Source organism: Gossypium raimondii, chromosome 9, assembly GCF_025698545.1.
Source record: "Gossypium raimondii isolate GPD5lz chromosome 9, ASM2569854v1, whole genome shotgun sequence".
Lineage (NCBI taxonomy): Eukaryota > Viridiplantae > Streptophyta > Magnoliopsida > Malvales > Malvaceae > Gossypium > Gossypium raimondii.
Window position 1 is genome coordinate 36,940,985 of NC_068573.1, and position 64,567 is coordinate 37,005,551.

General features: G+C 31.5%; 6 protein-coding genes across 11 annotated transcripts; 2 read left to right on the forward strand and 4 right to left on the reverse strand.

Annotated features, from left to right (window-relative positions):
• The first annotated feature begins 38 nt into the window (after positions 1-38).
• Positions 39-592, forward strand: LOC105799399 (photosystem II 5 kDa protein, chloroplastic). Its single transcript, XM_012629927.2, has one exon. The coding sequence runs from the start codon at positions 133-135 to the stop codon at positions 457-459; it is 327 nt and encodes a 108-aa protein (XP_012485381.1). The 5' UTR covers positions 39-132; the 3' UTR covers positions 460-592.
• Positions 593-15,201: 14,609 nt separating this feature from the next.
• LOC105799400 (calcium-dependent protein kinase 7) lies at positions 15,202-19,720 on the reverse strand. The gene is made up of 9 exons (XM_012629928.2): positions 19,474-19,720; positions 18,555-19,114; positions 17,574-17,697; positions 17,284-17,427; positions 16,920-17,072; positions 16,719-16,834; positions 16,451-16,618; positions 15,923-16,150; positions 15,202-15,814 (listed from the first exon to the last, which is right to left on the reverse strand). The coding sequence occupies exons 2-9, from the start codon at positions 19,068-19,070 to the stop codon at positions 15,668-15,670; spliced, it is 1,596 nt and encodes a 531-aa protein (XP_012485382.1). The 5' UTR covers positions 19,071-19,114; positions 19,474-19,720; the 3' UTR covers positions 15,202-15,667.
• Positions 19,721-25,725: 6,005 nt separating this feature from the next.
• On the reverse strand, positions 25,726-30,208 carry LOC105799401 (F-box protein SKIP14). Of its 6 annotated transcripts, none has more exons than XR_008189001.1 (8): positions 29,726-30,207; positions 29,231-29,302; positions 28,086-28,189; positions 27,817-27,885; positions 27,516-27,623; positions 27,023-27,408; positions 26,036-26,165; positions 25,726-25,934 (listed from the first exon to the last, which is right to left on the reverse strand). XR_008189001.1 is itself a non-coding variant. In XM_052621431.1 (7 exons), the coding sequence occupies exons 3-6, from the start codon at positions 28,149-28,151 to the stop codon at positions 26,151-26,153; spliced, it is 489 nt and encodes a 162-aa protein (XP_052477391.1). In that variant the 5' UTR covers positions 28,152-28,189; positions 29,231-29,302; positions 29,726-30,206; the 3' UTR covers positions 25,726-25,934; positions 26,036-26,150. The 6 variants fall into 6 exon arrangements, 1 of the variants encoding a protein (XP_052477391.1); XR_008189002.1 differs by having other exon boundaries at positions 27,023-27,361; positions 29,726-30,206; XR_008188999.1 differs by having other exon boundaries at positions 27,516-27,885; positions 29,726-30,208.
• A 15,448-nt stretch (positions 30,209-45,656) lies between these two features.
• LOC105799403 (cyclin-dependent protein kinase inhibitor SMR13) lies at positions 45,657-47,028 on the reverse strand. The gene has a single exon (XM_012629934.2). It carries the CDS (start codon positions 46,565-46,567, stop codon positions 46,199-46,201), a length of 369 nt encoding a protein of 122 aa, XP_012485388.1. The 5' UTR covers positions 46,568-47,028; the 3' UTR covers positions 45,657-46,198.
• Positions 47,029-50,009: 2,981 nt separating this feature from the next.
• On the reverse strand, positions 50,010-53,865 carry LOC105799404 (uncharacterized). The gene is made up of 2 exons (XM_012629937.2): positions 53,655-53,865; positions 50,010-51,167 (listed from the first exon to the last, which is right to left on the reverse strand). Exons 1-2 carry the CDS (start codon positions 53,666-53,668, stop codon positions 50,399-50,401), a joined length of 783 nt encoding a protein of 260 aa, XP_012485391.1. The 5' UTR covers positions 53,669-53,865; the 3' UTR covers positions 50,010-50,398.
• Positions 53,866-60,052: 6,187 nt separating this feature from the next.
• LOC105799405 (chaperonin-like RbcX protein 2, chloroplastic) lies at positions 60,053-63,741 on the forward strand. Its single transcript, XM_012629938.2, has 5 exons — positions 60,053-60,545; positions 61,502-61,593; positions 61,813-61,870; positions 62,247-62,312; positions 63,429-63,741. The coding sequence occupies exons 1-5, from the start codon at positions 60,249-60,251 to the stop codon at positions 63,549-63,551; spliced, it is 636 nt and encodes a 211-aa protein (XP_012485392.1). The 5' UTR covers positions 60,053-60,248; the 3' UTR covers positions 63,552-63,741.
• Positions 63,742-64,567: the final 826 nt, after the last annotated feature.

Sequence of the window (64,567 nt, forward strand, 5' to 3'; positions counted from 1 at the left end):
GAAGGGGTTACCAACAATGCCTATTCCACGACTAACTAATAATATAATCAACAACTACTCCAGCTTTCTCATCGATCACGAGCAAACCTAAAAAGAGTCTGCGCCCCTTGCTTAGAGTTACCACAGACGGACATGGCTTCAATGAGCATGACAGCCTCTCTCCTTCCGAGCTCAAGCTCCAGTTTGACTAGACTTCCTTCAAGAGCTGCTCGCAGAGGTGCGATTGTGGCCAAGGCGACCAGCGCCGACCAAGGAGACAAGGCCAGCTTGGAAATAATGAAGCAAGAGGGCAGCAATGGGAGGAGGGAATTGATCTTTGCCGCTGCTGCCGCTGCCGCATGCTCTGTTGCAAATGTTGCGATGGGCGAAGAAGAGCCTAAACGTGGGACGGCTGAAGCTAAGAAAAAATATGCTCCTGTTTGTGTCACAATGCCTACTGCTAGAATCTGTCGGAACTGAACCTTAAGTTTCTCTGTATCTAATGTGGATTTGTATGTGAGATTCATGTACTGAGTTGTATGAAAACTTGCATCTCTTTTTTATTGGAGAATCCTTATTTTATATATATAAATATTTTCCTTTTCCTTTTCAACTTCTACTACCTCAGGTTCTAATTATTTTGTGACAATTACTAAAATCTTGGCATTTTGGAGCAGCCATTTGTTTGTGTTGGGACATGTTTGTTAACTTAATTTGGATAACCTCTTAAACTTGTATTAATTGTTGTGGAGGCTGGCTGAGAGTATTAAAAGTATGGTTTGATTGTTATGGTGGAATTTTTTTTGTTTGACAACTTCGGAGGCAATTAGATGACAATTTGGACCTTCAAAGTAATTGATAGAGCAAAAATGTTCTCAAATTGAAGTCTAGGAAGGACCATTAAAGTAAGATTTTAGGTTTAGTTTGGGTTCAATAAACTTTTTTTATCAAACATTGTTCAATTGGCATAGTTATTATTATAGTAATTAAAAAACGTGAATTTAAATATACTTAAACACGCTTCTCATCTAATTTAAAAGTTAAGAAGCAATTATAAATAGAAATATATATTGTATAAAAAAAATACTTTTATTATCATATTGTTGATTAAAATTTTAAATTAGTTACTTTGAGTCCCCTTTCCTTATGTCCCTCCTACTATGTCTCTATGTTCACCTTTCTTGGTTAGATGTCGCAATGTGCTTGAAACATTAAAGGTTGTACTACGCATCTTACAATGTAATACATAAAATATAAAAGAAAACTATATCAATTTGACATAAAAGTTTAAACCGTCAAACATGTTACTTCAATAGCAAGCATGAGTTGTTATTTTCATCCAATGAAATGCTAACACATGGCAACAAAACATTCATGCGATCTACATGTCAACCTAACTATGTGTCTGAGGTCAAGTGCTCAACAAGCACTGCCGTTGCAAGTTCATTATTGTTATTACATGCATTGCATAGTCCTACTTGTGTCATAGGCTGTCTTGTTTAACACTGCTATCCTTAAAGTGTCAGGTGTCAGACGATCCCACTTGTCCTTGGACAAGGGGTTCTCTCAAAGGGTGCCTAGTAAGGGGTTGTCTTGGTGGGTTGTGAAGGGTGGCATAACAATTGGACGAGGGGTACTCTCGAAAAGTGCCCAGTAAGGGATTATTTTGGTGGGTAGCAAAAGGTTGCATAACAATTGCCTCATTTAGAATCAAAGGGAAAGTTATAAAGTAACCAGCTCTGATACCCTTCAAAAACTTAGAACCTAAATAGGCTTAGGCGAGGAGTTTTTTGTATTTTTGTTTTTGCTTGTATTTTGTAATTTTTAGATTTCGTTGAATGAGAACATATTATTCTCAATATAATTTTTTTTTCATTGATGTTTATGCACACAAGTAACACATTTTAGCCTTATTCATTGATTTTGCTAAGGCTTGAATTTGCTAAACTTTTTAATGAATGGCAACTTTGATTGCTCACTTTGACAACTTCATTGAATAAGAAACGTTTACAATTAGGCTTGCTTTTAAAGGATAATAATTATTAGTAAATGTGTAGCTATGCCTTATATAGGTTTTGTGATAGTAGGGGCAACCATTCAAGATTATGCAAATGTGATACTAGGTGCAACCATTTCATATAGTTGTTCGAGATTACACAAGGTGTAACTGTTTAGGATTATGAAAATATGATAGTAGGTGCAATGGTTCGGTATTGTTCGAGATTACATAAATTTTAAGAAGAGGTGCTACCATTCGTGGCAAAGATGTTCAAAATCACGGAAAGTGATAAAGGTGTCATTATTCATAGTGAAACTGTTAAGATTACACAAAATCGAAGAAAGATGCCACCATTCACGATGAACCATTCGAAATTACATGAAGTGATGAAAGGGGCCACTGTTCACAATGGAGCAGTTTGAGATTACACAAATTACAGGAGATGTAACAGCCCGTTTTCAGTGAAATCGGAATAGTGGTTTCGGGACCACAAATTCGAGTCCGAAAGAAAATTTAATTTAATATTATTTTATGGCCTGAATTATGATAGGAATATCGTATAAAAATTTCGTTAAGAAAATTTTACCGATTACATGATTAATTGATAAAATGACCAAATTGCGTAAAATGCAAATGTTGAATTCTAGTAGCTAAAAGGATCAAATAGCTATGGAATTCAAAATTAGAGGTCCACATATGGAATTAGACCATTAAGTGGAGTTAGTAGATAAGTATGATGATTCATCCATGAAAATTTAATTAAAGAAAATAACTAAATTGGAAAGTAAAATTAATAAAAGATGATAAGTAATTAAATAAAGAAAATGTCATATTTTTCATCATCTTTCCCAATTTTTTTTATGGAAACCCTAGCTAAGAGAAGATAACTCAAGCAAGCTTATTTGGCTTAATTGGGTAAGCATTCTTGTTTCGTTTTTAATGATTTTTATGTTTCCAAGATCGTAATAGCTTAATCTAGCTATCTCGGGGATTAATTTGTAAAGTTATCAAAGTACTAGGGTTTTCCATGGATGAATATGTATGAATTATGAAATTTATGGTAGAAAATGAAAGGTTGTTGATAGATAAACAACTTTTGTAAAGAGAATTTTCATGAAATTGTGATTTAGGGACTAAATTGTAAAGATGTAAAATTCATGGAAAAATTCTAAATTTTATGAATTAATTGGGCTGCAAATGTTAAATGTAAAATTAGCTAGGCTTGGAATAAGGATTAAATTGCATGAATTTTATTTTCCGAGCCTAAGGACAAAATAGTCATTAATTAAAAGTATAGGGGTAAAATGGTAATTTTGCATAGGATGTGAATTGAATTGAATTGAATAGGAATTGTATTAAATTGAGTTAAATTTACTCGTATAGATCCGGATAGACCTAGTACGGAATTGGATCGAGAAAAATAAAAAGTATCAGATTAGTACCCTACAAACACAAACATTGTCGAGGTAAGTTTGTGTAACTAAATTGTATATTTATGTGTTATGCTTAATTTATATGTATGTGATCTTAATAATTGTTAAGTATGAAAATAAATCACATATCTGACAATGTCCGACAAGAAATAAATCTGGTTTGAACAAATGAAATTAGATGGATACAGGGTTCCCAGAGTGGTTGTGGTTCTGCATATGTTGCGAACACACCATAGCTCACAAGAGCGTCCTGTTATAGCTCAAATGAGCATCCCAATATAAGCTCTCTTAAGCTTTCTGATACATGGCTCTCCCAAGCTTTCTGTTTATATGCTCTTATGAGCATTCTGATCGGTAGTGATCCTGCATGTGTTGCGGACACACTGCAGCTCTTATGAGCGTCCTGATATATGGTTATCTGGAGTTTCTCGATTAAAAGCTCTTTCATGAGCTTCCTGATAATAGTTCTTCGGATTTACTCGTTAAGCTCGCATGAGCTCTCCGATTTAAGCTCTTATGAGCTTTCTGTTATTAAGCTCGGATAAGCTTCCCGTTACAAGCTCACATGAGCTTCCTGTTATTTGGCTTGGAAGAGCTTCCCGTTTAAATGCTCAATGAGCATTCTTGAACATGAATTGATGGAATATAGTATGTACACTTTGTGTGTACTGACCATGTATCCATCGATATTATAAATGGTTCAATGGGTAAAGTTATGATAAATGACAATATGAGTTTGTGATGAAAGATTATGGACATATATTTGACTACGTGAGCATGACTTTTATATGAAGTTTGAATACATGATGTGGAAAGTACATGAATAAGGAAACTTGATTAGTGAAATAAATGACTAACATTTTTATGGGGATATGTGTATAGGCTATTGGCCAACTTGCTTTGAATATTTTATGTATATTTACCATGAATGGAATTAAATGGTAAGTTAATTTCCGTTATACGAGCTTACTAAGCATTAAATGCTTACTCTGTTCTTTTTCCTCTGTTTATAGTAATTCGTAAGCTCGATGGGTTGGAGGCTTGGTGGAGATATCATCACACTATCTATCAGTTTATTTTGGTATATGTAACACCCCTTACCCTTATTCCTTGATGGAATAGAGCACGAGGTATTACTATTTTTTTTCTGTAAAATTTCGGTAGCATTTCTGCTTATTTTTACATAAAACCTCCTGCAAATTTTTAAAGAACAATTTCAAACGATCTTAATATTTCAACCAATTACAGTATTATATGAGCATACACAATTTATTCAATAATAAAAACCAACATTTTTAACCGAAAATTATTTTACAAACATATTTATAACATATTACATTAAGTCATCTATACATGCCATGTTTCAAAAGTATTGATTACGAAATACCCCGAGAGATGACGATAGTGTGGATGATATTCTGACTTCGTCCAACTTCCGACAGATTGTTACCACTATAATCAAGAGAAAAATAAAGAAGAGTAAGCATCTAGCTTAGTAAGTAACCACATGAAAAATTAATAAATTTCTCATAATATTACAAAGTGAGATAATTTTAATCATTCATAAATTTCATAGTTTGCTCAATTTCCAGCAAGCTGTTTTTCTGCTTCACAGTCGCTAATTTATTTTTATCTAGAGCTACAGAGCTCAAAATTGAGTTCTGTAAATTTTATCCAAAACTAGACTCATATACCTTTCTACCATAAAATTTTCAAAATTTTTGGTTTTTCCAATTAGTACAGTTTATTCTTCAAACCTTCCCCTGTTTCACTACTCAATAGCTCTAACCACCCTTTACTAAAATCTATATAACTCTCTGTACAAAATTCATATAAGGTTCTTGTTTATTTCTAAAAAAATAAACTTAATGAGGAATTTAAGAATATAAATTTCAATCCACAATTATTTTTTTACAATTTTTTGTGATTTTCCAAAGTTGGAACAGGGGATCTCGAAATCAATTCAGCCCTGTCTCACTAAAATTTAAATATCTCAAAATATATAACTCTTTTTCTTGCTATGCTTCTTTCATATGAAAATAGACTCATTCAAATTCAATTTAATATATTACCCAACCTCTAATTCAAATTCCACCATTTATGGTGAATTTTCCAAGTTACCCAACTGCTGTTGTTTTAAGCTGTTTGTAACCAACTTGCTCTTTTGTAGTTTTGATACTTCCATTCATCTTACACATGGGTTGATTAAATATCAAACCCAATATTCCCCACACAATCATATTTAATTTACATGTTCAATCACCATTCCAATTTTCCTGTTGAACACTCAGAATATTAATCGTTATTTGGTGGATTCAGCACTTAGCAACCACCAGTGAGTCGGGGAATCAGCACTTAGCAACCCCTTGGGAGAATCAGCACTTAGCAACCCCCTTTTGCACATTCAAAAATATGGTGGAATCAGCACTTAGCAACCACCAATGATTTGGGGAATCAGCACTTAGCAACCCTTTTCATATCCGAAGAAACGGTGGAATAAGCACTTAGCAACCACCGATGATTTGGGGAATCAGCACTTAGCAACCCCTTGGGGGAATCAGCACTTAGCAACCCCCTTTTTATGTTCAATGTATCCCGGCTTATTCCGAGTGTTCAACTGGAAACTTTGATTTTCAACGCTTTACTACCTTTCAATTTAACCACATTTTAGAGTCTATATCGAGTATTCGTTCCATTTTCAATCAAATCCCAGCAATATATATAAAATAACATTAAAATAATACATTAAGGGTGAGTTTGGATGGGCGGTGCGTTTACCTGCGGTTAGTGTAAAAACAACGGTGGTGGTGAGATTAAATACTGTAGTGATACTGTAGCGTGAGATAAAAAGTAAACTAAACGCACCGCACCGCACCCAATCGCCCATCCAAACTCACCCTAAATCACATGCATACTTACCTCGGAACAAAATATTGTGATTTTGCGATTTACTCCTCGACCTTTTCTTTTCCCCGTTTAAGGTGGCCTTCACGTCTTTCTTGATCTATAATAGAAAATTTAGCTTATTTAACATTCACATTTAATAAAAAAACATTCACATTTAATAAAAAAATCATCGACTCAACTTTTGCAAAAATTACGATTTTGTCCCTAAACTTTTGCAAATTTCCAATTTCTTCTCTAAGCTCGAAAATTAAATTTCACACCTTATTCTTATGTTTTACAACATGCTGAACACTTTTTCCTTCTATGGAAACATCAAATTCTCACTCTAACATACACTTATGAACAATAAATATTTTTATTGATTATATCGATTTACCCGTTTTTACTTAAAACCACTTAGCAAAAATTGTTTAACATAATTTCTAGCTTCATATTCTACCATTAAACAGCAAAATAAACACATTTCACCTATGGGTATTTTTCCAAATATAAACCCTAACACGAATTAATGGTAGAATAAGCTAAACCAAGTTACCGGGACTCTAAAAACGTAAAGAACATTAAAAACGGGGCTTGGAATCACTTAATATGGAGCTTGGAAGCTTAAAAATCCTAAATATGGCTTCCCCCCTTGCTGATTTCATTCACCATGAAGAAGATGAGCATATTTTGCCATCTTTTTCCCATTTAATTCTATTTAATTACCAAATGACTAAAATGCCCTTACTTAAAAAAATCTATTTCACTAATTCTATACCCATTTTTGTCCATCAACTAACTAATGGTCTAATTACCACATAAAGACCTCCAATTTAAAATTTCATAACAATTAGACACCTCTAAGATGTAGAACTCAACTTTTGCACTTTTTATAATTTAGTTCTTTTGACTAAATTGAGTGCCCAAACGTCAAAATTTTCGAACGAAATTTTTACGAAAATTTTCCGTGAAATTTTAGGCCATAAAAATATAATAATAATATTTTCCCTCGTCGGATTTGTGGTCTCGAAACCAGTGTTCCTACTAGGCCCAGAATCGGACTGTTACAGTATATATAGTAAATACATTTTGGTTATAATGGCATGTATAGGCTAAAGTGTTCATGGATGGTATGTATGTGTTTGGTTAAAATTAGTCATTTGATGTGTCTTGTAATTGATATGTTTTGATGTATATATATATGACCTTAATGTGTTTGATATGTTCTTGAAATGGTTGAATGATGGAAATCATGTAAGTATATTGAAAATTGATTTGAGATAGCATATTTAGTAAAATAAATATGCATATATAAGTATTTGGTAAGTATGAATACTTGAGCACATGTATTAATATGTAATGCATAAAACTTGGTTTTGGTTTGGTTTAAGTGTCTTGGATTGGTTTGTGAATGTGTTAAAGTGATAATGTAGGTGCAAGGCAAGTTTGGGTGAGAAATATGGCTTGAAAATGACCTTATTTTGTCCACACGGGTAGAGACACGGGCGTGTTTCTCAGTTGTGTGTGACACACGGCCTAGCACATGGGCATGTGTTTTGGCCGTGTGTCCCCTGTATTTTTTAAAAATTTAAAGCAAAATGTTCAGAATTGATCACACGGCCTGGCACACGGGCGTGTGGCTTGGCCGTGTTATCCCTGCACTTACACACTGCCTAGCACCCGGGCGTATAACTTGGCTGTGTGCCCTATTTCAAATGTCCACACGACCTAAGACATGGGCATGTCTCTTGGCCGTATGAGCCACACGGCCTGACCACACGGGCGTGTGTACCCTGCACCTAAGAAAAATATTGAAATTTTTCGAAAACTTTTTTGAGTACTCGGATTAGTCCCGACTTATTTCAATTGCATATTTTAGGCCTCGAATGCTCATATAAGGGACAATATGATTGTTTATGATTAATTTCTGATATGAATGAGAAATGATATAAAATGTCTGAATTTGATATGTTTATTCCGGTAATGCTCCGTAACCTTGTTCTAGAGACAGATACGGGTTAGGGGTGTTACAGGAGAGGTGCAACTGTCCACGGCGAAGCCGTTCAAAATTACACAAAGTGATGAAAGGTTCCATCGTTCACAGCGAAGCTGTTCAGAATTATGCAAATTTGAGGAGAGGTGCCATTATTCATGGTGAAGCCATTTAGAATTACGCAAAGTGATGAATGGTGCCATCGTAACTAATATATATATACAGATATAGTTTGCATAAAAGAAACAAATATACAAGGGTGAAGCCAGAATTGTTGATCAGGGGGCAGAGATATTTATATAAAATATATATGTTCCACATGTGAGGCCTACTTTTCAAAAAATATTTTTAATTTTGAGATCATCTTAATCACCAAAATTTAGGAAAAATAAAATAAGTTAAATACACAATTTGTATTAGATATTATAATTATTAAATTTTATTTTTACTAAATTAATATTTAGATACTACTTTGTATTAGTTTACGGAATTAAACTAAAATATTACTAAATTTATCATTAAAAATTATAAATCCTATAAAAATTAAAAAGAAAATTTGAAAAACTTTAGGTGCCAAACATAAATTTATTCTTTTTTAACATTAATTACAACATTGAAATATATAGAATTTCAAAATTCAAAGTACCTAAAAGAAATTTGGCAAAGCACCAAGTCAGGGATGTGAGTTCTCAAATATTGTTGATACACAACATGTATATTGTGGCGAGGGGTCATATATATTGCTCCTTAAACAGTGCCACATATGAAGCCAAAATAATACTTGCTTTGATGTAGGATAGCCACACGTTTTTCCCCACTTAGGTCATACAACATGCTTTAATTATTATTTAATCAAATGCTTCGATAAAATTTGGTGTCAAATTATAGTGCTTTTTACACTTAGCTATTTTAATTTTTTCCATACTTAAATTTTCATTCATTTTCTAATTATGACATTTTAATTAAATAAAAGAATTATATTAAATATTAAATACAAATAAAATAAATATCATTTTATAATATTTATAACTGTCTTTCTTCTTCTTCATCCTCTTCCCCTCCCTCTCCCATCCCTTAGCTATAGGAACCCTCCACAACTTCATCACCTTTCTCATTCCCAATTTTCAGTTCCTGATAGCAGGTTGCAATGATATTACATTGCTTAAAAAAAATTTTATGAGAAAATTTTAAGTGCTAAGAACATTGGGTTAGGTATTTATAATTATCCTATACATTGCTAATAGAGTAAAAAAATTTCACAATCGGGTTTGGATTGATACCATTTATTTTTAGAGTTAGTATTTGATGCACTAATAGCGTATTTTTTTTATTCTACAAACAACTTTAAAAAATCATCATGTCTTTTTTTTAAAAATATTTATTTTTAATATTTTACTATACATTTATAGGTTATTTTTTAAAATAACCTTATTTATATTCTATCAAAATAAAATAATTAAAAAGAATACTCGACATTGCCGACTCGACATTGCCTTCTCTTGCTAGTTGAAGTGTTGAGGCGTAATAAAATTTGGTATGGTAAGATTGGAGGGTGCTTTTACAATTCAAGGAACGGAGGTTTCTAGTATGAAGATCTTTTGTTGGTTATGCTGGATGTGCTGAGGTTGATATTTTGTTTGCTTGTGACGTTTTTTTTTTAATTTTTAAATTTATTTTGGTGCATATTTTAATTGCCTCGAGTTTTTTATAATTGTTTATAGAACGCTTGTATCTTATTAATTTAGATTTTTTTCCATAATAGGGTGATTCAAATTAACAGACGATGTAGTGAGGGACGTAACCACATTCAAAATAGGTTCCTGCCAATATTCTACCTTTCCAGCGTACGATTAGTGGAATCAAATTGAGAGGTGTTCCTTTCTCTCTTTGTTCCCCATAGGGCAGGATTTTAATTAAAGTTTTTGCTTTCTTTTTTGTTAGTCAATTTTTCATGGTAAGATTTGAGTTAATTGTGCTGCCCATTATTTCAGATATTCTATAAACTGATTGTGTCGAGGAAGATTCTTGTGTAGATTACAGGTTAAAGGCAACTGCTTAAGTCTTATACTAACAGAAGGTAGTGTCTAAGCGTATAAGTCCATCGTCTGTTGTTTTTTGGTTATCTTAACAGCAGAAATCTGTAGTTGAGGCGGTGTTACAAGCGAACAAAATATGAATTAGAAGCAATCTCGATCCCCATAACTATCGCGTTGTGTCTCCTCACCATAATCACAACTCATCACCCTTCAATAGGCACAACAAAAACTCGTTTTCAATGGCATAATATCGATACAAATATTATATAATAATGCGCACGACAATACTAAGGCAGTCACAACTTGTTATTGATTATTTTAAACATGAACAATCTACTAATAGGAACACTAACTCTCTTTCTGAGTAAGTCTAAAAGACAAATTAGAACTGTCCACAGTCTACTTTTCAATTTCATCAGACCATTCCAAATATCTCCTTCACTCGTCTAACTTCAATAGGACAATAAAAACAACTTTGTGATCAGGAGGTTCTTCATTTGCTTCCATTTACTTTGAACCAATCTTGGAGTCCTCAAAAATTGAAAATCCCTTACGAATCATAAAGGCAACAACCACAAATAAATAAAACACTAACATCCCATAGGAATGGAAATTAAGCTTCACTGATATCTACATTGCAAGAAGCTGGGATAGAATTGTATTCAATACTACAATAAGCAAAAACCAATTAAACAAAAAAATGAGATAAAATAACTTACATGCATGTTTTGCTCTTTTTGTTACTTTCCTCAATGCTACTTGTTTTTCTTAATGAAGTAGGATGTCCTTTGGTGACAGCATGTACAGGATCTCGCAAAATTATATCGTCTTCAATAATTATGGAATCATCAATAGAAATTGACTTCTTAGCTTCATCAATTTCATCAATGACTAAATCATCCAGTTCATCGAACAAGCTTTTGATACCACGGATTGCAAGATCGTATGCTTTTTTAAAAAGTCCTATAGAGTGTATTAACACTATTAAATCACAAATTAGATGGCTCACTCACTTCATCAACAATCACATTCTATATGATATTCGAACTACCATTCTTCTTGGCATCTTTTGTCTACCGACGTAAAACGTATTGAGAAGGAAGTGGAATTCCCATGAATTCAAACTTGTGACAATTACAAACACCATTATTTAGTGATTCGTCAAAAGTTATTATGTACATTGACTTTTCCTTGTTAAACCCATGCACTTTGTATACTTTTGAACCATCACTAACACCAACTCGATCAGCACCATACTCTTGAGCATGAACCAACTCATTCTGAAACATCCTAAATAACTTTCGAGTGTATACTTGAGAGGCCTCTGCTTCCATAGGATATAATGTTTTCAAAATTGGCTATGAGTTCATAGTCTTGAAAATTTTCTCTCGCTCTTTATTATACCAATCATCAAGTGCTTCTTCAAATTTTAGAACAAATTTACTCACTGAAGTACTAACATTGACCTAATCCTTGAAGAACTTATTCAAGCTTTCAGTTCTTTGAGTTGTTGGCATCCCAGCACAAAATGTGTTACGTAAAAAAGCTGGTACCCACTTCTCATGAAATATTATGTAAATTATATGTTGGAATAATACTGATCCAAGCATATTGAAATTCATCCGGTGTAAGTGTATTATGAATGCAACTATTGAACTCCTTAAAATCAACATTCTAATGATAAACATGACTCAAAATTTGAGGAAATTTCTTCTCAATATGCCACATGCAAAAATGGCATGGGCAGTATGAGACAACTTTTGCAACTGCATTTGTAATTGCAGCATCATGACCTGTGATGGTTGTTGATGGTGGGCATCCGTGCATAGCTTCGAGCCAAGTCTTTAATAACCAAATGAATGTTTTTTTCAATTTCATCTCATAATGAAGCACACCCAAATAAAATAGGTTGATAAAGATGATTTACCCAGCAAAGGGAACAAACAACATCCTATATTCGTTAAATAAGTAGGATCAAATGCTACCACATCACCAAAATGATTATAAGTCATTCTAGATCTTGCATCTGCCCAAAAACAATTTGCAAGGCAACCATCAACATCGGTTTGAATAGCATAGAAAAGACCCGGATTTTTTGATTGACAGTTATCAAAATAATCTAACATGATTTGAGCATCTCCTTTCTCCAATTGCATTTTTCTTTTACGACTTAAATAATTAAAAACATCACGGTCAGTCATATTAAGCCCACCGGATTCATGAGATAGAACAGAAACTATCTTACTTGGATGTTTACCAAACTCATCAAGAATATGCAGGAGATCTTTTTGATTTTTTGTTTGTGTTTGTTGAATGTTTTAGTGTATCTATCTTCTAAAGGGGTTAAATTCTCTATTTATATGATACGGTTTCTGTTCCTAAATGTGACATCTTAAGTAGGCCCCCATGCATGTCAATACGTTTATTTTAAAATTAACACGTGTTCTCAAGGTGGGGGTTCGCCTACATGATGGTGCGAACCCACCCCGTGCGAGTTCACGAGAGGATGCGAACTCATCACGTACGAACCCCCATATGTGAACTATGTAGGCTATGAGTCGGTCCTAGTCGGATAATCGGGTAACGGATCAGTAATAACAAACACCATAACAGTGCTCTATATAAATGAATAATTTTTTTTGCTATTTGGCGAAACTAGTACATAGTTATGTTCTGCATGAAATAGAGAAATAACCCATTTTCCTCCTTTCTTGGATATTAGAATCATTGCCTTACCACCTTCTCTTGTTTCTTCCGATGTTGCATGAACTCTATCTTCTCTCTCAAAAGTTTTTTTTTTTTTTTTTGCCCTCACACCTTTTGAACAAACAAATTCTCGAGCAATCATTTCTTTATTTGTTCTTATCTAAAAATCCGATTTTTACATGTGCCAAAACCTTTGACTCTCACATAGCTATTATAACATTGTTGGGTATCATCTAATGACTCAAATTTCATACTAACATATGTTGTTGGTGCATGAGGATAAAAATAAATTTATAAGAAATTAAAGAAAGTTTCAAGGCGTGTATTAATATCACTTTTTTAAGGTTTTATTTGCCTCCACCTATGTTATGGTGTGCAAAAGAGTTATTGACAAATAAACTTAAAGAATACAATGAAGCTCAATGACTGTTGACATTTAGCACCGAGGGAAACAATCCACAAGAATCTTAATTTCTATAATGAATTTTGTAGTAATTCTTTATAGAACAATCTAGAAATGTAAAAGATGGTGGAAGAATATAAAGAAACTTTTGATATATTCTAGTGCATCTTGCAAATAAAATTTTACTCTTATTTATAGAAGGTCCCATGTCTCTTTATAAGGATATAATTACCCAAATGAATAGACATAATTATTCTTTTGGTTACTTTTAACTTTTCATTTTGCAACATATAATTCTGGTATAACTTCAACTATTAATTATTGAATAGCATACTCGATTGATATCATGATCTCTGAAGCCTTCATCTCCTTCAATTTTATTTGTTTAAATCACATGACAAGAGGCACTTCCTTAAAGTGAAAAGAAACAATGTTACCTTATCACACAATATGAAATATTCAAATTAAAAGCATGTAGTCTGTAACTCCTATTTAGCTCTACCTAGTAGTTATTATTAACCTAAAATAAATCCCTCATTTAACTTGATAATCATGGCTGTAACAAATACAGTAAAACTAACAATATGCTACAAACTCTTACAAGGAAGATGACACAACATGCTACCAGCATCCATGTGAACAAGGTAATGGGAATTTAGTCTGATAACATAATATATATATATAAGAACCTCCTTAATTCTAATTGTGACAAATATTTAAACCCTAAATCGTGTATATAAATAAAAACATATATATATATATATATAGAGAGAGAGAGAGAGAGAGAGAAAATCAGAATATTTGTATTACCTGCGATTGCAACCTTGTGGAGTAAACTTGGGTTATTAACCCTGTGAAGAGAAGAAACTTTGATGGTATGAAATCAAGTTTGATTATATATATATATATTGAGGATTGAAAGAACGAAAAAAGAAGTTGATTGAAAGAATAAGAATCAAAAAGTTTTTGGTCTGACTTTTGAGTGAAAACTCTATTCGTGAGTTGGTAATGTTTTAGGGTAGAAAACTTTTAATTTACTTTGACTTTCTCATTAACCTTTTTTTCAACCGTCGATATTAGTGTTTCACTCAATTTTTTTAATACGCCAAATGACACTCGAAGAGACATGTTAACCACTCCATTACTTGTGCATGGAATAATAACCCTTTATTAATTAATTGGATCTTGATCGAATGACAGTCATATACCCAGTTTTTTTAATTTTTTTAATTTTATATTAATCAAATCCATTGAACCAACAATTTGGTAATATGACAGATTCGATCATTGATTCAATTAAAAAAAAAAAACATTGCTTCCCAACAGACTAAGTCTGTCCTTCTGGAAAGAACTTGGCAAGGAAAAAAAAATCATTTTCATAACTAATCATGTATTCTCATCCTCAAAAAAAATGGAAACATTAAACCGAAAATAAATATTCGGTTGGATTTATTGGGTTGAGACCATGGTGTTCATACAGTTGAATCACTCCAAGCTTCCATTTGAAGGGCGTGGAATTTAGTGAAATAGATTTTACTCGACTAACGTTGTATTAAAATGTTGGAAGCAGAGGTTAAAATGAGTTTGGTCAACTGCTCTAGGATGCATTAGTAAGCAAGTTTCCTCAATTAGTCGATGCATAGCTTATTGAATCCACTCATGAACAAGCATGATAAAAGAATGCGAAAAACTCACCAAAATCATGCACATAACATCATTAGGCAACTACCTTTAGATTCAAGTAAGATTGGACATTCCATGATGACTTGGATAATAAAATAAATCTGGGAATTACCTAAAAAGCTCAAAGTAGTTGTATCTTTTAACAGACAGCACAATGAAAGCAATTGAAACAGACAAATTGAATACCAGACATACAGAGACTTCTTTTCTTAACGATAAAGACATGTTGACAGACTGTCGACTAAAGCCTAAGTCACATTCATATTTACAGCCACAACCAAAATTGTGGATCAGATTTCCATCTAAGTTCTTCAACTACTAATTCATCACAATGATTCCGAATTCATCATACTATAACACATGACAGCAACCTAACACTATCCACCTCAAAGGTTCCACTTGACAACAAATTGGAAAATTAAAAAGAAATTGACCGATATTCAACCAAACAAAAATCAAGGATAATCTTTGTTTTTCCCTCTTTTTCCCCCCTTCCACAGCAAGGGTACTTACTGTTCTTTGATTCATTCATTTCCATTAGACTTGTACTCAATTGCCTAATTGCAATGAACCATCTCTCATCAACTTCAAGCTTAGACTGTTGAATCTTTCTCGTGAATATTGTCTGGATGCTTTTCTCCAATCAGTACCAGCTTTCATCATTGCAACAAACTCCTCGTAACTTATGCGCCCATCCTAGAACATAAAAGAATAAGCTTTAACTTCCAATTAAATGGGATTAACGATTTGGAGATGTTTTGGATCAAGTGGTTTTGAGATGATAACCAAGAAAGAAATTGTCACCTTGTCAGTATCAACATCAAGCATAATGGCATTGATAACTTCCTCACTGGTATCAACTTCATCGTTTAAGGAATCTCGCAGATCTTCTATCTCTAAGAAACCACTTTGATTTAGATCAAAGAAGGCAAAAGCTTTGTGCAAGTGCTCATCGTTCGCCATTTTCCTGAGGTGAACTGAAACTGCTACAAACTCTCCATAATTCAGAGTTCCATCACCATCAACATCAGCCTGTTAAAAGCAGATTGCAGTTATTACATTGATGAAACTAGAAGTTTTAAATATGAAACGTTATAGGACATGATATGGTCTGGGTAAACAGACTTTATGCAAGAGAATGAAGGAGCGGAATATAGAGTTCATGCAAGAACTGTCCCCCAAAAGGAGAAGAATCCAACGGAACCGTAGAGCATGTAGGAGCCTACTTTCAATCATCCTCCAATCCCACAACCACACATACCGGTTGCATTAGTCATAAGTTCTTAGAAAGGCAGGGATCAGAAATAAAATACAAGGGTCATATAATCTTACAGCTTCCACTAGGATCTGCAAATCTGCATCAGGAATCTGTTGGCCAAGCTTTTGCAACCCCATCCGAAGCTCCTCAAGGTTTATTTTACCTCGTTTTCCAGTGTCCATAACGTCAAAAGCCTCTTTTATGCCAGCTACTTCCTCAACTGACAAATGCTCAGCAATCACCTGGAAATGCAATTAATTACAGTACAGTCATTAAATGTAGAAACTATAGGTCCATGCAACTTAAAAGAAGATAAACTACAACAGTTATTTCGATTATTACCCTTAGTGCTCTCTTCTTCAGCTTGTTCATTACAGAAAATTGTTTGAGCCTAGCTTTCACAGTCTCACCCAATGGAACATTGGGTGCTTTCTTGGCATTTTGTAGCCATGGATGTTCTGCATACAATAGTTGGGATGATTTTTCAGGCATAGAAAATATATATCAACATAAATAAAGCATGTATCATTTACAGAAGGTTACCAAGCACTTCCTGTGCTGTAAGACGCTGCTTTGGATCAGGATTAAGCATTTTCTTTACAAGGTCCTTTGCATTGTCTGAAACCTTAGGCCATGGATCCCTCTTAAAGTCAATAACAGAGCGAATAATTGCTTGTGCCACCCCCTGCTCAGTCTCTGTATGCAAACACAAGAAATTTAGTTTATATCTATTTTTCTAAAAGTAAAAGAGTAGATAGTGAACCGTATGCAAAAGAATACATCAAACTCCTGATACATAATATTAAAGATAATTTAAAAGTTTTTTCTTTATCCAAACTCTGGATGCACACATTGTCTCTATATCTATCTCAAGATATAACCTTCATGATGTCATAGAAAGACAAACCTGCCCAGAATGGTGGCACACCACAAAGTAAAATATAGAGGATAACTCCAGCACTCCAGACATCAACCTCTGGGCCATAATTACGTTTAAGAACCTCTGGAGCCATGTAATATGGGCTTCCCACAATCTCATTGAATCGTTCACCTGTTAAAAGAGAGCATTCTTGAGCTGTTTGAGCATAAATATAAAAAGGAGATAACTGAAGCAGTCCTAAATTAATTTCCACCAAAGATTGGAAAAGTACGAAAACACTTATAAAGTTGAGATAGCCAATAGTTAATATGCAATACCAGGTTTAAAGAAGACTGACAACCCAAAATCAATTGCCTTCAATGGCGCATTTTCCTTCTTATTTCCAAACAGAAAATTCTCTGGTTTGAGATCACGATGCATTACTCCATGTTTATGACACATCTGCAACAAAAATGTAATACAACCAGTTATTTATCTTCACCTGAAATAAAAGTACCATTATCCAGATAGAGAAAAGAGTGAGCAATTGCATACCGATAAGGGGAAACCAGAAAAGAAGTTGAAGTACATATAAGAGTTCATTTTTTTATTATCTACCTTGAACTATTCAAAATTATATTTTTCTCACAAATAACTGTTAAGCAATCAGAAGGAATGCGTGGACTTGTACACAGATGTGGCTTTTATATGAAATGACAAGATTCAATCTACCAAATGGGTTATCAAGTGCAAAACATAACATCAAAAAGATGGATTATATACCAAACCACCTAAAATGAACCAAGTAAATGGATTGAGTATATCATTTCACTTCAAAGAGGCCCATTTATCATTGAAAACATATTTAGAAACTAAATTGAAAAACTAGACCTGGGGCTCCTGTAATGTTAAAAGTCTTAAACTAGTTTTACAGCAAACATATGACAAATCAAGAAAGCAGATCATTCCCATATGAGGAACAGAAACTAGAACACAATTCGCTAACTCTATAATACCTCATTCAATAGGGGTAATTTTCTCCAGGTCGCTTAGTAGAAACGGTATACAATGTATTGGAATGTGTGAACTTTTTTTTGTAAACCTATATATGTTTACATAAATATATAATCCTAAAAATAAGTTTTGAAGTTTGTAAATTGTTTGTTTTACACAATAACTTTATAATGAACTATATGCTAAAGGGATATTAGTTTTACTGAATTGGATCACTAGTATTTCCTAATTGACCTCACGTAAGACCATACATAGAATGCAAGACAATGCCAATTCAACAACATATATATAGTTCAGAATTCGACCTGAACAACTTCGACAATCGTCCTCATAACCACTGCAGCAGCTCGTTCAGTGTAGTGTCCCCTTGCAACAATCCTGTCAAACAACTCTCCTCCTTCACACAGTTCCATTACAATATGAACAGCATCATCATCCTCATAAGTATCCTTCAATGTCACGATATTAGTATGCTTGGGCAAATGCTTCATAATCTCTACCTCCCTCCTCACATCCTCAATATCCACAGCAGTCCTGAGTTTCTTCTTGGATATCGATTTACAAGCATATTTCTCACCTGTGTTCACATCGGTGCACAGATATGTTACCCCGAATTCGCCACGCCCCAGCTCACGACCCAGATCATATTGAGATGAAATATCTTGACCAGTGAGTTGCTTCAAAACCCTTAGTTTGAAGGTAGTAGCAGATCCATTGGAGACAGCATATTCATCTCCATAAAATGGGTTCGCTTTGTTCTTTTTTTGCCCTTTCTTGTTCTTCTCAACAGGAGAACCAGGGGTCGCACAGCAATTTCCCATGAATCAAAATCAAGGCGACGGCTCTCAACTATTTTCGGAATTTCCTGAAATTTCATGAAAAATCCCGTAAGCTAAACGGACGAAATAAGGAACCAAATTCAGATTCTTAAGAGGTAACCATGGATAGCCAAAGTCAAAAGCTTAGATCCACAGCATAAGGTAATTTCGAATTGAATTTTTTTTCTGCAAAAGTAAAAATTAAAGAAACTCCAAAAGTTGGAAGATTGGAACTATGAAAGGTATTTCACATACAGAAACCAACCCAGAAAAATAAAATTATCAACTAAGCCCAAACAACCCTCTCCAACAAGAAAAAAGAAGTCCCAGAAAATCTGTCAAAAAAAGGGATCAACTAAAACAAAAACAGTAAATAATAAAAGCAATACTTTTTTAACTAAACCACCTTTTTCTCTGACAAATTTGAGCACTGAGAAATCTGAAGTAACCCAGAAGGGTTTTGAAAATGGAACTCCTTCCAGTGCCCAGCAAAATGATAAGGTTTTCTATATTTTAGGGGTGAAATGTGAAAGGAAGGAGATTCAATCAATGCCGCTAAAAGAAAGAGATTAAAGAGTCAAAGCTCTCTTCTTGCAAAGACTTTCTCTCTCTCTTCGAATCAAATAAGAGAGAGACAGAAGAAGAAGTCGCTTCTGTTTTCTTTTTTTTACTCTACATATGTTGATTTTTTTTTATTTTTTTATTACTTTGTTGCAAATTACCCAAACTTCAAAATAAATAAATAAATAATGGTGAAAATTCTCTTTATTTATTGTTAATTCCAAATGGAAGTTTTCTGCTTAGAGAAAAAAAGATAAAAGTACTTTTCATCAATATATATATTAGTTCTAAATGAAAGGGAAAAAAAATGAAGGATAGGTGAAGGAGATGGACTTACCAAATTGAAGTGGAATTTTGGAGGCTGATAAGAGTTTAAAAGTTTAAAGCCACTGATATTTTATGAATGATTATTAAGACTTTTATAATGCAACCTTTTAGATTAATCCAAACTTAAGAACATTGTTTAGGTCAAATTTTGGCATCTTTGGTTGGTCTTTTCTGTGCTTATGTTTAAGTTAGGGTACCTTTGTGAGATACGGATGTTTGAAACTAAAGGTGTGCATCTGTCGGGCCGTGCTCAACTAAAAATTTGACATGTTTGTTAGGTTCTAGCTCGATCTAAAAAATAAGACTAAATTTTTTTCCAAACTCGACCCAGATAAAAGTATTAAAACTCAGACTCGACTTGGCCTGCCCATATTTAGTAAAATGGTAGCAAAATAGGGAGAAAACAATAAGAAAATAATATTTTAAAAAATAGATTTTTTTTCCTTTAGTGAATTTAGGCCGGGCCTGGGCCAAAAATGCCTTACCCGAGGCTTGACTCATTTTTTAAACTGATCTTATTTTTTTGTCCAATCCCATTTTTTGAGCTTATATTTTTGTTTAAACCCTCCCACATTTCGGTTCGAGTTGAGTAGCCCAACCCATGAATAGACAAGTTTATTTGAAACTATGGAGAATTATTATTTCTCTAGAAAGAAATATGGCAAGTGTTATTTAGTGGGAGTTGACCCATGATATGTACCTTTGAAATTATTTTTCAATTTTGTGATAAAAAATTTGTAAAATATTTACCATCCCTCTAAATAGGTTGCAAAGGGAGAATATTTTCCCATAATAAAAATAAATGAGTTTGCATATTGTGTGCTTTCAACCAATGACATTAGAGTGTTCAAATTTCGATTAAAATTGATTTAATTCAGTTAATTGATTTAATTCGATTGAAAATTAATTAATAATTTTAAAAATTTAATTATTTATTAATTGATTTGAAATCGAATAGTTAATCGAAATAAATAATATATATTATACATAATATATATATATATATAATATATATACATAATATATATATATATATACATAATATATACAGCCACTACCCACAGCTCACCTAAGCTCCAACCACTATCCAGCATAGCCCCCCACTAACCAAATCCAAATAAACATTTAAAATCCAACTCAATCCAAATAATTAATTTAATTATAAAATTAATTTATATTAAATAAACAATTTAATAAAAAAAAACTACAATCCCTAAAAAAAATTGAAAATAACTTAATAACTCACACCCTTTGCTAAAGAAGAGGTTCGCTTTTTTTGAAAGACGTTCTCTATATATTTACCTCTCTTTTTTTCTATTTCCTTTGCTTCACTTTTTGACTAGAAATGAGTGTTTGAATGTGTTTTTTGATTGGTTTCCGAGGAAGTGAAGGAAAAGTGTGAGGGATTTTGGTTGATAGAGTTTGATATAGCTGGGCATTTGACTTCAAAGTGGAGATAAGTTCCGAGAAATGTGAAGGATTTTTTATTTTTCAAATTTCTAGGGTTTAATAGAACTCTAAACTTTTTTTTTTTTATGATTTTCTGAATTATGTGTGAAGGTGATTTAAAATGTGGGGGATGGTAGAGCTTTCAGTGAATGAACCTTGCATTTGGGAAGTGCCATATGATTGAAGAAGTAAAATTTGGCATTCAAGTAGGCCATTTTGAATTATATATGTAAATATAAATTAGAATTAAGAAAACTTGTTAGAATTCTTTTCAACTATTGGAAAAATGAAGGTTGAAGGTTTTTAGCTGATATGATTTTTGTTTCAGGATCTGGTAAGCTTTTGGTCTTATTTTGGGTTTTAGTCCTTCTGTTTCATATGTTTTATAATTGTTTTAACCAAAAAAACAAAAACATATCAATTTTGGTTAATCGACAAAATTAACTGAATATTTCGGTTCGGTTAATTTTTTTTTAGAAAAATTTTAGTTCGGTAATGGTTAAAGGATTAAAAAGTTTGATTAATTTGGTTAATGCTAATTCGGTTCTATTATTAACCGAACTGACCGTTTGAACACCCTTAGCATATATGTTGTTTTAGGTGAGGTGCTCCCATTATACATGTTTAGATGTAGACTTTTACATTTTAGTCATTGAGCCTTAATTAATTATAAATTCGGCAAAAATTATGGACCAATTTTTAATATATTTTTCTTTTATCTTCGTAAATATTCATATTTAATATTTACAGACTCAATTTACGAAAACGGAATTCTAAAATCGCAGTTTTCGGTACCACTAAAAATTAGACCATTACATGGGGATTTTATTAATAGAAGGTGTTGAACTTTTTCGGTTTTGTATTCCTTGTTATGCTGCTTTTGTAATCTCCTATTATTAGTAAAATTTTAGCTTAGAAAAAAAATTAAAACAAAAACTTGAAAAATGTTTGCTTAAAACAAGACAACAACACTAATAATTTGCCAAACCAATAAGGAGCAATATGCATCATAAGAGAAAAAGAGTAGTCGTCATGTATTTCCTATTCTTCAAGGAGTATCACATCAACTAACACTTTGGTGATGTAATGTTTGTAAGATATCTCTGGCTTTGTGAATCCATCATCATCCTTGTACAACACATTTCTTATTCATGCGAGGTTAAAAGCTTGCATGAGGATTTGCCTTGATATGTACATTGGCCTCACCATCAAACCAACATTTAGGTCTTTCAATACAGTCTTAATTATTTCTTGAAGACCTTTGTTGATACATAACACAACAAGTGAGGAGGACAATGAGGAGATTAGGGCGGATGATGGAGGTTGATTCACCTGTAGAAATTGAGAGTCGATACAAGGACAAGAGGACAAGCTGATTGAGAAAACAGGTGCTCATAGTTTTTGGAGGAATTTATAAGAGAGGTCCCCAGGGACGTATTTAGGGGGTTGGCAAGGGCTCTAACCCCCCTAAAATGGGAAATTTTCTATTTAGGCCCTTTAAAATTTTTAAAATTTTAAATTAGTAAAGATAAAATTGCACTTTGGCCCCCTAAAAATAATAAAAAAATTCATTTAATCCATTAAAAATTATAAAAAAATATAGGCTATTCAAATGGTGAAATTACAATTTAATTTCACCCCCTAAAAATAATAAATATTTGATTTAATCCATTAAAAATTATAAAAATATAGGCTATTCAAATGGTGAAATTACAATTTAATTTCACCCCCTAAAAATAATAAAAATTTGATTTAATCCATTGAAAATTATAAAAATATAGGCCATTCAAATGGTGAAATTACATTTTTACTATCGTAAAAATTACAATTTAACTTCGCCCCCGTAAAAAAAATTTCTAACTTTACCCCTGGAGGTCCCCTTATCCACTAGTATGACATAGCTAAATAAGCATTCAATCCCGTTAAATGGGTAATGGATAATCATAGGCACGTATCATAGGATTCTGTCAATATGAGGTAATCAAGCTTAAATAGACTCTTTATTTACTTGGAAGCATGTTCACATTAGGATAACATTCACCTTTAAGCCCGAGTGATTGGTTTCGTTTGAGGTGGAAAGAGAGGTCATGCTCAAGAAGTCAATGCGGATTCAACAATGCTTATTTGGCTAACACATGTCCTCTTGGCGGAGAGATATAACAATAGCCCCTCCCGGTCAAGTAAGAGGCTATAAAGTGACCTTTTGTGAAACATAATTTGTAGGTCCCTTAAAGGCTTTTCCAATCGGAGAAGGAGAAGCATCATCAAATAGTTGTCATAAATGTTACATTCTTTTAGGGAGTAGTGGTCATGATAAGGAGCATCCAACATTGTTCAGGTGGCCAGATGCTGAGGGTCATGACTAAGTCCTCAAAATGACACATTTATGAAGAATAACTAAAAGATGCTAGGCCATGTGCAAAAACTTGGGCATTCTGTTTTGAAATTTCAAGGTGCAAGAGACACACGGCCAGACCACACGCCCATGTGTCAGGCCATGTGTCACACACGACTGAGACATACGCCCGTGTCTCTACCCGTGTGGTTGAAAATAGGCCATTTTAGGGCATCTTTTCTTACCCAATCTTGGTATCAACCTATGCACAACAAATTTTACACTCAGAAATTATACAAGACCCTCAATTCAAGCCAATGCCAAGTTCTTATAACTAACATATCATCACATATAATCAAATATCTTAACTTACCAAATTAACAACTTACACCTAGGTGTATATGCAACAATGCCTCAATAGACCTATTATTTGTCCATCATCTAAACATTTCAAACATGTTTCATATATGATTTATCCTTACTCATATAAGTTGGGTTGAAATGTAAACAAAATATAACTCTTAATATTTACACAAACCATTATCACCCTATACATGCCATATAAACCAAAATATACATTGCAAAAACTGCCAGAACAAGTTGGATAGTGTGGCTCGATGTGTTGATCCAATTCCCCGACCTCACGTTAATCTATAAAGACATTAAACAAACACAAGTAAGCTTAATGAAGCTTAGTAAGTTCATTGGTTTTAAACATAAATCTTACTGAACATTGAACACACTATAACAAAATTAAGTAAATAAATCATTCAAATTACATTTTCTGCCAACCACAACTTCAATTTAGGAATTCACTTAATTCACATCAAAACCATCAATAACTTTAAGTTCTCATATACTAATTTCATATGTCACTTACCAACCTTACCAGATCTAAGAACGACTTACGGATATGAGTATATCGTATATAGAAGCCTGAAGGATGCACAGAACACAAATGCTAAACGGAAACCCATAAGGGTTGAACGGAAGCTCATAAGAGCTGAACTGAAACCCATTAGGGTTAAACGAAAACTATATGAGTTAACTGAAGCTCATGAGAGCTAAACGAAAAGTAAACACGAAAGTTCGCAACAAATGCTGAACCTCGGTTTACTTGGGTAATTTACCGTCAATTCCTCCTTTGCATAGAACAGTCGTACTCAATCCTGTGTCTCACTTTAGCCGGATACTCATTTCAAATCATAATATTTCAATATTTCATTTTTTATTCAATAATATACTAAATACATAATAAATTTAACAACATTCTATTTTTCAACAACATATTAAATACATATCATCATTCATCAATTTAATATAATTATTACACTTTAACCATACGAACTTACCTGGGGTAAATTTGTAAATTTTGTAGTAGTTTAGGGACTATTCTGCTAATTTTCCTTTGTCTCGTTGGTCTACGAGCTCTCGATCTAAAATATAAAATTATTCATTTATTAGCATACTCACTACACCAAAACAGACTTTTAGCGGCACTTTTTTAGGCCTTTAGTGGCGCTTTTAGAAGCGCCGCAAAAAACGCCGCTAATGACAGCGTCACTAACTTTAGCGGCGTTTTTTTCGAAAACGCCGCTATAGATTAAGACGTTTAGTGGCGCTTTCCCACAAACGCCGCTATAGATCAGGACCTTTAGCGGTGCAACCACACAAAACGCTGCTATAGATAAAGACCTTTAACGGCACTTTTTCCCACAAACGTCGCTATAGAACAGACCTTTAGCGGCGCTTTTCATACAAACGCCGCTAAAAACATATCTTTTAAAAAAATAATTTTTTAAATAATATTTATTTCTATGATAAATATTATATTATGTTTTAAGGATAAATAAAAAATATTATTTAAATTAAATTTTCTACGAAAATTTTAACTTTAAAACTAAATATAAAAATTAATGAATTTAAATTTAGAATTTAAAATAATAAATTAATAACACAATTAAAATCCAAAAGTTAGAACTCAAGTAAAAATAAAATTTAGAATCAAAACTAAAATAAATAATACATATGCAAGGTAATGAAACATACAATGCATTTTCTTAATCAAATAAATAATACATTTACTTAATCAAGGAAATCTTGTACATCATTAAAGTCACACCATCAAATTTGTACCCATCAAACTTATACTCCTCCAGCCACCATCTTGCATTTGAAAGAAGATACCTCAGTACCTAAAGCAACAATTAAGAAATAATATTTACAACTGGAAGGGAGGAAGCCAAAATCTTTAAACAAGCTATTCATTAAGAAATGTTTAGGTAGAAGTACATACTTCCCAGCTTCCATAATTAAAAAGGCGAGAATCCCACACCGAGTGGTGACCCCTTGACCCCGTGTCGAAGTAATGACCATCAGTTCCATCAAACATGTTCAGCCCATCTAACACATTATTGGAAGCATGGCTGTTTGCATAAAACATCATTCAGATACAGGTAGATAAGAAAATAAAATTATGTTTATTAACTCTTACAAATTAAATCTTGTAATTGGATAAAGATTGGGATTGATACCCACTCCACTACAACAAATATGAAAATTATATGGAAAGAACATAGGAAAATATCTAGAAATAGAACAACGATGAAACTGTGAAGATAAATAGAAAGAAATAAAACAACAAATCACAGTTAATTGGTCTCTTATATTAGCAAAATAGAAGCTAAAATATTTAATCCAGCACAGCTCCAGTTTAAGCAACTCAGTAAATGCATTGGACCTAAACGTGTTACTTGAGCATAAAACATACAGGCATAGTAAACTGAAATCCTCCTCTTCTACATGCCTCTATTAGGAAAAAGGTAATTTAGATTTATACCTGCCTATAATTTAGATTTATACCGTAGGGAACAGGGATTTAGATTTATACATGCCTATAATTTGCTTCTTTTGAAGTAACATGTAGCAAACAGTTAGTCTATATGAATAAAAGAAATAAGAGTATATAGTAATATCCCTCTGCTGAAATACGCATATTCAGTCATATTCCAGTTCATATAACTACTGATAGGATTTAGATTCATAACTGTTGATAATTTCTTTGAATCAATCTATAGGAAACAATCATCATCACATAAAACCAAAATCAGAGAGCAAATAGCAATTTCACTCTGCTAGAATATAAGAAGATATTAAATCATACTATACCATCAATGCATGATCCATCATATTCCAGTTTATATAATTATTAGATATAATATGATTAACCCAAATGAATACCAACCAACATATTTAAGCATAAGGGTATGGGCAAATAAATTACCTTGATTAGCTTTGGATTATTTTCAACGGCACGGTTAAGACCTTCATCAGTAATCCTTTGGCAATCAACCAGGCTCAAGCATTGCAAGCTACCTTGGCCTCTACCAATTATTTGTAAAAGAACATCATCCGTAATCTTCTCATTCAGTGGCGGATTTATGTGAATATCCCTCCATAAAAGAGGATCATTCTGAACTACAGATCGCAGAGATGTGCAAACATTCTCAATAAGAAAAAGATCCTGCACACCCAAATAGCCAAGCGCCAAAATAAGAGCTTCATGAGGGGTTCCTTCATGTCCCTCAGCACGAACCTCACAGTCCTGAAATTCTTCATTTTCCTGATCAACCGAAACCATATCTTCATCCCCAAAAGACAAAACATCTTCTACATTACACTGGAAAACCACTGTCAAACTACCCAATACAAATAAAAACTAACACCAGACTAAACTAAGTTACAGGGAATAAAACAATTGAAAATAAAGGCACGACCTTCATTTTCAATGCAGCCAGCTATGGCATTATCTGACAACTCATGCTGAAGTAAAAAGCTAGCAATAAGAATATTTTCCATACACACTTCTTCTCTTTGCTTCAGTACTGAGCAAAAAACAGTTACCAAAAGAGTTAGCAAAAGTAGCAACTAACTACTACCTGATGAACTAATTTCAGCTTAACGAAGCTCAATAGTTTCAAATTCTTAACTAATTAATCTTCGAAGCTAAAAACAACATGAAAAAAATGATAAAAGAAGGCAAATAAAGGAAGCTTAAATAATAATTCGATTGCTAACGTGATAAAATCTCTGTATTTGATCTTGTGCATCAGGAGGTATCTCTCTTCCAGGGACGAAGGGATTTTTCTGTTACAGCAGAAAATCAGATACTGCTTAAAATACAAATAAAATGAAATAAGTAAATCCAAGAACAAGTATTAGCATAAAATGAAATAAGTAAATCAAAAGCAACTATAGAACTCCAGAGAATAAAATTTTAATCCTGTATGTAGCTAAGATCTTTAACCAATCAAATATTCCACAATGAACCAAGATAAGAACACAACCTCATCTTGAGATGGTAGCGTGGAATTTTTGGACTCCTGTACAATTTGCTCTTTGGCATCCTCCATGCCTGACGTAGCTCCTTGTAAACCCCAACCAATAGCACCTATGATAGCACACAAGTAATTTGAATAAAAACTTCACTAATGCTAGAAGTTCGACAAATTAGGCAGCACGAAAAAAAAACTAGGTAGAAAACAAAATACAAAATCTTTGTAAACACAAGGCAAACATCATAAAAAAGGCTATGATGCAAAAAAAAAATTCTCAGAGAATATCCATATCTACTCAATACCAATTCGTAACATAACAAGCCCCAAATAATTACTAAAGGAGTTCACCAAAATTCAAGAAAAAATTGAACAAAAATTATAAGCAGTATTTATTCAACCTATTAATGACTTTTCAGGCTTAAAATACAAGTATCCCATCCCTAAATATTTACTTGCTGAAACATATATGTTCTGCATCAAAACCAATTATATAATTGCAGTAACAATGATTTCTATTTGGTCTAATGATTTTTTTGGCCCTCCAATTTTATAACAAAGTTATTTTAGCTCTCCATTTAATTTTTTTTTTTAGCCCTTAAACTTACCAAATGAAATGCCATATGTCTTCAATATAAGCTCTAAAATCATCTCTAAAGCAATTAGACACACATAATATGCATCCAAAAATCGACCAACATTTCAAGATTTACAAATCAAACATGAAAGACAATAAAAAAGAAGAAAACACTATGTTTCATAACATTATTAGGAAAGGCAACTAAGGCTTATATTAAATTGGTAAATGACTAAATTTTGGACAAACCAAAGCAGGAATTGAGTTGAAAATATAACATGGAACACAGATAAAAAGATGTTATGTAATTGCAGATCCAAATAGCAAATAAAAGATAGGAAACTACATTAAAGAAAACAGCTTTTTAAAGTGACCAAAAGAGCAAACAAAATGCAAAATTCCAAAATCAAAGTCAAGATCTAAACATCCATACATCAAGAGGTAAATTTTTTAAGAAATATAATCAAGGCATAAAAGATTTTGCAACAAAAGTTGTACATAAAAAAGCTTCACTACGCTAACATATCATTTACCATAAACTTTCCACAATCATCTATAAATTAATATTCAAATACATTACCTAAAGTTGAAGAACAGGAAACCACCAATAACAACAAATGAGCAGCATGCTACAAGGAGAACCACAAGAAACCTACAAACATTAGAAACAAGAGAATAACTCAATTCTTAACACACAAATTCTGAACTATAAAGTCCATACAGACTCAAGAAAGGAACGAAAGTTATATATATCGAAGAAAACAGAGGCAACATAAACAACTTTTAACTTGCGACATTTTTATTCAGCAAAAGTAAGTTGATTGCGATCATACATAATTTACATCTTTTGGGATCTACCAAGAATTTAAACTAATTAGCAATATATTAAACAAGTGTCATATACAAGGTCTCCTGTGAAGCTCAACACGAGACTTAAAACCAAAAGTAAAACAGTATTAAAAAAGTTGGATCAAATCCAGATCTTTAAAATGAAGACTGTTTTCGGAGAAACCCACCAAAACCCAAAATTCAAAAACAAAAAATAGAAGAGGGAAGAGACGAGGGTTGAGCTTACAAAGCAGTCATCATCAATGGTATAGATGTATTTCTTCTTGGAAACCATGTACCCAAAGCACCTACAAGCAGAATCCTTGAAAGAGATAGAAGAATCCTTAGGACCCAAAATCCTGTTGATGTCGTTCCTATTGTAAAGCTCATAATCGAAGCCTTCAGGGACCTTGATAGTCTTGGTTACAAATTAAAAAGACATAACGTGCGTAGATATACTGGCATTGGGTATAAACAAAAGGGTGTTTTTTGTTAAGCGTTTACGGCGGGGATAGCCATTGGAGAGCAGAAGAAGAAGGGGAAGTAGAGAAAACGGTGAAGAAAGAGTTTAAAACATCGTCGTCCAGTAGCGAGATGGAAAGCTGGGTTCCTTTGATAGGGTTAGGTGAAGAGGAAAGAGAGAAAGGGAGAGGGGAAAGGGTAATAGGAGAAAGGACTTGGTGAATAAAAAGGGAACGGGTATGGCCATGAGAAGATTAGGGATTTCACGAGGGGGAATTTGGGGTAAAATGGCGCCATTTTAAAATGATTTTTGCGGCGTTTTTTTTTTTTATCTATTAAAAAATTATTTTATTTTAAACAAAACAAGTTACTTTACTCTACTAAGAATATTTTATTTTATCTGTTAAAAATTGTTAGTTAAGTCATTTTATAAAATATTTCTTATTTTTTAAATTAAATTTTTATAAAAAGCTAAGTACTCTCAAAATAAATATCATAATTTTTAATAAGAAAAAATATTAAATGGTGTAATTAATTATTAAGTTAGAATTATCCAATGTAAGCAATTAATCTCTCACATATCAAATTTCTATTAAAGATTAAGACGTTAATCATGATTTTATATTATTAATTTTCGATTTAATCTCCATTTTATTAGAGATATTTCTTCCTAACTAAAATATAACTATTTTGCTAGAGGTTCGATGTGGAATGATTTTAGTTTTTGTATTTCATTTTATTTATTATAATTTGGTTCTATCAAAAATAGATAGTTACCTATCCATAACCCCTAACCCTTAATCCTTAACCTCTAACCCCTAACCCCTCTTTTACAATTATATAAGAACTTAATGAATATATAAGATAAAAAATACTAATTAATCTAAACCTTAAACCTTAACCCGACCCTGAGCCTCTAAACCCTAAATCACAACTCTTAACCTCTAACCCCTAACTACTAATTTAATATATAAATTTAAAAACACTAATTTATCTAAACCCTAACCCCTAACCCCTAAATCTTATTTAATATAAATTAAAACACACTAATTAATCTAAACCCTAAAGCCTAACCTCACACTGAATCCATAAAACCTAAATCCCTAACTCTTAATCTCTAACCCCTGACCCCTAAATCACAACCCTTAAACCAGAATCCCTAATCTATAATCCCTAATTTCATAATCTATAAACGTTAAAATTGTAACTCCTAAACCGGCCTTAAATTCTAAATTAACCATATACCCTAAACCATATATATTAAACCCTAAACTATAATGATAATTAATTAAATATTTTAAAATTAATACTATCGTATCTTTTACAATTATATATGAAATTATTTAATATATAAATTAAAAATCAATCAATCATGTACCTAAAATTTTAAAATTATTTTAAATAATAGTATTTTAATTTTTCATTTTAACAAATATTTTCTAAGTTTTTTATTTCAAATTATTTCTACGTGTCATTATTTCAAATTTATCCATTTTTAACAAATATTCAATTAAAAATAAATTGAATTTTAATTAATTTATAAACAAATTAAATAATAAATAATCAGATAAAATGTTTTAGTGGCGCTTTTTTAAAAAAGCCTCTAAAAGCCCGAGTATTAGCGGCGCTTTTTCAAAAATGCCGCTAAAGATCTGAGCATTAGCGGCGCTTCTCCAAAAACGCCGCTAAAGACCAGGGCATTAGCGGCGCTTTTTAAAAAACGCCGTTAAAATCCCGATCTTTAGCGGCGCTTTTTCAAAAACGCCGCTTTTTCAGAAAACGATGCCGTTGAGCTTAGGTTTTTTACGGCGTTTTCTGGAAAGCGCCGCTAATGCTCGATTTTTAGCGGCATTTTTTGTACAAACGCCACTAAAAATGCCGCTAAAAGCCTGTTTTGGTGTAGTGGCTTTTACTTCCAATTCACTTTATAATTAGTACCCTTCAATTTCTGAAATTACACAATTATCCCAACTCTTACAGCTTTTTCAATTTAGTCCCTCTCCAATTAATCTATCAAATGAGCTAATTTTTCTTAATTAACAATTTATCTAAATATTCTAAGCTATTATGCAGCCCTTGATAAGTATAATTTAATTCCAAACCCTAATATTTAATATTTTCACAATTTAGTCCTAAAATTAATTTATATGAAAATCACTTGATAAAATCATCATATAATAAAATTAAAGCTCTAAATCCATATTAATTTATCACAAACATCCAATACTCATCAATGGTAACTTTCAAAATTACCCATAAAATAAAAAACTAATGACATAGATAGTTGGACCTAATTGTAAAAGTCTTAAAAACACAACAAATTTAAGAAAAGAGCAAGAATTGAACTCGTATGATGTAAAAATATGAAAAATCAGCTTTTGGAGACTCTCCTATGGTGTTTTTGACTGAGAATTATGAAGAAATTGCTAGAAACTCTTTTAATTACTTGTTTATCTGTTTAATTTTTACAAAATTTCTAATTTTACCCTTGTTTCACCTAATTTCCTGATTTTTCCCTGCTAATGCCGCCTCAGACATCATCTTTGGGTTATTTTTCGCATTTAGTCCTCCCTTAATTATCTCTTGAGCTATTTAATCATTATTTCTTTAATTAACAAGTTTTGCATCTTTTTCAATTTAGTCCTTTTTAATTAATTAACTATTAAAACATTAAAATTTTCTAACAAAAATTTAATACTAACTTAATGATACTCTGCAAATATTTATAAAAATATTTATGACTCGTTTTATGAAATCGAGGTATCGGTACCTCGTTTTCGAAACCACTTAACTTAATAAATTCTTCTAAAACACAATTCACTAATTCAAATGTCTTTCTAAAATCTCATTTGGCTCATAAACACTAAATAATAAAATATACGAGCTCACTTGTCGGATTTGGTGGTCTCGAACCACTATTTCCAACATCACTTGTCAGATTTGATTATCGATACCTCGTTTTCGAAACCACTTAACTTAATAAATTCTTCTAAAACACAATTCACTAATTCAAATGTCTTTCTAAAATCTCATTTGGCTCATAAACACTAAATAATAAAATATACGAGCTCACTTGTCAGATTTGGTGGTCTCGAACCACTATTTCCAACATCACTGAAAATCAGGCTGTTACAAGGAGACCTCTAATAGTCAAGAACCAAAAGGGGCAAATCCCAAAACATATGAGGGTTTACGATGAATCGGCGGCGGTTGTCGAGTGTAAGTGTATGACGACAGAACAGGAGATGCGAAAGGTGCTAAGATGCATGGGTCTTCTTACAAGACATCTTAAGTACAAGTCTATGTTTAGGTCACTTTTCAGTGGAGGGAGGCCTAAATTTTACCTCCAGCTAGTTTTTATGGAGGTGAGGTTTCACTTGCCACCGCACCAGTTTGTTATGGATTTGTTTGGTGGTTAATAATTGGATTCATGATCAAATGTGGGCAGAGAAGGATATGACCTTTCGTGTCATTGTTTCAATATATATTATACCTTTGAGGAGAAAAAAGACTTTGAGGGGGTATACCTTGTGGTTTGAAGGGAGGGGACTAAGCAACTTATTTATTGAGGGATGAGAAAGTTGAAACCAGATCCTAAGAAGCATATTCTGATGAAATTAAAGCTAGAGGTGTTTTTCGGATTCCCTATTATTGAATGGAAAAAGCTTATATCTTCTCATTATTTTTATTGTCCCCCAACTAGAAGATATTTCTGATGGAGAAAATGCCTACAACCTTTTGAACTGTAATGTTAATTATCATCATATGTGACAAATCCTTCAAGAATTTAAAAAGGAAACATCTCTTACCTCTAAATTCTGGTTCCGCAATGAGAAAATATGGCAAAACTTCTTTCTTTCTTTTTTTTTAACGTGAAAGAGAGAAGATGAAGATGAGAATCCTTCTTTTTTCTTAGCTTTTGTTTCTCTTTCTTTCCATCAAATATTTAAATTTTAACCATGATTTATTAAATTAATTTCTTTAAAATCAATCACCATTAATCATTTATAATTTATTACTTGGTGGAATTTAAAGGATATTCTATCCACCGTCCATATGTTCACAATGGTTAATTTGCTTTTTAAATTTTGGTTAATTACTACTTAAATACCTCAATTACTATTTACTTATTTCTAAATTTCTATAATTTAATCCCTGTACTATTTTTATAACAACTTAATCACTTCCATTTCTAGCTAATTCCCATATTTGACTCGTAATTTTCTTGGTTTAACTTTTCAAACAATTCGACTTAACAAATTAAGTCTTGGAACTGAAATTTCAGGCACTGATGGAAATCGGTTTGTTACAGCCGACCCCTCGTGAAGTCCCACAACCAAAAACTTAGGACTCGACGAGACAATCCAAAATCCAAAATAAGAACTATAACAGAAGGCGTACTTACTTTGTTGGAAGACTTGAAGAGAAAGTCTCAAAGTATGTTAGGTCCAAATGAAGTATTCCACCAATCCAGCCTAGACAATATTTGTGAATTAGCAAAATATTGATTTCGCAAGAGAGGGAGTGATTGAGGAAGTTACTTGTCTCCTCCTCGCCAGACACCGATAGCTTCACATTGCACTTTTGGTTCTTAAAGTTGTAGAAGGCGCTAAAGCCCCATTCGAGACGCGAAGATTTCCTAATGGAGATGAATGCAACCTTGTCCATCCAATCAAAATCTTTCAAACCCACGAACACACTTGCAAATTCGGGTTGAAGATAATACCAACAATTAGATTTAAGCTTACAGGAAAATAGATGGGGAACAACACGAGAAATTCGCAGCATTGGATGAAGTAAGTTACTAGGATGGCCCATCCTTTGGTTAGGGTTTACACCATACTAATTCAAAACCTCAAAAGAGAAAGGATTCAGTGGGAAATGAAAACACAAAAGATTTTTGTCTCTCTTCAACTGTGGAGTCCCTAGGAACCTCGAGATATTCCTAAATCTTTTAGATGCATTCTAAGTGACTCTATGTCGACAGACTAAGAAATAACATCTATATGCCGCAAAAGGAGAATAACCTCTAGTAATACCCCTTTGTGTCACACTCGACATTGCAAAGATCCGAAGAATACATGGACTCAATGTCTTGCATATTCGCAGCCTCATTATGGCGCTATTTATTCATGATATCAGAGGCATTGGAAAGGCAACAACCTTTCCCAAATCCTCACACAGCAGCTGTAACCAGTCTTTCACAAGAAACTTTGAAGCCCGCTGCAGACCATCTTTCGTCGGGAATATTGTTAATACCTAATATAGCTTAGTTAAGCTACAATAGTTCGGTAAAGACAAAAACAACCCACCAAGGGCAAACAAATCCATAACGAGTTGGCCTCTGAGGCCTAGGCCATCCAAGCCTTAAAGGGATTCTCCCTCATAGGAGCATCAATACTCCCTCCTGTACAAGAGCTCTCATGCATCTTCATCTATCAGTTTCAGGAAGATTCTACAACTTCATTGGAAATATGAAGTAACTTAGCAGCTTAGCGTCAGATCCGAGCATCTACTCGTTCAACTGCAGGCAAGAATCAAAGGCCTATAAATAAGGCAATTTGTCTACAAAACCAGGTATACGACCTTGTCCACTAATTTACAGTGTCTTCAGCTTAAAACCCTTGTTCACAAACGCATCAGAGGATGCTTCAGAGTTTGACTCCGGTGCCCTTTGAGTTTTTCTCTTCTCTCTTACAGATCCTCTATACCATCCACTGACTATCCAACCTCCTTACTAAAATAAAGACATCAATAAAAAATTAATATCTTTCAGTTATTTAATTTTATGAAGTACTTCATAATAAAAACTAAAAAGTAATAATAAATTTTTTTAATGAAAATATATTAATTAATTAAATTCAGATGGAGAACAAAATATGCTTACCCCAAGCTAGCTTGGGCTTGGCCAGGCCAATCAAGCCTGGTGGGCCAAACTTTTATTAAACAATTTGCCCAACCAAGAGAATAAAGGGCAGCAACAATTGCTGATTCATTTCATTCACTCTTTCTCAGATTAATTGCAAGATTTTCAACTAAATAATATACTTTGATGCGTTTGTATAGAAATGAAAGTAAAAGAAAAGAAAGCCATCTCTTTCCCTTCCTCAAGTCATGTTTGGGGAAGTAAGAATATACAATAACCAATCCTTTCTTTCTCATCTTGTGTTATTTTGTTTGTGTAATTCCTCTACTTTTTCCGACTCAATATGTTGGAGGTAGAAATGGGAATCATGTGTTAAAAGCATCCTCTACTTCAGTTTCTCCCACATTTTTCCAATATTATTAATATTTTAACAAATTAATGAGCATTTGTATGATCGCAATTAGGGGGGAAGCCTGAAAATTTGTTGGGGCCATAATTAAATTGTTTTTTTTTAATAGTAAAAATGCAATTCTACCATTTTAATACCTTATATCTTTATAATTTTTAAAGAATTAAATTAAATCTTTATCATTTTGAGAGAGACAAACTAATTTAAAATTTTATAAAGTATAAATATAATTAGGGGCACTGATGGCAATGATAATAAAATGTAGAATACTATGCATTACTATTATCTACATCCCAAACACTAACAAAATCCAGTCAAATAAAAATGATATTGTTGAAGATTTGACTGAGGTTAATTAAATTTATGGAGTTGAACAACGATTAAGCATTTAACTTTTCAAATGTATTAAACATGTTGCTTCAAAATTCTTTAAATTGGGAAGATATTTAGACTTTATCTTGAATTACTAAAGAAATGTTGAATAAAGGGCATTTGTGGACCAAAGTTAACATATAAATTTTCATCTTAAAGGCTAAAGCCACCCTTAACATTATTCCTCAGTGAAGATATGTTCATAAGAAGGAAAGGTAATAGATCAGTGCTTTTGATCTTTGAATGTGTTTTAAAGGAAAGAAGAGAAAAAATGAAAATGGAAGAGCAATAGGAGAGTAAGGAAAATAAGGGAAAGTAGTTTCTTCCCCTTAGTCAGCAATGGAGAATATACAGCACTAAAGTTTAAAGATAAGAACATAAGCTTTTATTTAATATACACACACGGATTCTGGTATACATAAATTAATGGAGACTCCAAGTCTTTGTTCATTGTCAAAGATTATATTCTACTACTTTATCCCTTTAATAAATAAAGATGGAGTAATGGGGAAGTAGTACGTACGTACACTATTACTGTCTGCAGATTTATAACATTCTCTTTGTATTCCTTATATACCTGCATGTGCAGACGCTGTGCTACGATCAGTTAACGTGCAAAAATGAGGCTCTTGGAAATCAAAATGTTACACAGTATATTATACCATTTTTTTATATAAATTCAAAATCTACTGTTGTAAGATGAGTTACTCGTAAATGTTTTGTAAGCATAGCTTTCATACATAAACATTTATCCTCCAATCCATGCAAGTTTGTTTTCCTCTCCAATGAATAGGATGTTTGATTTCCAGACAAATTCATACTTTATTCCCTCACAAGAATCTATTCAACAAAGAGCATTTGTGGTCCAAAGTTATGGAAAAAAAATGGTGTGATCCTTGAAAGTTCACCCCTCATTTTCTCCTTTCTCTGAAAGATTAGTGTAGAAGATACCCTAAATAGGAGATGCCAATTAGAGTTAATGCTTTTTATCCAGGAAAGAAAAGAAAAAGAAAAAAAAAATGAAGGAATATACATTAAAGGAACCATGTTAAAACTTTGCTTTCTTACATGTCTTATGTGTTGAGTGTTATTAATGATACCTATTTTTGAATATCCAATTTCAATTTCTTTTTTCTGCCAGTATGGTATATACGACATGGAAAGATGATTTATCTGAATGCCCCTTTTTCTTTTTTCCCATAGTATAAAAGTAGTATTGATGATTACTACAAATTATAAAACATTAGCATCACATTTTGATTCGAGTTATAACAGCAGTGTGGGTGTGTTTGGTTAAGCCAAATGAGCCATTTTATCGTCCATTACAAGCAATAAGATTGCATCCATTGAGTTGAACATGGAATTATGTTATTTAACATGATGTAGTGCATTATTAAATCAATGAGCAATGAATTAAAGCGGTAGTAGTGGAATCCCTGGAGCAGTCTAAAGAGCCCCCAGCGATTGGTTTGGATACAATGGCCTAAGCAAAGTTCGACAAAAGCTGGCACATGTTTTTTCCAGAAGAATCTGTTTGGATGGTCTGAAAAAAGAAAGGAATTCCAACTTTTCCTTTTTCGGTGCAACCAAATTTATTTTATTAAAAATTTAAAAGTAGAAAACAATAGAAGAGGCAGCATTGATCAAGACATGCCATATCAGACCGAAAAGCATCTGCTCCGCTTCACAGAGCTTTTCCATTGTTGATCCTTAAGAAACTTTAGCAGTACTACTAAAACACATTGAGAAAAAGAAGATGCTGTGATTATAGCAGTCTTGGCTTTAATGTCTTGAGATACGTATATACTGCCTTTATGCCTTTTAAAAGTAGTCGGTCCACAGAAAAAATTAAATGCATGAAGGAAGATATGAAAAGAGGGAGAAGGAAAATCAATGATCTCAACTTCTGAGTAATTAACATTACCACCACAACTAGGAGATGGAACTAAAAATCAGCAATGGGTTGATGTTAATTAAGGTGAAGATTATATGATGTTGATGATAAATCAAGTCTATGTTGATTACAGAAAAGCAAAAGGAAAAAGATACCATGACATTATAGCTTTTGATCTTTCTTTTAGAGAAATTGACAGACAGTTGCAATTGCATGGCAAACATGGATTCATACAGTAGAAAAAAGTATTTGAGAGACTGTATTTTCTCATCTTTTTTCTCTTTCACTTCTCCATCCATCATAACCATGCAAAAAAATTAAGGCACTTATCCATGTTCTGCAGCATTCACTAAATCACACAGTTACTTAAACATATAGCCTTCTAAATAAATGGGAATTAGGGATCCTTTAACCTCCCAATGCATTTCAAAACCCCACCCATCCACCACTCCCTTCACATTGTTTACAAGTTAATTCTATGGCAAGTGCTCGATCGAATAGAGTGAAAAATTTTAAGTTAATCGACTTGACGAGTCCTATTTTATCATTCTAACTTGATTTATGGATCTTTCAAAAGCACTTTATTTTATGGACCTTTCAAACCACATTATTCATGGTCTCTTTTCAATTATTTAATTACATTTCAATAATTTTTTCCATGCCATTGACACATAATTTTAATAATTTTTTTTACCCTGAACTCTAAGGGTCTGTTTGATTGCCAGTAAAATATTTTCCGTAAAATGATTTCTGGAAAATGTTTTACTTTTCGTAAAATGATTTCTTGGAAAATATTTTACGGTGTTTGATTGAATCTGTAAAATATTTTCTGCTTGCTTATGATTTTTGAAAATATTTTTCGGAAAAGTTGTTTTTACATATATTAATATATATTAATAAATTTTATATTTTAAATTATTTTTACATATATTGCAATGATTTATTTATAATAATACTCAATTATTAAGCTACAATATTAATCGTTATAAATTGAAAAAACTAATATCAAATAAATTATTTATAATTGTGTTAAAAACAAGTATTGAATAATTAAAAAACAAGTTCTTGGAAAATCGATAAACAAAAGCGCTTTTCACTGAAATGAAGGAAGGAATGAAGGAGGCGATAGGCGATAGAGAGGAGAGCACGGAAAATGTCTTACGAAAATTGAAAGGGTAAGACATTTTCCCTAAAATGTAACCCATTTTCCCTTGTTTTGGAGTTCATTTTCCAAATGGAAAATGTTTTCCGCCAATCAAACGCTGGAAAAGTTGGAAATGATTTTCCGGAAAATCAATTCCGTCAATCAAACAGACCCTAAATATAGAATCTCAAACCCTAAACCCAAAACCTAGAACTGTAAACCCAAACATGTAACCCCAAATCTTTAAACCATGAGCCCCAAACTCATAACCCGTAAACTTGAACCATTGAATCTAAACCCATAACACTAAACCCTAAATCTTGAACACTAAACTTCAAACTCGAACCTTGAACCCTAAACCTCGGGGTTCAAGGTTTAAGGTTTAGAGTTCGAGTTTAAGATTTGAGGTTCTAGGTTCAGGGTTCAAAGAAAAATAATTACCAAAATTATGTGTTAATGACATAGAAAAATTGCACAAAAATTACTAATTTTTTTAAAATTGGTTGCACAAAATAAAATATATATTAACTTTTGAAAAATAAAAACAAAATGATTAAAATTTGTAAAGAAGAAAAATTATTTTTTATAAATTAAAAATTAATTATTTTAAGTAATTTAATTAAAGTTAAATTAAGTTGGAGAAGATATTAGATATAGACGAGTGTAAAATAATACTTTGTTATCTTTAAAATTTAATGACGTGACACTATTTTATTGGTACCTAAAGACTATGCTTTTAGGATATCCTAATATAATTTATTCCCAATAAAAATACATAAATTTGAATTATTAATTAACTTATTTAGGTCCAAAATTTAATTTTTTAACTTTATTTATATATTTTAGAAATTTTAAATTTTTTATAATTTTTTAAAAATATAAATTTTGGAATTTTTATAAATATTTTGAATCTTTGAAATTTTTTTTGTAATTTTTGTTGAGAGTAAAACCAATTTGCTCATTTTCAAACTTGACAGAGACCAAAAGAGTATTTACACAAATTTGTTATTTCAATTATTCAATTATTTGAGTTATTCAATTATAAAATTAAACTTATTCGAGTTGACTCAAATAACTCGATTCAATTAACTCGAAATTTTTTTATTTTTCAAATCGATCAAGTTTTGCTTACCCTACTTAACTCTATGCCTTCATTTCTAACCTTTTAATTATCTTAGATTAAATAATCCTTAAAAGTCACATTTTAAACATCCAATAATAATATGACACATCATATTTTTTAAATGCATTAATAATATAATATATTAAGAAATATCAAATTAACTCTTATTACTATTTTAACTCTTAATTTAAAATATTAAATTAGGGTGTTTTGATAAGCCATTGAAAATTTTCATTTCATTTGAAAATGAAAATTTCAGTTAATATTTTAAACGTGTTTGATAATCATTTTAATTTTTACTTAATATAAAATTTTCAACAAAAAAAGAAGTGTTGGATAAGATAAGTAGGTAGGTAATTACTTATCACTCAATATAGATATTAAGTTGGTTTTATTTTATTAAAATTAAAATAAATTATCATTTTGTTAAAAATGAGATATTTAAATTACCATATTTAGTTTTCATCCAAAACTATCCAAAATAATATAAAATATTATATTAATAAAATTATAAATAAAAATAAATAATCTCATAAAACCAATTTTACTTTTATCAAACAAGATAATTATATTCAATACTTAATTTTTTAGTTGATCAAACACACCCTTAAAAAAATAATTCAAGATTTAATGTAAAGTTTAACTCGATATTTAAATTGTTAGTATTATAATAATTTCTTATGTTCATATAAAATAATTTAAAATAATAAAAGAATGTTTATCCATAAATTTGAATAGCTTAAATTACAATTAAAGTATTATTTAATAATTCAATTTTATACGACTTTATCCATACATAATTTTTATTTATTGTTAATATAATAATAGAAATAGGTTTAAATAACAATGATAGTGTAATTCAATATGAATATTAAGTGTAAATAATGTTATTATTTATTAGTATAAATTGTGGATTTAGTTTTTATACTCTAATTTAGTCAATTTTAGTCTTTGTAGTTTTTGGATTAGTCACTTTTAGTTCCTATACTCTTTCAAAATTTGAAATTTCACTCATCACCTAAATAGTAGCAACTAAATTTGGTTAGTTTGTTTAGTAGTGTTTAAAAAAAGCACTTTTGGAAGAAATTTTGTGTTAAACAAGTTGTTTTTGACTTTTCAAAAGTATTTTTGGAAATGAGAAGCTAAAGTTTTTATATTTTCCTTTCTCGAAAGCACTTTTAGTGCTTAATTACTTTTTCACCCCTCCAACAACATAGTACTTTCTTGGTGCTTAATTACAAATTTGTTAAAATCATTAATTAAAAATAAAAAAATATTTTTTAAAATAATACAAATGTGTTAATATTTTTGAAAAGGAGAAGCTAATTTTTTAGATTTTCCTTTCTCGTAAACACTTTTGGTGCTTAATTACTTTTCACCCTCCAATAACATAGTACTTTCTTGGTGCTTAATTACAAATTTTTAAAATCATTAATTAAAAATAAAAAAATATTTTTAAAATAATAAAATGTGTTAATATCTAATTACAAATATTTAATGGTTATGTTTAAAATTTAAAATATAGTTTATATATTCTAATTAAAATTTATAAATAATTAATATTTATTGCTTAAAAATATTTAAAATTTATATTTCATATATTAAGATATTAACAACAAGTTATAATAATTTATTTTTCACATTCCTACTAAAATATAATAATATTAACTATTTTGAACATTATTTAAATGTATATTTGTTACTTGATAATATCATGTCTAAAATGGACATTTTATTTTCTCAAAAGCACTTATTGACAGCAATGATAAACACTTAAATCTTAAACTAAACTTTTCAAAAGTATTTCTCAAAAGTACTTTTTCACAGCATTTTTTAAAAGTATTGCTAAATCATGTACTATGCACAAGTAGTGGATTTAATGCATATTCTTCAATTTGATCCTTTTTAGTCCGTATACCTTTTGAAAATTGAAATTAAAGCCTTGCCTTAAACAACTTTTAAACCCATTAATTATCTTTTCAACGAGTATTATATGAAAACAACAAACTGACATGACATTACATATGTGATAATTTAACTGTTACCATTTTTGTAAGGGTTAGAAGTTTAAAATTTGAAAAGTACAAGAACTAAAATTATCAAAATAAAGTACAATGACTAAATTCCACACTCACACATAGTACAGGGACTAATAATGGAATTTAACCTAAATCTTTATCCATTCAAATTTTTAGTTTTAATGTTGAAGTAAGAAATTATTTAAAATAATATGATATTATTTATTTAACATTTTACATTAATCTTGAATTATACTTTTCATTAATTCACTTATTGTTTTTTATTTTACTCTACTATTATTTTAGTGTTTTGGTGAATATTTAATACATAAAGTTTTGTAATACGTATATCAAATCAAATCAAATTTAATTTAATTTAATTATATTAATTATATATTATTTGTGAATCATTATAAATTTATTAAGAAAAAGTTTATAATTTATATAAAAATATTATTATAGTAAACAAATAATGCCGTGATTGTGGTGCAATGATGCAATTAAATCTTGAATAATATTGAAGAAGTTAAAAGAAAGTTAAGTGCCCAACCTCCGATTCTGCATAACTGAGTTGTCATAGTTGAAAGGTTTTACTTCAAGTTCACTTGTTGATAATTTTGCTCTTTTTTATATTAACATGTGAACTAATATCTCTCAGGAGAGTTGAGACATATATAGATGCATGTATTATAGCAAACATTTTACCAGCCATGTATATATATGCTTGTTTAGGGAGAGAGGTTGATTGGGCAGACATGGTGGCATATATCAGTCATAACCAACAAGAAATGGAGCATAGCAGGGTGATAAAGGTGGGTTCGCCAATCATCATTGAAATTAAGCAGAGGGACATGCATGAATATTGAATGCAAACCATCCCATCCCCCTTCATCATAGATTTATTTAATATTCCATTTCCAAAAGTTCAAATTAACAAAGGGGGAGACATTGAAAGGTAAAGCATCGGTTGGTCACCAATTCTCCTTTTTCAAAGTCATCTCATCATACGTCAAGGCGCTGATATGTGCACTCCTAACTACATTTATATATAGTGGTGAACCATCTCAATTTGTCCATAAAGGTTAATTTTGGCTGTGACTTTGATAATGACTGCTGCTGCAACTTAAACCTACAACAATAATAATAGACTTAAAATGTATTAAGTATAGGACAGTGGATAGAATATGAGTATTATTTGTTTAATTAATATGAAAATAGTTTAATAAATAAGATATCATATAACATAATTAAGGCCGCATGTTTATATTCACATTTAATAATTGATAAGGTTGATTGAATTTTAATTTAATTTATATTATTGTTATTGCAACAATCGTACATATTTTTGATTTTGTGATTTGAAATGTTCATGAATAAAAGTAAAAATTGTATAAAATAAACTATAATATGTATGCAATACACCATCATAATTATGATTAAACATAATTAACACCGTGTATTCAATATATGTGTTATAATATTTCATTGATGCTTAATTTGAAGTATTTGTTTTGTTAATGGAACTTGCATTTTATCTCTTTAAAAAATAAAACCTGATATATAAATAGTAAAAAATCATAATGATCAAACAAATTAATCACAATCACCCATAAAAATTTTAAACAATGAACTAGGCTCCCGTTACTTTTTACTGGATTCCATCATATCATGTCCATTATACTCTCCATAAAAAATTAAAAACTTTAATGCTCGACATTTTATGGAAAATAATAAATGGAGAGTGATCTCTCAAGTATATATTATATTTTAAAGGAGAATATAATTTTAAATATTGAAGATAACATTTTGAAAGGGATAACCACAAATCTTTGAAAGAATTAATCTTCGTGAATCATAAAACGAACTTCAAATTTACCAAAAAGATGGAGAAAATTATGAAGTAACATGAAACAAAATTACCTTTCCTTTCTTTGCCCTGCAATTACATCTTAATAGAGTAATATGTTTAGCCTGAAAAGTAAGTGATTAAAAAAGCACAAAACACAGGGTAAAAAAAATCTGAGTAATTGAAGTAAGCCAAGTAAATGAATAGGAAGAAACTAAATTAATGCTTGAATCATATCTTCAACTTTGGGCTTGTGTTGTAGAGGTGATGGCTTCAAGTGCACCAAATATTGTAATAAGAAAAAACACATTATAAGCCTGCAATAGAAGAAAAATGATGGAAATAAATAATTGAAAGGGAAAGTTGATGATAAATAATGACAACTTTGTATTTATCATTATAAAAGACAAATATAGAGAGAAATGAAGTGAAAATATCTTGAGATTCTCCACAGTAACAATGATCAAAACCCGCACGAGTCTGTTCATTGGATTCTCTTAGCAATGCTGGGGTTAGCTCAGACAGGCAGACACCCACAGTCTGACACTATGATCCCTATCCTCTATTTATTTGCTTTATATAAGCCAACACTTGCTTTCCTTTTCTCACTCAACAACAAACTGAAAAAAGAAAATAAGGGTGAATCCTCCCTTGAGCTTCGCATTTTATCCTACAATGGCATGAACAAATATGGTAGTCTTGTAGTCATGATCCCAAGGGAATTTTGGAGTGCAGTTAGCAAATAAAAAAAATGGGAAAACTTAGAACTTGATCAAAAGAATTTGAGGGTGATCAGCTATTCAGCTTCCCCCACCCACACCCAGTCTTGGCACCTGTTAAAAAGTAGAATACGTGGGGGAGACCCTTTTGTGGAAGTCTTTTCTATTTATTCATATCTCAATCAAAGGGGTCCATATATATGTATATCAAGTGCTTGGAGGTGGAGGTGGGGGGACCCTCCATGTCACCATTTTAGCCACTAATTAAGTCTTTAATCTATACTAATGTTTCCATGTAATTGTGTGATTGTAAAAAGAATACATACGACTCAAAAAAATATGTTCATTGATATTCACTATGAATTTATAAGATAGCCACAAAAATCTAATCAACCAAATAGTAAGATAATGAAGGATTTACACACTGGTGCAATCAGCATCTATCTCTTCTTTCACTTTCTAAAGTTGACTTAACAAACAATATCACACTTAACAAACTTCAAATTACACCCACATATTACAATATTGCATTCTTCCAAAAGTCAGCAATACATTTGAAAAAGAAAAAGGAATTAAAGCTAAATTGAGTCGGAGAGCCCCAGCTAAACTTGGTGATTAGCATACCCTACAAATTTGAAAACCCAACAAAATTTTCCCCTAAAAAAAGTAAGCAAGCTACCTACTTTTGCTGCTTCTTCCTCTTCCTAAATCACTCATAAAAGGTCTGATGTTCTTAAACTATACTCAATGATATCAAACTAAACAAAGAAGAAGATGAAATGGAAGAACACCTAATCTTAAACTATCGAATGGTCTTTATATATATATATATATATATATTTATGCAAAAGCTAGCACTTATCATGATCACACTGAGATATCCCTAAGTGCAAAGAAGAAAAAGAGATCTAAATCTGGAGGAGAAAAGAAAGCAACAGGTGTTCTTTGCAATGAGCAATTGGAGAGAACCCTTTGCTTCTTTGGTGCTGGAGGGCATGTATCCATCTCCGGTATTCGAAACCTTTGAGCTTTGGGTGTAGAGCATGGGCTTGCAGTAGTAGTAGAGCCCTCCATCTTGGAAAGATTATCTGAAGTTATGGTGGAAGAGTTGGAAGGCAATTCCTCCAACACTGATGCCTTTTGAATAGTGGGCTTTACCAGCTTCCTCTTGTAATGACCTCTTCTTGGCTTGCTCGCTTTTCTTGTTGTTTTGCCTCTTCTGCTGGTGGGTGCCATTGAAATTGAAATCTATAAAACCAAACAAATACTTGTGGTGGACGAATAGTTAAAGAGCAGTAGTAGCTCAAGTAGGAAACCGAAGGAATGTTGAAACTGGCAGAAAGAAAGACAAGTGCGAGCCCTTTACCAAGTTTTTTTCAGGGTGACTTAATGAGAGAAGAAACTGTCATCCGGTACTTGTTATACCTAGTTACTACTTTAAAGCTAAGCTACTAAATTTTGACTGAAAAAGTAGTAAGAGAAAGCCAAGTGAATATAATCCCTTTAGAAGCTCAAACTTTTCAAAGATAACAAATATACTAAATCAAAACACCCCCCAAAATGGATCATTTGAAGGAGATGATGATGCAGAGAAGAAAAAAACCCAAGTATCAGATCATAACCAAGTAGTGAAGAAAAACATATTGTTACTCCTAAAAAGATGAACTGATGTAGTAAGAAACAGCAAGAGGTAACTAAAAGCACAAGACAGATCCCTTACAATTCTTGGGTTTTTAATATTTGAGTGGGAAAACTTTTGGGCAGCTGTGACCGCTGCCCTAAACAGTAGGTAGAAAGAAAAGGAAACGAGACAGAAATAGAGGCTTTTTCCTAATAATAATAATAATAATAATAATAATTTGGCTTTGTCAAATTATTTAATTTTAGGCCTTTCATATCATTTATATGTAAATTCCTCTTATCTTAACATTTTTGTTAGAATTTTATGTTTCTTTCTAATTTTTCAAATCCACTAATTAATCAAATTTTATAACTAAACTTAGGATTAATTCCGAATTTAGCTCGAAACTCTCACTTTTAACTCTTTTACTATTTTTTCAATTACGTTATTCCTCTACTTTTATTTTCTCACTCAAGTTCCTTCCTTTTAACAGTTTCTGTTAAAAGAAAATAAGCCAACCAATGAGACGCTACCACATGTAATTTTTTTTAAAAATCATTAAAAATCTTTAAAAATCACAAAAATTTTAGAAAAATTCCAAGAATGAGAAAATTTAGAAAATTATAAAAATATCATATTATATTTTTGAAAATTAAAAAATTAATTTTTCAGAAAAATTTATAAGTATGTGAAACTTCCAAAAAAGTAAAATTTTCATAAATTTTAATAAATGCGTTTTTGGATTTTAGGGTTTTAGAAAATTTAGAATTTTAAGATTTTAAGGTTTTTTTTGGAAATTTTAGGGATTTTTATGATTTTTAATATTTTTTTAAATTGAGTTTTTCAAAATAAAAATACCATAAAATTTTCATAAGTATTCATAAAATTCTAAAATTTTCTAAAACCCTAAAATTTCAAAAATTCTTTTTTTAAAAAATTTAACTTTGCATACTTATAAGAAACTCTAAAATTTGCATATTATAGATTTAATTTTAAAATTTTCTTAAAACCCTAAATTTCCAAACAAATAATTTTTTAAAATTTTTAAATTTTCTAGAATTTTTGACATGTGGCTTGATTTCAAATTCACTTAAAACTTTTAAAAATATAAAAAATAAAATATTAAAATTCCAAAAATCATAATTTTTTAAGAAAAGACCTAAAATTCTTAAAACCCAGAAAATCATAAAAAATATGAATCTATTTTTGAAAATTATAAAAAAATTTAAGTTATAAGTATGCAAAACTTAAAAATTAAAACAAAACTCATACTTTTTTAAAAAAGATGTTCGGAATTTTAGGGTTTTCAGGAAACTTTGGAATTTTATGAAAATTCTAAAATTTTATAGTATTTTTTACTTAAAAATTAAATTTCTTTAAAAATATAAAAATCACAAAATGTAAAAAAACCATTAAATTCTTCAAAATTCTGATAAAATTCTACAATTTTCTAAAATTCTAAAAAAAAAACACGCCTTTTTAAAACTTATGAATTTTTAAAATTTTTTGGAAAATTTGCATACTTATCATTTTTAAATATTTTTATAATTTTCAAAAAAGATTATGATTTCTTTTAGTTTTAAAATTTTCTAATTTTTCTTTTTTTTTGGGATTTTTTTGGATTTTAACTATTTTTAATTTTAAAGTAAATTTTTTTACACGTGGCAGTGTCTCATTGGTTAGTTTATTTTTTTTAACAAAAACTGTTAAATGAGCTAACTTAAGTGACAGAATCAAAAATCGAGAAGGCAAAATGACCGAAAAAATAGTAAAAGAGTCAAAGTGAGAATTTCACTATAGTATATGAGCCAAAATGATATTAAGCCTAATTTTAACTATGAAATTTTATCAACCAATTTATTTGAAAAATTATATGATGAGAAATAATTACACTAAGGGTGTAAAATCTCCACAAGGATATTAGATAAAATGAATCTACTTAAATATGCTTTGAACAAAGATAGAAGGCCGAGACATAAAGCCAGGTAATTTGCCAAAGCACCACGTATGAGAAGATGTGATCTTGTTCAACCATATCAACAAGCGGATATAAAAGGATTCAAAGGATGAAGAAGATGAATATCTTAACATTCTCAACATAGGGTGAGGATACCACAATGCTCTACATAATGGTGGAGTGATGATTTTGTAAAATCTCTATGATAAATTTTTAAGTTTTAAAAGGTTGATGGTCGAAATGTAAATATAAAATCATATTCTTGCATGGCCGAAGACCGAATAAATTTATTAATTATGGCACGGTATTTGTGGAAGTTAATTTAAATTTAAATCTAAAAAACAAGTGAAAGGAAATAAAATTAAAAATGTCGGACCAGGTGATGTCTTAAGACACAAAATCAACTCATCAAACATTGTTATTTTTCCTCCCGAACCGACCCGACTTATCTTGTGCACTATTAGTCAAAACCATATCTATTTGAATAATAATAATAAAAGTCATCAGAAAATAACCTTGGGAGTAATATGAAGAAATATTGAAATGAGATTAAGCATAAATCTGGGCCCTTTGAAAAGTCTGGTAAACATTGATATGCTTTTCTTTTTCACAAGGGCTCCCTGGGCAGAATGCAGAGTGTTCAACTTAACATATCCTTGACCCTTGAGTTTCTCAATATACTTGATGACATGCAAATTCAATCAAGTATTTCCACTGCCATCAAAGTTAATACAAATATATATTTGATGGGATATGCAGCTTCACCACATTTTGCAATGTCTTGAGATTTGTAGATAATGTAACCAAAGCTTGTAATCCCATGAAATTGAGTAACATCGTATGCTTAAAACTTGAGAAAACAAAACAGAAACTAAATACTATGACCTAATTTAGTTCTTCAACTCCCCCACAACAAATATCCCAGACTAAAAGGAAAAATGATATACCTTGCTTTATTTTTAGTATAAAGGTGACTTTTTTTTTTCTTTTTTTATCATTTTGGGACATTTCCTCTTGAAAGGAACATAAAATATCAGGCCTCTTTTTTAACAAAATATTGATGCCATAAAAAAAAAACCCAAATCTTCCTAACAATGAGATAGGAAAGAACTTATTCATACATTATTTTTACCCAGTAAATATCAAAAGAATCCCAACAAGAGTACAACATCTCACGAGTTATTCCTAACAGAATGAAGATAATGCTACAACTAGCATAGAGCAAACTATCATCTAATTGGCTGTCCAGAGGAAAATTCGACTTGTAACCAAAGGCCACAATCAAAGACTAGACATATCAGGTGAATGCCCAATAAAAGATTGTAGCTTCCAGTATTTAACCCGTAACATAGAACCAGTTCCCAGAGAGTAACACATATTATCTTCCTATTGCTAGTAAATAAAATTCCAGCTGGAAAGAGAAACATCATGGTAAGAAATCTTAAGTGGTATAGAATAGAAAATAAAAACAAAGACATTGTCTGAAGAATCACCGTCCTCTTGAAATTGCTTCCTCCATCTCTTCAGAAAACGAAGGGAACAACTCAATATAACGACTCCCAAGTGTCATCCTATCCTTGGACATTGCAGCTTTAGAATCTTCTGCATTTGTAAACTCCACAAATGCTTCTCCACTTGGCCTCCCCTCTGAATTCAATACTATATGAACTGCATCTTCGGATAACACAAAATCTTTAAAGAACTCCATTATATCATCTTTTCCAGCAGAAAATGGCAATCCCCTCAATCTCAATATCCCTGTATGTTCAGCAGATTCCTTTGCTTCATCACTAGATTTGGCCCTTGGGGCATTTCTGCGAGGTGAACCGCCACGAGCATCAGCCACTTCATTCGCTATTGCCTTATAATATTCCTGTCTCTTGCTTCTGAAAACCTCTACATATCTCCTGCCCATGTTTTGCCTATTCTTCTGAAGGGCAAAATCAACCTGAAGAGGATAACCCAAAACACAAAAAGCTTCACCAGTGAACTTGCTGTTTTTATGGACAAAAAGGACATCAACTATGTCCAGACCATGGAAGAATTCAGCCACATCAGTCTCTGTGCAATCGAAGGGAAGACCACGAAGTCGAACAACAGGGAAAGGTGGAGGTTGGCTAACATATGAGTAAGGAGGAGGAGGGGCAGTATACATGAAGCTTGAACCTGGAGAATTTCCATAGAATGAAGGGCCTTGATCAATTATCCGCTGACGCTTTGCACCCATTTCACGCCCATCAGCACCATCGGTATATTTACTTCAGTTTCCAAAGATAATGAAAGTAACGGATGAGACCAGTCAATACTTTAACACATATTGATTATATTCTTTAACATTGGTAATTGATAATGAAAGCAATGCAAGGATCAAGGGACACTTGTGTTTTCAGTACTTCAAAAAAAGAAAAAACCAAGTATATGACATGTTAATTTTAAATAAATTCATAAACCACATATAAAATCTTACTTAGTGAAAAGCAAATGATTCATCAATTTGATTTTATTGTCTTATCTTTTCATATGACTGTGATTACTTGTTATATATTTTAAAATTTAACAACCAAAGTCACTCACGAAGGAGGTAATTGCTAAATGTGTCTATAAGAGCCCCACATACTCTGTACTATATAGACTGTCCCTCCAGCTGAGTTTTGCTTTAACTAATATCTAATAGACTGAAGTTAGAACATAATGAATGATGAATTATAAATATTATGAAACCCTCAACCAGTATCCCAATTGTAAAGACACCCAAAGGAAACCACACACATGAATGACTTGAAAGAAAGACTTCTCCAGAAAACTCACAAGAAAAGTGAATTCCAAAACTTTAATATTTCCAAGACATTTATTAAGTTGTACGCCTCCTTGATAATAGAATGGTCTCTCCTATGTTAAATTTCAATAAATACAGAAGCTTCCAATTGGTGAAAAGCTACATCATTCCTTAAGGGCTTCTACCTCTCGTGCTATCACACATTCATTATGTTTCTCTCAGAACTAGAACCTCATTCATTTTTTTTTTTGGTAAGATTCCAACATTCTACATGCATTGTTGCACACTTCATGACCTACCTAGTCTCAATCTTGCTCTTTCACAGTGACCAACCTTTTCCCTACTCGCCTGACACATACTTGGTGGCTCAATGCACCTCATCTCCCAAGCCCTCTAAAAGATTATTTCATCATGCTTAATATAAATGTAAAATACTTACTGCAACTCCACAAACCAACCAATGGCTACCTACTTAACAAAATGTGCAAAGGTATTACAGGATCAAAACCAATTAAACTTTGCCACATTCACTCACGCATGCGCAATTAAACTACTGGTTTTCAGCAATGACTGAGTCATTATTTTTTCTTTAGGTGTCTGAATTTTTTTCCTTTTCACTAAACATCAATCTGTTACTTGCAACGTCTAATTTGAATGGGTGCTTCAATCATTGTGCATGTCAGATATGCATGCATGCATTGTGATGGTCATGGGATCATGGAGATAACTGCTACATATGCATGCTAGATGCAAAATAAATAAGTAAAAAAAAAAACCCCAATGTTCAAGTAGTTGTTTTTAAAATTGTATTCATGGCCTAGCTGCCTGAAACTAGTGATTATGTTCAATCCTTTCCCATTAATGCAATATTACTAATGCACCTCCCTGCATGGTGCAAAACATACCCACAAACAACACAGACCTCTATCTTGAGAACCTCATGTATCTTCTACAAGTTCATTATATGGTAAAAATCTCATTTGACAAGCTTAATCACTAGTCAGATTCATTGACAAAAGGTAGCTCTGCATATTATGCCAGAAGCACCTAAAGAAGTTCAGGGGGAAGACTATCATAGAAAGAAGCTTGAATTCTATACATGAAATTATACCTGGAAAGTTGGGATCAACTCATGCATAACACACAATATAAGGTGCTGCACTAGGAATCTAGGAGCCTAGGGAAACTGGGAAACTAACGGTTTAGAGTTGGGCAATAGACATGGTCAGTTAAGAAATAGGAAAATGCAGTGCAGGGAAATAAACTAGATATGGCAAGATATTTTCAGTGTGGGCATAGGGTACATATGTACATTAGTAACTTAGAGAATTAACACAGTTACTTGGACGGGTGAGTTGATCACAACTAGGAGATTTGTTGAGATTCACATGTGAGTGTGATATCTTAGATCGGTTTAAAGTAGGATGTAAAGGTGGCATACATTTAAAGTCGAGGTTGGCTTACCCTCCAAACATTACGAGTGTCCACAAAATATCATGATACTCAAAACTCTCAGAGTACCATGCAAACATAAAACAAAAGAAGCAAATGGAAGTGCAAAATAGATACCTATATTAATAGTAAGCTAGAAAAGGAAAAGAAAGGAGAAACTGATTTCAAGCTGATGGTGCTACATAGAAATAAGCAGAAAAAGTAGACAATAAATTGTTCTCTAACGTCTCCGAAATAAGTGTTTAAACTTCAATGAGTGCAAATAAAAGAATAAACGGAAAACTGTTTATCTTAAACCATATAAGCTCCTTTCCTTTTCATTCTTTCTTCGCGACTAAAATTGAGCTATAAGCCCTAAATAACAATCACAGAGAAAACCAAGAAAATGAAAATAAAAACGCAACTGCAAAATTCATCAATCCCGAATAATAAAAAAATCTTGGAGAACAGACGTAAAGAACGAAACCCAGAAAATAAAATCAAATACATGGATTAAAAGAGAGAGAAGTGAAGTTACCCTCTATAGAACATGTTGCAAAATTCCGTTAATTAAGGAAACGTGAAAGGGGGAAGGAAGAAGAGTGTGACAATGCTTTGTCCAATTATAAGAAAAAAGAATGATGGGAAGGAAAATGGGGAAAGAAGAGGCGCTTGAAACAAGTCCGAGATTTCAATATTTCATTTTTGTGCGAAATTTGTATGTGTTTTTTAGGGAAGGGAAGGGAAAGGTGACGATTGAGGAGGTAATCCTTGTGGACTTCTCCTCAGGGTTTGGGCTACTGTTTAAATTAACGGCCCACTTCAATTTGCTCTTCTTCTGACGATTTCTTTTTTCCTTTTTCTTTTTTAAGTTCTTTTACAACTTAATTTTGCTTATTTATGTGGAACGCAGTGAGGCTTGTAGTCTAGTTCCAACCGATTACTGTAAAATGTACAGCAACTACTTCGTTCTCTCCTAATCTATATTCTATTTTTAAGCCATGTCTCTAATATCTTCAAATCACTTTTTTAAGGATATTAACATTAGAAAGCTGAAGAAGCATTAGATTTATCTATGAGTTCAAATTCTGCTCGAGTCAAATTTGAATAAATAATTTTTCTTTTTGTGTTGACTTGATTTGACCAAAATTTGATTCAGATAATAATTTTTTAATTTAAATTTAATTACAAAATACATGATTTTTCATTTTCTTCCTTCTCTCTCATTTTCATGTAAGCCATTCTTGAAGAGAGGGATTGGGTTGTTTAAGCTTTCTTGATTTAAAAAAAAAACCTTTGATTTTAACAATGTAAAGATGATTTCCAAACTTTATATATTGATTTTAGAAAAAAATTTATTTTCTTTCATTTTTGAGAGAGGGGCGCTTCAATTCTGTTTTTTTTTTTTATGATTTTGAGTTAATTTCTTAATGATTTTAAGTTTAGAACCAAGGAAATAGTAAATTTCAAGTTTAATTTGACTTGGAAGATTTTTTATGTTAGATGCTATTGTGGGAGTTAGAGAAAATAAGTTGTAGCTAGTTTCCTAGAGTTTTTGGAGTAAGAGAAGATAATGTTAGAGATAGAAATCAATATAGGAAGCATTAGATTGTTCGTTTCAAGAGTTCACAGTTAAAATGGAGTAAGTATTCTCAAGGTGGTTTTAGGAAGTGGAGTTCTTACCTTATCAAATTGCATATCATTGCTAGTTTTAAGTGTTTATAGTATCAATTATTGATATACTAACTTAATTTCTTTGTTTGGTTATGAATTTGAAGCTAAGGACATGGCTAGGTCATTTAAGGCTAAGGGGAAGGAGAATATTATAGAGGTGTAGCTATTTCGGTTTGTGCTATCTAAATTGATTTTTATGATGTGTTCATTAAACTTGTCCATGGGCCGAGCCATGCCAGGTTCAAGCCGGGCCCTAATAAAACTCTAGGCTTGGCCTAGCCCGTAAAATAGGCCTAAATTTTTGTCCAAATCCAGCTTGAATTATATATGCTAAACCTGGGCCCAGCCCGTATAATTTTATTTTTTTATATAAAAATCAAAAACACTAAAAACATTAAAATAAATGTTTTCCAACAAATTGAAAATAAATTATAAAAAGTCTTTATACTTAAATAACACTAAGATAGATGCAACTTAACAAGAAAATACCTCTAAAATAGTAACAAAATTAACAATAAAACAAGAGTATATCCAAACAATAATAACAAAATAGTAGCAATATAATAATAAAAAGACAACAAAATAGTGGGAAAACTACTCATCTAACACCATGTTTGGTTGGAGTGAATGGAATGGGGCTTTAATGGAATAGAGATGTAATAGAATAGAGTTGTAATCAGTAATTCAATTGTTTGGTTCAATGGAATTAAATAGAGCTGTAATAGTATTCTTGTGTTTGGTTGAGTGAAATAAATGTTGAAGTAGCATAAAGAAAAAAACTTAAATGACCAGAGTACCCTTAGCAGAATTTTGTTAGATAGATGATTATTTTTATTTTTATTAAATTTTAATAAGATTATTATTAAATCTAATTTAATAAAAATATTAATAAATAATCATATTTTAACATAATTATTATTAAATACAATTTTATAAAATAATATATAATTTAATAACATTCTTAATATAATAATTATTAAAATATAAATTAATAAAATCATAATATATAATATTATAAATTTATTTATTTATTTTATCCCCACCCCTCTCATTTAATCACTCTATAATTATTTACCATCATTCTTTGTCTTATCTATATTTAAAAATATAATATATAAAACATTTATATAAGGTATAAAATAATCGTTCAATGGGTAAATCCATACCCATTTCTTCTCTTCAATTTACTTTGTCTCTCAACCCCACTCCCCTCTCTCATAGCAATATCAAAAACCCAAATCAAACTTATCAAAGATTTAAACATGTTTTCGATTTGCTTTTTGTCTATCAAGATTTGAAGCTCAACTTTCTACAACCAAAAAGCAACCTTGATGTCTGCAATTTTTTTCCCCTTCAATTTGGTTCAACGAAATAAGCTGAAGTAGAAAGATGTAGAGTGAAACTAAAACTTCTCCAAAAATGGTGAAAGAAAAGTGATTCAGCTTGTAAATTCATTATTTCTTGATCTATTCATGGTTTCACCGAATAGCAATTCAACATCTCTTCCCCTGAATGGCCATTCAGCAATTTTTCAAAATGATTCATTCAACGTTTTAAGCATTCGTTGAACCAAAAATATGTTCTACTGTTTAATATTGAACCATCCCATAATAGCATTGCTATTACATTGAACCAAACACAATGTAAGTAATTTAGTTTAGGAATGGTTTTCTCATCTTATATGTTATGATCGATGCTTAGTTTCTTATCTTTTCAACTTGTCCTCAATGATTGCCCATTGATATGTTTTGTGTAGATGCATGAACTTCATTGTCTCGAGACATGTTAATATCGAAGTAAAAATATCAATTTAAAAATGAGGTTTGTCTCGAGACATGGAGTTCCCTATGTCAAGACATCATGTTAAAATTTAACTAAAAGAGTTTGGATTCGAATTTTAATATTACATAAGAGCTCATTTAAACCTTAAATAATTAGATCATGTTTAATATGTTTTTATGTGATTTAATCACATGATGTATTGAGTATGCTTGATATGAGTTGCTTTGGCAACGTAATGTGATGCCACATGTTTGAGCCTAGCGACCGGGTCGGGTGAGGGTGTCACAGATTTAGAATATTAGTGAGTGATTTTGTAATGTATTCCAATCGTTCTATTAGTGGGTAACTAAGCTTTCATTCGGAAAGTCTTAGAGGTGGAGTGATCTAGTTCTAAGTATACGAGTGAGGTAATGTATTCAAATCGTTCTATTAGTGGGTAACTAAGCTTTCATTTGGAAAGTCTTAGAGGTGGAGTGATCTAGTTCTAAGTATACGAGTGAGGTTACAATTTAATGAGTGAGTTGAACTTAAATCACACCTTGTTCTTGTTGATTATAGTGGATTAACTCTTTGGGTAAGGCATCTATAGATCTAGGAAGTTTTCGAACAGCACGAAAAAACTTTTGATGTTCATCTCTATTTTTCCTACAGAAGTCACTTAGTCCAATTGCAACTTAACATATATTTAAACTAATATCTAACAAGAAAAAATTAATGATCCTTTAAAGTCTTTTCCAATTGTCATCGTTATTGTTGCAACAACTTGGAAGATATAAATTCAAATGCATTTAAGCATGTAATATCCTTCTATTTAGAAATTGAGAGGGTTTATGGGTAATCTAGGCATTATATAAAAATGAAATAGTTTTGAATTCTATTATACCTCTACCCCTCGGATATGCCCTTCGAGCATCCACTCCCTGGAACTACTATTCAAAAAACTCCTCGAGAACAACCCATCTCAACCACTCTTCGACTACACAAGTATGTGGGTCCCACATATTAACTGTCAGTTTTGATGCCAACTACCACGTCTCATCTAAAGTGATTGGCAACATGTTCAATTGTCATCCTACCTAGATCCATGGTGATAGACCATTTGGCCAACTTGCTTTGAGACCACCAATAGAAGGATGACACGTGGCTCCTTGAGATCATGGCTTAAGGTATATAAGCCCTTAGCCTCGTCCATGAAAGGGGATCACACACACACACACACAACCTCTTCTCTCCCATCTCTGGTCAATCCATAACCATCATTCCTTGACCATCATACACAGTGGCTCTCCGCCTTACCTTAAGCAAGGTGAACTACGTATATCACTGTCATCTCTGCCTTGTCTAATCCAAGTATCAACTAATTCAACTTAGCCTTTGTTTGTTGATTGAGTATTAATTCAATTGGCATTAATATTATTATTGATTTTAAGAGATTATGAATTGAAGTAGTCTTTGTTATACCCTTACCTCGACTTAGACACGTGGTGACATGAGAAGTGATTAGAGAGACGCCTACTGATGGCCCTCGCCTTATCCCACCCAAATGGTTACTTGAGGACCAACCACCTATATGCTTCAGATCCTCCACGAGAAGATCATCCAATCCTTAGCCACCCGTTGACAACGGGCCTTCCCGTTAGGCCATCCACTATTATTGGGTGCGCCTTCTTCAAAAAGGTACCACCTAGAGATCACTAAGGCCTAACAATCTCATACCATCTCAGCAAAGGGAGTGCTAAAGCCATACACAACAAAAAACCTAATCCCAAGATTGTCGGTGGCGTGGCATAATTGGACAAGAAGCTTCCCACCTATAAATACCCCAAGGCATAACATAGAAGGGATTTTCCCTTCTTCTCAACAACCCCAGACTTATAGCAGCACACAACCTTTCCCTCATTTTCCTCATCTCCTTCCCCTTATTTCCTACTCCTCTTCTTTAGATACTCCAACTCTCCAACTGTCACAGGTGAACCTACCTCTTTGTCACCACCATCATCTCTTTATTGTCTTCCACTTGCTGATACCTAACATCAACAATCTTAAATATGCAATATTTAGATTTGAAATTAAAAATAATTCTTTTAATTACAAGAAAATATAATTATTATCTAGTAATTACACACTTTCATTTAATTATTTTGTGATGTATAACTAGTAAAATTTAATTTGAGGTTGGGCCCATGATTTAAAAAAAAAAATCGTCAAAATATTGAACAAGTTTTTCAAACTAATATCGACTTTGCCACCTCTAACCACGTTCAAATCCCTTTTTAAACTGAAACTTTGAAGATTGGAAAAACAACCGTTTTAGTTGAATGAAGCATAATGAGTTTGAGACGTTTAGAGTTAGAGACCAAGATTCATTAAATCCCAACAAGATTCACCCAAGTTGGAAACCCCCGCACCCACCAAACATTTTTGGGAAACTTTGCTAATTTATGATTTTCGTCTTTATATTTTAATTTTGGTAAAATATACCATTTCATTTTTTTAATTTAGTATTTAAGTTTGGCTTCAATACTTTATTTGATATCTAAATCAAGCGATATCATATAATCCAATGAATATTTGACACATGTCTTTTATAGGGTCAAAACTAGAAAATCTTTTTAGGAGGCCGGAATTAAATTGTAATTTTTTCGATAACAAAAATACAATTTCACCATGTTAATAGTCTATATCTTTATACTTTTTAAAGGATTAAATCAAATTTTTATATTTTTAGGGGGGCCAAAGTGTAATTTTACCTTTACTAATTTAAAATTTTAAAAATTTTAAAGGGACTAATGAAAATTTTCCATTTTAGGGGGCCGGGGCCCTTCCCAACCCCCTAGTTTCGCCCCTGGTCCTCTAGTAATATATATATTTAATTAAGACAAAAAAAAAAAACTCTAGTTCCAAAATGAACATTGAAGCTAAATTCAAGTGCTTAATTACTAGGAAAAAAACTTAGGTATAAGTTTAAACATTGAAGTCAAATTTAAGTACCTAATTAAAACAAAAAATTCAAACATCAAATTAAACTTAAAAGACAAACTCATGTATCATAATTTATCATAATTTAGTCTTACCATTAGTAATGCTATTATAGTTTAACCCAACATTTATCATTCAAAATTTTCTATAGGAATCCAAAATCACAACTTTTTATTTTTATTTTCTGAATTTTTAAATTTAAAAATTAATTAATTGCTAACATGACATTCATATATATATATTACGTCAGTCAAGTTAAAAGGTGTTATCTTTTTTTTTTTATCTATTTTGGAGTGATTTAGTAAACAACGCAAGTTTAAAGACTAAAAAAATGAAAAATTAAATAGAGGGCTAAAATGATTTTTTTATAAAGTTGGAGGGACAAATAAAGAAAGTATTCCTAACAAATTTCACCGCTATTTTCAATTTGAACGCGCATTCAAATTGACTCTTCACCAAATTTGTAATTAACCTTTTGGATGATTGAGAGAATTTTGGACCTCAAAAAACTGTCTGGTTAAGATTCACCTTCCCTTTAAATGCACGCCACATTCATCACACGTTCCCCTTTTGCATTTTTGTTTTTTCTTTTTGGTTTCCCCCAAATCTGTGCTTACTTGACCACGAATCTTTGACTTCAATCTTGAGGAAAAAAGCAAAGCTAAGCCCTGATCAGGTTGTGAGTTGAGGAAGAAAGATGGTGGGGGCTTTATCGGTGGTGGACTCTCACACTGGTCCATGTTTGTGCTCCACCAGCATGAACTTGAAAACTGGAGGGGAATTGGTTTCGCAAATGAAGAGGAAACAAGGGGTGGGAAGGGCAGGGTGGTTGGAGTTAGGCAGCTCATTTGTAGATTCATGCCATGATTGGAGGTTGTCTTCCAAGATGATTCCTGGAGTTGTGGATAAGAAGAGTTCAAGGAAGGCCCGCACACTTGTGGTTGTGAATGAATTAGGAGGGCAGTATGAAGAAACTTTCGGGGATGTTAAAACGGTGAGATGTTTTCAATTTCTAGTCCTCTTTACATTCATCATCAATTTATAAAATTGGACTACATTAGATTAAGTCTAATATTTTGAAATTATGCAAATTAGTCCTTATTATTACATAAATAATATCAATGGTTTTCACAACAATAAATTATCTAAAGCAGAATTAAACTTTGGTTAATGTAATCGTCAAAAGAAAATATCTCAATAAATTGATTTTTTAGCATTCTTCTGTTTCATAAAACCTTAACAATTGAGGAAATTTTCTTTTATTTAATTCTAATGGATAATTTAATTAAGATTATCAATCACCTTAATTTAAGGCACTTAATTTAGCACATAATTTGAGCTATAATCTTATATACTTCTACCTTATCTAATACGATAAAACATAAATTTAATAGCACAAACTTTGAGTGCAAATGACAAAATATAATATTGATCATAATTAATATATTATAGTGAATTGTTAATGTTAGTTACGACGGTTGTAATGTAGCTTAACTCACATACAACTTATTATAATTCATCTTTGGTGATCTTATAAAAGCTTTTCTATTTTAAATAATTTGAAATAAATTATGTATATGCAATCATAAACATTACAACTTATTATAATTCATCCTTGGTGATCTTATAAAAGCTTTTCTATTTTAAATAATTTGAAATAAATTATGTATATGCAATCATAATAAATATGAAGTGCGGTGAAGCGTATTATCCTCCGATTTATGGGTTAGGGATGGACTATGTGTAATTCTAAATATTATGTAAAAAAGAACAGATATGATATGAGATCTGTTAAAAAAAACACGACTTTCTTATTTCTTCTTCCACCTACGCAAATATTCATTTACACTTCCAATTTTGATCTTAACTTAATCTGTTTGATTATTCCCCTTGTTTTCTTTATTGCCTACAATATATAAGCTGATTTTAACAAATGTTTTGTGGTTGCAGCAATTAGTAAATTACTTCACATACAAAGCAGTGAGGACTGTTCTTACTCAGCTCTATGAAATGAACCCACCAAAATATACTTGGTTTTATCAGTAAGTAACGCATCTGGTTTATCTCGGTCTGTATAAAAGCTACACTGTGGCTTGCTGTGATTGTGGCCAAAATGTGCTATAAGTTTCTAAATAGCAGCTTCTGGCAAAATGATGATGTTTATTTTACAATAAGTGGAGTCAATGCTTTTGAAACCTTGTACTTAGCATCTTGGAGACAGAAGCTGTCTTGTTATTTCTCTTCCATCTTCATTTTGACAGGTATGTCGCAGCAAATCAGCCTACTGATGGCAAGAGTTTCTTACGTATCCTTGGGAAGGTAGTTTAAAGTTCCATTTCTTCTTTATGTAGTTCAATGATTTCTTCACTCTTTTGCACGATAAGATCCAACATCCACATATGAGAGACAAAAATCACCATAAACATAGACCCAAACCTAGTTTCATACCAAACTCTTCTTCACCCATCTCCCACTTAAAGATCCCATATGTACTATATCTCTTGAAGGTTAAGGCTTATTTTATAAGCCCCATATCATAGGAAAATATTTGTTTTATATAACTTTAATCTTTAACCAACCAATAGAGTTAAACTAGATAAAGTAGAATTCAGGTCAATCAATATATAACACTATAATCACATATAATATTTAACTAGCTAACTTCATCTGGTACTTTTGTATTTGACATCGACAGGAGAATCAAGAGCTTGCTGAAAGAGTGATGATAACACGACTTCACCTATATGGGAAATGGATTAAGGTAATGAAAAGAGTTAATATGTTTCAAAGTATTTTATTGGTATCTAATTTTTTTTAACTTTATCGGTATTTGAACTTATATTCCGTCATTAAGGTTGGTATCTCCTCCCTAACAACACCGTTAAACTTTGCTGATGTGCAACTGATAGTCAACTCAATTGTGACTTGTGGCAGCCTATTGATATACCACATTATAGGCATAAATTTTAAAAAAAAATCTTTAAAAATATATAAATTAATAAAAATATAATTTTTTATATAAAAATGAATTTGGACAAATGGTTGTCTAGATACACCTACATCTGGACACCCATTTGTCTAGATTTATTCTAAATGTATTTTTTAGTAAATTTATATATTTTTATTTTTTTAATAAAATATCAATTTTTAGGTTATTATTATTTTAAATATATATATATAAATATATAAAATATATAAAAGCCTTTAATATTTTGAAAAACATATAAGAATTTATAATATATGATATATAAATTAACAAAATATTTATAAACATAAATAAATATATAAAAGAATTAAAAAGCACATCTAGAATGAATATGGACAAATTTGTCTATGCACTCAATTTAGATAATCGTCTGTCTAGATTCATTATTGATGTAATTTTTTATTTTTTATTAATTTATATATTTTAAAATTTAAATTTTCATATACTTTTTATTTCATAATAATATAAATAACTTGATGTTTTATAAAAATAAAAACAAATAAACTTATTAAAATACATTTGGAAGGAATATGGATGAGTGTCCAATTCAAATGTATTTGGACAACCATTTGTCTAGGTTCATTCTTGATGTGAAAAAAAATTGTTAACTTATATATTTTTAAAGTTTTTCTTCATTTTTTAAAATTTATGTTTGCAATGTGATATGCTAAGAGACTGTCACGTGTCTCCATCAGATTGGCTTTCAATGTCATGTTAATACAAACTAATAATGTTAATGTGAAGTTACTAACCTTGATGACAAAATTTTAAGTACTAAATAAAAAAAAAATTCAATCACCAACTAAATATTTTTAGACAAATTCAAAGAATAAACTACATATTATGTTATGTTTGGATAAACAATAATTAAAAGAATGTTGTAATTACTAGAAATGTGACCATGCTCAAATATACAAAGAGATTTCGGATGAGAACCTAGAATTGATGCGGGAACGGCTTATGGAAACTGTGGTTTGGCCCTCAGATGATTCAAACACTGATACGATTGGGTGAGCCCTCAGGGATTGATTGCATTTCCAATTTTTCTTCTCTTATTACTTAGCTTTAGAAGCACCTTGTTTGGTTTGGTCCCAATGAATGTTATGTATATTTGGTTTTCCACCAACTAAGTATAAGCTTTATTGTAAACTGTATATTATGAATTGCTTGCTTATAAATTATAAATAGCGTCCACCATTTCAAATGGCTGTCTGTGATAGCCTAATGCCATTAAAACCTATTCATTCAATCAATTCTGCAAAGGCATGTGCGATTGGTAGGTTGAATGGGTCTACAGAATGCGAAGGATTTGTGCTGATAAATACCTTGAGAAAAATATAATAAAAAAAGAGCCAATTTTCATTAATAATAACAAAAAATTCGTGCTGGAATATTTTCAAAATATTTATAATACTTTAATAGTTATAATTGAAAAATTACAAGTGACTCAACAAGCAACTTGAAAAGTAATGTCTTTTAAAGAGGCACCTATTGATGCTTTTCAAATAAACAATAAGGTTGAAGAATTAAAATCTAATTCATTCTATCCAATTTTGAGTGAAACTTTTAGTACAAAAATATTCTTTCTTTTCATGATATATATATCTAACTTTAGATATGAAATTTTTATTCAAATCATGATATTAGTAAGCATTCGGATGTTATCGATGAGACATTATTTTAAGTGTATTCTTTGCTAAAATGAAAGTTTGTAGATGAATATATAATATGAACAATCTTGGTTGTTGTTTTTTAAATAACCATAAGCTAAATGAGTTTTGTATATGATTGCATATTTTTAATATATGTTATAAAGGTTGGACTAAAATGATTTTGACTAGAAATGAAATAAGTCACGTACAATTTGCATGGTTAATTTTTCTAGTCATAGTAGAATAGTGGAAAATATTGGCTTATATAATAATATTATTGTTTTGGTATAATATATAATGTGATAATCATATATTTGAAATCGAAATCATGCTGTGCATATTTATGAAGGTACACATGGTTTTTTTTTATATGGCTTG

Coding starts and splice junctions, on each gene's coding strand:
- LOC105799400 (XM_012629928.2), bottom strand. CDS start 19,070: ATGGGAAATTGCTGTGCGACCCCTGGTTCTCCTGTTGAGAAGAACAAG. Junction 16,835..16,919: donor TACAGCACAGGAAGTGCTTG/GTAACCTTCTGT, acceptor TATTGTATGCAG/AACATCCATGGCTACAAAAT. Junction 16,619..16,718: donor TGAAGAAGAGAGCACTAAGG/GTAATAATCGAA, acceptor TTGCATTTCCAG/GTGATTGCTGAGCATTTGTC.
- LOC105799399 (XM_012629927.2), top strand. CDS start 133: ATGGCTTCAATGAGCATGACAGCCTCTCTCCTTCCGAGCTCAAGCTCC.
- LOC105799405 (XM_012629938.2), top strand. CDS start 60,249: ATGGTGGGGGCTTTATCGGTGGTGGACTCTCACACTGGTCCATGTTTG. Junction 61,594..61,812: donor AAATATACTTGGTTTTATCA/GTAAGTAACGCA, acceptor TCATTTTGACAG/GTATGTCGCAGCAAATCAGC. Junction 62,313..63,428: donor TATATGGGAAATGGATTAAG/GTAATGAAAAGA, acceptor TGTAATTACTAG/AAATGTGACCATGCTCAAAT.
- LOC105799401 (XM_052621431.1), bottom strand. CDS start 28,151: ATGGAGGATGCCAAAGAGCAAATTGTACAGGAGTCCAAAAATTCCACG. Junction 27,886..28,085: donor CGCTACCATCTCAAGATGAG/GTTGTGTTCTTA, acceptor CTGCTGTAACAG/AAAAATCCCTTCGTCCCTGG. Junction 27,362..27,816: donor AAATACAGAGATTTTATCAC/GTTAGCAATCGA, acceptor TCGGTTGATCAG/GAAAATGAAGAATTTCAGGA.
- LOC105799403 (XM_012629934.2), bottom strand. CDS start 46,567: ATGGCACCCACCAGCAGAAGAGGCAAAACAACAAGAAAAGCGAGCAAG.